General features: G+C 53.1%; 2 protein-coding genes across 2 annotated transcripts; both read left to right on the top strand.

The window, feature by feature from the left end:
- Window positions 1–11,495: 11,495 nt before the first annotated feature.
- Window positions 11,496–52,270, top strand: MLPH (melanophilin; the record flags this gene model as incomplete). The annotated part of the gene is made up of 16 exons (XM_079710170.1): window positions 11,496–11,604; window positions 18,413–18,546; window positions 30,195–30,413; window positions 30,523–30,635; window positions 32,502–32,540; window positions 33,125–33,228; window positions 34,395–34,514; window positions 35,543–35,747; window positions 37,907–38,046; window positions 45,404–45,634; window positions 45,868–46,023; window positions 47,414–47,506; window positions 48,377–48,454; window positions 50,076–50,133; window positions 50,612–50,712; window positions 52,226–52,270. Exons 2-16 carry the CDS (start codon window positions 18,437–18,439, stop codon window positions 52,268–52,270), a joined length of 1,812 nt encoding a protein of 603 aa, XP_079566296.1. The 5' UTR covers window positions 11,496–11,604; window positions 18,413–18,436.
- A 15,103-nt stretch (window positions 52,271–67,373) lies between these two features.
- Window positions 67,374–68,100, top strand: PRLH (prolactin releasing hormone; the record flags this gene model as incomplete). Its single annotated transcript, XM_079710367.1, has 2 exons — window positions 67,374–67,449; window positions 67,937–68,100. The coding sequence occupies 2 exons, from the start codon at window positions 67,374–67,376 to the stop codon at window positions 68,098–68,100; spliced, it is 240 nt and encodes a 79-aa protein (XP_079566493.1).
- Between the last annotated feature and the right edge of the window lie 2,681 nt (window positions 68,101–70,781).

The raw sequence follows: 70,781 nt of genomic DNA, 5'->3' as shown, positions 1-70,781 counted from the left end.
GCACTGCCCTGGGCCACCTGCCCTCGCTGGGTGAACCTGGAACGACTGGCCTAGGTCTCCTTATGCCACTGGGTGGAGGGCAAGGAGGCACATGGCTTTATAACCGAGCAGGACCCTATGTTGTCTTCCCAGCACAGACCACCCCCCACCCCCATACCCTCTGCTGTAGCTTCTCTCAGAGGTACCTAGGTAATAGTATCTGAAGCACTTTTGCGGAGTTGTTTTACAGATGCTAAAACCACCACCAAATGGAAGAAATTAACTACTAGATGACCATGAGCATGTAGCCTCCAGACCTACTGGTGCCTAAGGATTGCTAATGTTAACCCCTGTGACACCACCCTGTTAACTCACCATCAACTGATCAGAGAATTGTGAACTAGCTGATCACACACCCTGGGACACCCCTCCCTCACCTGGTCTTTAAAAATCCTTTGCTGAAACCCATCGGGGCCTCGGGGGTTTTGGGCACTAGCTGCCTGGACTCCTTGCTTGGCTCTTGCAGTAAACACTGCCCTTTCCTTCACCACAACCCGGTGTCAGTAGATTGGCTTTACTGCACATGGGCAAGCAGACCCAAGCTTGGTTTGGTTACAGCTTCGTGGCTGCTATAGCTGTGGGCAGATGGACCACCAGGGGCCCAGCTATGGAGGGGCCGGGATGGCCTGGAACCTGGGTGCTGTCACCACTGTTCACAGATCAGACTGCCTGCTGGGGTCCGGGTTGTTGGGTGGGGACTGGAGCCCTTCACTAAGTCTCTCTTGGGCTTCCCCTTCCCCAGTCCATTAGCCAGAGAAAGAAGGCTTTTCCAGGTTTGGGTTTTTTTTCATCTATGCCTGTTGGAGGTTCTGGTTGCAGGTTTCTCTGGCATCCAGCCCAGGGCTGTGCAGTAGATAAAAGAAAAGCCCAGGGAACTCACCACATGGTCCTCCCTCCGGTCATGAGGCCTCTGGCCAGTCCACCCTCTTCCACCCATCTTTCAGAGTCCTTATATCATGTGTTGAATAATTTCCAGGGTATTTATTTGTTTTTATGATAGACGAGCAGGGGAAATTGAGTTTATGCATCTTATTCCAGAAGCAAAATCTTAAGTCCTTTATAATTACGCTTTCTAATCTCTTGACCACCCCCATTAAATAGTCCTAGTACACAGCAATTTCAGGGGATGTTATCTTCTCAAGGGATGGTGCCACATAAAGGGCTTAGCATCAGTCAGATATTCAGCAACAGAAGCAGCTAGATCAGCCTTGGTGAGAGGGAGACTGTACAGCTGGACCCATGTAAACACTGAGGTGGCCCAGCACAGAGGCTGACCTCCACAGGAAGGGTCACCCAGTACACCTATTCATTCAGTGTCCCTTCTACTGGAGATGGCCTCTGCTGAGCATTGACTTGAGATGCAAGATTCACCTGTGGTACCCACTCCCAAGATTCACACACATGCTCCTGTCTCCAAGTTTCCCATCTTATTTCCTCTAGTTCCCTGACCAGCCAAGTTTGCATTAATGCCTAAACCTGCTACAGAATTCCCCCATCCTCTGAGCCCCACCCAAACCCGTCAGCCTTCTGAAAAACTTGCTAAATGGATTGGAGCAGTATTCCCAAGTGGGCATGTGTTGCCTCCAAAATCCGGAGTTTCATTGAGTGCGTGGCTCTGCCTCTGTGGTAAGAACTACAAAGTGAATAACTTGCCTTTACCTTAGAGAGCAACTTCCAGCATACTCTAGATCATTAGACCCCTAAAACTTCACCAAAGTTGCATCCCCCTGAATCTTTGTAGGATTTGCTTCCAGCTTCTGGTGCCTAAAAGTCTTCCCTGGGCATCCAGAGTCGTTACCACTTCCAGTACACCAGGTGTAATTAGGAAAAGATCATCCATATGTTGAACAAGCATGGTCAAGTTTCCTGAGGATGATATTGTGACAGAAATCAGAGTTAATGCCGCCCTAGGACAACAGGTGTACTGCTGTCCTTCCCATGTAAAAGCTAACTGCTTCGGATCCTCTTTTCTGATGATGATGTGGTGACTCCCCGGATGATGTGGTGACTCCCTGGATGAGTGGCAGCTCAGAATCTGTGTCCAATCTCCCTCCCAAGTTTGGGTATTTCCTCTTCTCCAGTAGGGCAGTTACTCTGGTAAACAGCCATAGGCCCCTTGAAGGAAGGAATGTGGAATAATTACGGTATATATTGTGTAGTGACATTGTAAGGTCCGTCCTCAAGGGGGCCTGTTTTCTCCTTTAGTCAAGCGGCTCTGGGGTTGAAAGCTGGTTTAGACCTGGAAACTGGGTGTGGCATTGTAATTTTTCATTGCAACGTCTGAAATCAACCTTCTGTTCACCAGTTCTTGAATTCTTCTGCACATACCAATCTAGCAATGCCCTAATTGGATGCCAGTCTTCTAAGCCCCAAGGACTACCATGGTCTATTAGCCAGTCCCACAGATACCTTTGAGCTAGGGGGCCCTGGTTGTCTTTGTGGATTTTCTGCCGTTGTGACAATTTCATCCACCTTGCCTCTGGTAATGGAGCACCTCCACCAGACTCTGCTATTTCAGAATGACGGAATCCCCTTGGACACTAAGGAGGGCAGTTCCACGGCATAATCTCCTACTGTCAGCACTAATGACAGAGGACAGCCAGCACTGATTGCCCGAAGATGCAGGCCCTCCCCTCATCCGTGTGTCCCTTACTGCCTGGATGAAGCAAGTGTCCTCTGGGGCCTCCCAGCGGGCAGAGCCAAGTGGTGGAGTCCTCAATCTTACATAATAAGTCTAGTCTCATATTCCTACTTCCCTAAGCCCTCTAAGCTCTTACTTAATACTCTTGGAAGACAACTGCAGTGCCTGCATCTCATCTACGTTATGCCCAAGCTTTGCAGAGCCATCTCAGCAGTGTGTTTGGATAATCTCTAAGTGTCCTTGCCAGGAAGTGAAATCCTGACACATGGGAGCAATTCTTGAAAATCAATAAACTCAATTCAATATTTCAAGGTTCATTCCCACACATTTCCCTCTGTCACTTGGTGATACATACCAGCCAGGACCTGTCATTATGTCAGTGAGGAGCTTATTTATTCCCAGGGCAGGAACTTTATTTTCCCTCTTAGGCTCTGCTGAGAACTGGCCCCAGTTTTTAATCTAGAGGAAATAAGGAGAGATGGGGACAGATCTTGAGGATAAGCATCCTATTGTAAGACATCCACCTCTGGTGAAGTCTTCCCTAGTCTCTGGGTACCAGTACCTCTGGGGAGAGGAAAAGGGCTGCTTCTCTATGCCCAGAGCATTCTGGGAAATCTAGGTGTGCAAGCTCAGACTCATCCACCCAAATGTCCCCATTCCAGGTCACAGGATGCCAGCACTTCCCTCTCAAGGCCCTGACTTTAGCATAGAAAACATACTCAGGGTGCTCCCTCTGTAGTGCTGGCACATATTTGCCAGATAGTACAAGATCCCCAGTTAAATCTGAATTTCAGATAAACAACAAATAATATTTTAGTATAAATATGTATGCTCCATGAAACATTTAGAACAAGCTTATACACACAAAAAATTTGTTCATTATTTATCTAAAATTCAAATTTAACTGTGCATCCTGTATTTTATCTGGAACCCCTACACTGGCACCCTTACAATTAAATTCTGTGTCTGATTATCAGCACAGTCTGCCCCAAGATGGCAGGAGATACGGATTTCTCTAAACACTGCCGTGATAAACATTTCGGCCCTGAGGACAGGGACTTGAGCCTGCTGTTCCATTCCCCAAGGATGTTGGGGTTTTATTACAGTTTTTAAATGGCTTTAAAACCTGAAAATTCTAATCAGGTATCTCCAGAACCCAGAAATACACTTACAAAGCTAATTTCAAAACCAGTGACCTAGCTTGGCCTCCTGAGCTGGTAGAATTTCAGCCAGTTTGGAAGATGAACTGTGGATGGGTGGAGGAGAAAAAGTGAAGGCACAAAAGCACAGTTTGACATAAAGTTTCCACCCCAAATTGAAAGCATAGCTTGTGCTCCAGGAAACAAGCAAGCCCGTTTGGATTCCTGGGGTCAGGAAGCTAGAAACTGTAACTGCGTGTGGGGTTCAGGTGGTGGTGACTGTGTGGGAAACAGGACCGTTAACACAAAAAGGGGGGTGACTATGGGGTTAGGGGAAGGGTGAGGGGAGGATTCGTGGGCTAAGGATGGGGTGGGGTACATTTCTTGGTTGGCCATGGGCTTTGGGATGTGGCCACGGGGTGGGAAAGCAGTGGGTGAGGTACTGTTGGAATCCCACTCCCGGTTCTGGGTTGGTTTCCAGTTGGCACTGACTCCCGAGCCTGTACTGGCATCAGACAGAGAGGGTGAGGGTGGCAGCAGCTCAAGTGAGAGATCTTGTGACAGATTTCACTGCGGGGAAGGTCATTAGCAACACTGCAAATGTTCCAGAACTTTTGTATGAGAGTTTAATGTGAAGTGCAACTTACGCTGTTAAAACTGAAATCAGGTCATTCTGTGAATTACGGAAGTGAAGGAGAGGTGGAAAGAATTGTCACTGTAATGCCTGATTTAGCAGCCATGACTTGGGAACCCGGGGGTGGAAGTGACCACCGCGTGATGGAGGGCAGGATGCTCTCAGGGGCTAACCTAGCCACTCCCCTCGTGTGCCCCGGCAAGTAACCACCAGAAGGGTGGTTACTGGGTTTCAGTTTCTAGATCTGCTCTTCACAGCTTTTCTACCTCTGGTTATGCCAACACCAACTGAGCTGGTCACTCTTGCTGTGGTGAGAGCCACAAGGCAAGGTGAAAGTCTAGGCTTTGGGACTCTCAGATGGGGATTTGAATCTGATCTCACCTCTCTAACTGAGTGACTTTGGGCTAGTGTCTTAGCTTCCTGACCTGCACAACCCAATTGATACTGTATTAAGTCAGGCACCCAATTCAACTGATACTGCATAGGTCAGACACCTAACTCAACTGATACTGTGTAGGTCAGGCACCCAACACAATTGATACTGTATAGGTCAAGCACCCAACTCAACTGATACTGTGTAGGTCGGGCACCCAACACAATTGATACTGTACAGGTCAGGCACCCAACACAATTGATACTGTACAAGGTCAGGCACCCAAGTCAACTAATGCTGTACAGATCAGGCACACAATACAATTGATATTATATAAGTCGGGCAAGCAGACAGTGCTCACAGGCACCCAGTAGGTCTTCAGTGAGGATCAGTTCCCTTCATGCTCCTTCCCTTCATAAACACAACTGAGATTTGCAGAAGAGGGTCTTCCGAGAATAGAGCATAAAACTTTATTGCCTAAATTCTTTCCCTTCAGTCTGAACCATTTCTGCTCAATTCCTGAACCCTTCATAGTGAAAGCTCCTAATTAAGCTACTCTAGGGAAAGACAAGTGCTCATTGGCTCATGTCTCACATGATCTGAAGCTTCCAAAACCCTGAAAGCCTGAGTGGTCTGATGGCTTTAGAGTCAAGGGCTTCATTCTTCAGATTTTTCCCTCTTCTTGGCTGGCCTCTCTGCCTAATTAGAGCTCCTTCTAAGCACTTATCAAAATCTAATTCCTCATGTGTTCAGATGGCGGGAAAGCAACTTGCCAAAATGAATTTGCAAACCCTACATTTCTGATCTATTGAACGTGGGATAGAAACAGGCAAATGAATCCTGTTCAGCTCTGAGTAGAAGGGGACTGTTTCTTGCCCTCTGACACATCCTTCCTGGGGAGAAAAAGCAAGGATGAGCTCAGACCAACCCAAGATAGGGGAAGAGGCTGAGCTGAGTTTGGGGGCTGCCGTCTCAAAACACAGTAAGGGCTGATGAAGGGTGTGAGGAAGAGGGGAATGATGGCCCCAGAAGAAAGCAGGCCTCCCTCTCCCAACCCTGCATCCCACCTTTCCACCAGCCCTCTTCTCAACCAACATTTCTCCCCGGAAGGCGCCCTGAGCTTAGTCCACTTGGGTGGTGGGAAGAGAGCTCTGTTGGGAAGATGCCCATCAGTCAAAGTTAAAATCAAGGGCATCATCAAAATACTTAATTATGATTACTGAACAATATTTATTCAACAGGTAGTCATCAAAGACCAACCATGGGCCAAGTATGGCAGCCAGGATATCAAAGTGAACATCCCAGTCCTAGGGCTCCCGGACCTCAGAGGAGGGGAGCAAAGACGTTACCAGAGCACCTCACACACGTGGTGGGTAAACCATGAGAATGGCTCTGTAAGAACGTGACGGGAATAACGGGGAGTCTGATAGTGGGGAGGGCTGGACAGGCAGGAAATGCTTTTCTGAGGGGAGGACAGTTGAGCGGACACCCGAAAGGAGTAGGACTTGCGCAAGTGAGTGGGGCAGGGACATCATTCTGAAAAGGGCTGGAGCTCGGAAACGAGAGGGAAGGCAGGCGGAGGCTGGGAGATGACCAGACAGGCGCTTTCCTGGGAGTGGTTCTGACCCCCGATCCCCCCCCACCCCGAGACATACAGCTCAGGGGTCACTGTGTATGTGCTCCACCGGCAGTCACGGGGCCCTGTGCGCTGAAGAGCGGGCGGGCAGCAGGGTCAGGTGACACCTCCTCAAAGGCCCTAGGATTCCCTGCCCAGGAGAACAACCACAAAGCCGGGAGAACACTTCCCAAAATGGGATTTTTCTCAGTTTTTCAGATTTATAAAAGGAAGAAAATCATTCAGTATTTGATGTAAATGCATTTTCTTTTTTAATTTTTACTGGCATCTAGTTGATGTACAATGTTGTGTTAGTTTCTGCTGTACAGCAAAGTGAATCAGTTCTACACATACATAAATTCACTCTTTTTGAGATTCTTTTCCCATATAGGTCATTACAGAGTATTGACTAGAGTTCCCTGTGCTATGCGGTAGGTCCTTATTAGTTCTCTATTTCATGTATCGTAGTGTGTATATGTCAGTCCCGATCTCCCAGTTTATCCCTCCCCTACCCCTCTTTCCCCCCTGGTAACCACACGTTTGTTTTCTACATCTGTGACTCTATTTCTATTCTGTAAATAAGTCATTTGTACCATTTAAATGTGTTTTCTTGTAAAATATAGTTTACTGAACATGGCTGGGATCGGGGGTGGTACTTTATGTGTGTTCAATTTCCTGGGTGTTCATCTCAAAAATCCAGATGCCCTGGTTAGCCCAATGGCAAACCAGCCCAGAGGATTTAGACAGGGGAGAAGGCAGGAAGGATTTAACTGCTGCCTGCCGATGAGCTGTATCAAGGACCCAAGAAGGGCGGTGGATAGGGGACCACAGGCCTTTCAGCACTAATCCTGCATCTGCCATCGCGGGGGAAGCTGGCACTTCCAGACACTGCAGGATGCTCCCTGGTGGGCCAGGGGCCTCCTCCCCATTGGGGTCTCCTCTCTACCAGCAGAGATGAGGGAAGTCCCAGCCCAGCCCTCAACAGGACTTGCCTGTCCAGCTATCCCTGAAGATGGGGGACTTCCAAACAGTGAAATTAAAGGGCGCTCCCCTGAGGCCCATCTTCCACGGTGAGCTTCCTGACGGCATGGCCGAAGACAGCCATCCTGCCTTCCTTGCTGTGTCCACCCCTAAATCTCAGAGAAGGCAGGGTCTCCTGACAGCCACTTTAAGACAAGGAAGGTGGGAGGGGCCCTCTACTGCCCTCTGGTGTCCATACACTTCTTGAGGGTCTGTGATGGCTCATTGAGAGGCTTGCTGCTGGAGAGGTGAGCCATCTCGAACTCACTGTGTGACCTTGGGTGTATGCCACCACCTCTCTCAGCATCAGTTTTCTCATCTGTAAGAGACAGGATTGGACCACATAGTCTTAGAAAAAGAAAGCCAGCCCGAAGCAAGTGAACAAGGAAGGATACAGGGGCAGGGGCACAAAGGGAGCCAGAGGGTAGCACCAAGGGGCACACCGGAGCCCTGAGAAGCTAGGAAGGGGCCAGGGCTCCAAAGGTAAAGCCCAGGCAAGCCAAGAATACCAGGAGAAGGAGAAACAACTGAGCCCAAGATCCTGGCCAGCAGCCACCAAGCCCCACTGCTTACCTTTCCCCTCCTCTGTTCTCTGTCCTCTCCCTTCTCCCCGGAAATAGCTAAATTAAGAAATCAAGGGCTTCCCTGGTGGCGCAGTGGTTGAGAGTCCGCCTGCCGATGCAGGGGACACGGGTTCGTGCCCCGGTCTGGGAAGATCCCACATGCCGCTGAGCGGCTAGGCCCGTGAGCCATGGCCGCTGAGCCTGCGCGTCCGGAGCCTGTGCTCCGCAACAGGAGAGGCCACAACAGTGAGAGGCCCACGTACCGCAAAAAAAAAAAAAAAAAAAAAAAAAAATCAAGATATTCTGAACTGGATCCTTCACAATAAAGGATAATCATTGAGACAACTGGCAAAATTGGAAAGGGTTCTCATGATTATACATAACAGCATATCATTTACCAATTTTGATGGCTGGATTGAAGTTTTGTAGAAGTTTGTCCTTGTTTGTAAAATACACACTAAAACATCACGTCAGCAACTTACAAATTGGAAGGAGAACTTCTTTGTATCATACTTCCACATTTATGTCATTTTTGAGATTGTTTCAATAATTTAAACTTTTTCAATTCTAGAATTTTCTCTTAAAAATTGCATACATCCTTTGACTCAGCAATTCAACGTTAGGATTTTATTGTATAGATATATTTGTATTCGCATGTATGTACAATGATACATATGTAGGTACAATTACATTTATGTACCATCATAAATATGTATATGCCAGTGATATTACACATTATACGCAAGATGTTTACGGCAGAAATATTTTTAAATAGCAAAAAATCCAAAGTTAACTGTCCATCAATAGGAGAGCAGTAAAATAAGGATGGTAAACTCATGCAGTGGCTACTCTGCAACCATTAAAAAGAATGAACCAGGTCTATACTAACAGGAGTTAATATCTACCTAGCACTCACCTCATGGCAGGTCTCATCCGAGTGCTTTGTGTATACTGATTCAGAACGACCCTACTGTGTAGATCCTGTTGCTATCCCCAACGTGTAGGAGAGAGAATTGAGCCTGGGGGAGGTTAAGTAACAGCCCAATGAGGATGCGCTCAGCTGGGGTCCAACTCCTGCAGCTGGTTCCAGAGTCCCTATGCTTAACCACACACAATAATTTGGGCAGAATACACAAGGCACCACTGCTAATGATGGTTTTTGGAAAGTGGGCTTGGGTGAAGGAATAAGATTAAGTTTGACTTTTCATTTCATACTGTTCATATTCTTTACCATATATCTTTATCACATATCACCATGTATCAGTTTTACACATTACTTAAAACCCACTAATTTAAATAAATAAGCATGAAAGTATAAAAAACATTTAAAAACTATGGACAAGAGTATGGAAGTTACTCTAAAAAGTAAAAATAGAGTTACCAGATGATCCAGCAATCCCACTCCTGGGCATATATCCAAAAAAGATGAAAACTCTCATTTGAAAAGATACATGCACCCCAGTGTTCATGGAAGCACTGTTTACAATAGCCAAGAAGACATGGAAGCAACCTAAATGTCCACTGACAGAAGATGTGGTACATATATACAATGGAATACTTCTCAGCCATAAAAAAGAATGAAATAGTGCCATTTGCAGCAACAAAGATGGACCTAGAAATTATCATACTAAGCAAAGTCAGTCAGAGAAAGACAAATATCACATGATATCACTTACATGTGGAATCTAAAAAATAGTACAAATGAACTTATTTACAAAACAAAAATAGACTCACAGACATAGAAAACAAACTATGGTTACCAAAGGGGAAAGGAGTGGAGGATAAGTTAGGACTTCGGGATTAACAGGTACACACTACTATATATAAAACAGATAAACAACAAGGACTTACTATATAGCACAGGGAACTATATTCAATATCTTGTAATAATCCATAATGAAGAAGAATCTGAAAAAGACTAGATATTTGTATATGCATACCTGAATCACTTTGCTGTACACCTGAAACTAACACAACATTGTAAATCAACTATACTTCAATTTTTTTAAAAATGAAAGATAAAATGCATATTAAAAAAACGGTCCTGATACCGACTTTTAAGGGATCTCTTAATTTTATAAGCAACAGTAAAGTATATGGTAAGGAAATGAAAAACATGAGAACGGGCTCACAGGGTTTCTGGAAACTCTGGGTTAAGTGTAAGTGTCACCTTACTTCCCGGGTTCGCACACACAGTTGATGGCGCTTGGCCAGAGCGCCTGTGTAGCCCAGAGGAGAGAAATACCCACACGCACTTACAGTGCTTCAGCGGTCACAGCAGACAACCAGAGCTCTAACCCGAGCAGAATTGTGTGGCTTTTGAAAGTGCCTTATAAATTATCCAATGTGACATCACAATGATCCTATAAGGTTTAGTTTCCTCCTCTGTAAAACGGAGATATCACTATTTGTTCACCTAACAGCACTTATCATTTATGTATTTATTTATATTCCTATCCCCATTTCGCAGATATGGAAAGTTTCGAAAGTAGTTCCTGGGGGAAAGAATGTAGTTTTGTTTGATCTTTTTTTTTATCAATAGTAAGTGAGAGGGATGAGGGGGGAGTGCTTTGATGCGCCCAACTGCGGAAGGGAAAGGGAAGATGGTGACGCCCTTTAATGTCCAGGGGATTGGGGAAGGACAAGCAGGCGGCACGGTGGCTGGAGCTGGTGGTGGTGCGCCGAACGCTCCGGGTTTGAGGCGCCCCTGAGCGCGAGTCCGGGCGCGGAAAGTGAGACGGCGGCGCGGGAGCTCGGAGGGCGTTACGCAGGGCACCCTCGCCCCCGCCCCCGCCCCGTCTGTGCGCGGATGCTGACCCCGCCGCGAGCCGCGGCTGTGACTTGCGGGACTTGTTTTGGCGCGCAAGGTCTCGGTGCCCTCCCCGTGGCGGGGCTACTGGCGTTTGAGCTTCCGGGTGCAGCCGCGTCCAGGCAGGAGGGGAGACGTGGAGGGGCGCGCGTCTGCAGGAAACACGGGGTCCAGAGTCCCACTTAAGAGTAAGGCGTTCCCACGAGTTAGTCTGTGGCTTTGGGGAAGCCTCTTTCCTGGGCCTCAGTTTCCCCATCTGTAAAACCGGAGTAAATCGCGCAGAGTTGGGATGGGAATTAAACGAGGTACCGCGCGCTCCGAGGGCGAAAAAGGCCGGCGGCTCCCTTCGCGCCGAGGGCAGGACGGCGGCGGCCGCATCACCGGGCAGTCTCCAGACTCGCCAGGTGTGGGCTCAGCCCTGCCCTCCCTGCCTTCCTCCCCGAAGTAGGCTGGGGACGAGGAGCGATGGGCTCTGCCCGGCACTGGCGCCCCGGGTGTCCGCCCCGCGCCCCGCCGGCACCCGGAGGTGCCCGGCGCTCCCGGAGCTGGGCGGGGCGCGGCGCGGCGCGGTCCTCGTGACCCGGCGGATGCCTCCGGGACCTCGCCCCTCCCTCCGCTGTGCGCCCTGCGCCCTGCCTGGCCCGTATCTGCCCTCCTGGCCTCAACGCACCGCGACCCGACGCCCGGCCTGTCGCCTTGGTCTCCGTAGCAGGACCGCAGAGAGTAACCCCGGGGTCCGGGCCAGGGCCGACACGCCCCCGTAAAGGAGTGGTGAGTTCGGGGAGAAGGGGGAACGGCGGGGTCCGATGGCGCCCGGGATGGAGGCCCCAGGTTCAGGGCGGGTCCGCAGTGCTGGGTGCAGCCCCGCCGGTGTGAAAACACCCCCAGCGGGCCCCAGGCCTCGGTCCCGGCTGATGAGGAGGACGCGTCCAACCCACCGAACCCCGAACCCAGGCTTCACCCAGATAGCTTGATCAGACTGGTCTGGATCCTCAGGGAGCAAAACAGTGGTTTTAATCAAAAGCCCTGTTGCGGATGTACACGCAGACGGGGCTGAGGCTGCAGGCCTCGGTGGAGCCTCACTCTGGCTGGTCGCCCAGGGGCCTGAGGCTGTTTGGGGAGAGACCCTTCCTGCCCGGAGAGAGAGAGCCCGGGTGGTGTCATAGCATATGGGAGGAGGCGACCTGGACTTTGGGGCCTCTGAAAGCCCCAGTTTTATTGCAATTATGTTTTGTTTGCCGACACGCCCCTCGACGGCCCACCACCTTGCTATCGGGATGGGGGAAGGGTCTGTAGATGAAGAGAGTCACACAGTGGGCCCTGGCCCCAGGTCCCTGCCTGAGCCAGACCTCTTTACAAATCCCCTGCAGTTTCCCAGGCTGTGTCCTACTCACCTTAACCAAACGTTAAAAACCCCATTTCATTTTCAGTTGGGTTGGGGTCTTTGCATTTTTATGTTTGTTTTTTTAAAATTTTAGTTACACATTTCTTTCTGAGAGGTTGGAATCATAAAGGGGGGAGGTGAGGCCCCCACTAGCCCACCAGGTGCAAAGGTGGCACTGTGCTTGGCCATGAAGCCCCAAAGAGAAGGCCAGGGCTTGCAGGCCATGGCAGCGGAGCAGTGACATTGGCACCTGGGTTCAGCCCGTTCACCTCTGTCCTCCGATGTCCAGCCCTGCGCTGGATTGTCAGCCAGTCCGCTGACTTCAGTAAGACACAGCTCTCTTGGGCAAGAGCCCCATGCCTGAATCTCCAGGGCCTCACGCCTTAGATCCAAGCACCAATCATAGGTCCCTGTGCTCCACCACATTCCAAAATCTGGGTGCAGTGGTAGGTGCCCTGCAGGATTCACTGAAGACAATTCCAGGCACATAGACTAGCCGTCGGTGGGTCTTATTGATTAAGGCATTAGTGACTGAAAAATTAAAGCCAGCTGAGTGGAAGGCTTGGGGGTGGTGAAGAGGATCCAGAGCCCTGTAGGCTACACAGAAGGGAGACTTTAGTGCCCTCGGATGACAGTGTGGTGACTTCTCGTGGCTGCCCCCAGGTCACGCCATTGGGTCAGCCTTCTAGGGCTGTCGCGTTCTTTTCAGAAGCAACCTCTGGAGGAAGAGCCCGGTCCCCTCTACCCACCTTGTAACCTGTCCCTTTAATCCTGATATCCTGGCATCACCCAGGGCTGGAGAGAGACATAGAGGTCATGGTACAGATGGAAAAACTGAGACCCAGAGAGGAAGGGGACTTGTCCCAAGTCGCAGGGCTGGTTGGTGCCTGAACTGGGATAGGAACCCAATTCCTGGAGCTCAGCCGCATCCTCGTCCCTCAGCGTCACCTTGGGACCCGTCCTTGCTGTGGAGACTAGAGCTGAGGCTTTAGCTGCAAGTGCAAAACTATGTCCGTGCGTAAACAAGGTTTCCAGCAGCTTCCCAGGGAGCTGGGAGAACGGAGAGAACGGGCAGGCGGGAGGCAAGCTGCAGGGCCCTTGCTGCTGGAGTGATTTCAAAGCACCTGCAGGGGGCGGGGGGAAGGTGCTCGTTTTGCAGCTGACGAGGGTTGGGGGTTTGGTTGCTGCCAATGGGCAGCAGGCCCTGCCTGCGGAAGTGACCACACAGGCCAGCTTTGGGAAGCAGCCGCAAAGGGTTAACACAGAGGCCCCCACAGCTGGCACCTGGCCTTCCCTCAGGAATGTGCCCGCATCTTTATCAGCAAGAGTTGCCCACCTGATTCTGAGTCAGAGAGCATTCCTGCTGTTGTTTGTTGGGCATTGAAGAGGAACTTGGACTTGCTGCAAAGTTTATCTGCTCAGGCGGTGGTGACTACTCATAATTGCCATCGCTTCCCGGCTCAGGGGGCCACCAGCCCAAGCTTTGTATAGGAGGGATCCCTGCCCAGATCTCCCTTTAATGTGGCCAAAATATGAACTCAAATCTTTAACAGATAAAGATGACCCACCATTGAAATGCAGTGGTCTGGGTTCAGGATATCCACTTGGTAAAACCTGTTCTGTCTCTTTCCAACTCACTAACCTCAGTGTCATGCTCTCTTTTCTCCGTTACAGCTTTTAAGCGATGGGGGAGGGCTAACAGTCTCAAAGATTAAAAATGTGGTTAAATCTTAGCCGTGGACCAGGCGCAAATTGAAAGTGTTTTGTTCAGGAAGCTCATGACTAGGCGTTATCTGCACCGAAGTGGAGCCAGGAGCAGGTGGAGCCTGGTGAGGTCTGCCCCCCGCCAGCACGCACGCCCTGGGAGGTTCCCCCAGGCTAGGGCAGGGCAGAGTCCGGCCCCCCCTGTGGGTCCAGCATGTCCTCTGCTGCCATGTTCCCCCTCGACTGTTAGGGTTGGAGGCATACCGGGTGGAGATCAGGGTCTTGGTGAGCAAGCAAAGTGGGGAGTGAGGAGAGAGATGATTGTGGCTGAAAGGCTGTCCCCTCCGTGAATCCACGTGGATCTCTCAGCGTGGCCGTACCTGGCAGAGGGGCTGCCCTTGCACCATACCCCAGGTTCCCCCATTAGCCTGATGCAAGCCAGAAGGGGTGCTAGCAACACACTCCTTGATTGCCAGTGACTTTTGGTTTATGCGTTTTGAATACTGAAATCAAACATACTCTCCATTCGACTTCAGATTATTTTCTAAAGATAGTTTTTTAAAAGCTTTAAACCATCACCCCAGCACCCATCATCACCACCACCACCAACAACAACAACGAAAAAAATAAATTAATAAAAATAATAAAAAGCTGGGACTTCCCTGGCAGTCCTGTGGTTAAGACTTCACCTTCCAGTGCAGGGGGTGCGGGTTCAATCCCTGGTTGGGGAACTGAGATCCCACATGCCTCGGGGCCAAAAACACAGAACATAAAAGAGAAGCAATGTTGTAACAAATTCAATAAAGACTTTAAAAATGGTCCACATCAAAAAATCTTTAAATAAATAAATAGCTTTAAGCTTCTGCACATCATTAATTCACTACATGGGAAGATTTGGTCACAGTAGATAAAGACCCATGTCGTGGACCACCCGTGTCGTGGACCCATGTCGGGAGCCAGGCTCCTGACCCCAGGCTGTCCTGAGAACATGCTTCCCTCGGAAGCATCACGTCCCTTACTGCATGGCACAGCATCTTACATATGGGATGTGTCTGAAATTTGGAATCACCCTCCCTCCCCTCCTCTCCCTGCACCTCCTGCTCACCCAGAAGTTGGGCCAGAGCTAAAAATAGGCACCACAGGGCTTCCCTGGTGGCGCAGTGGTTGAGAGTCTGCCTGCCGATGCAGGGGACACAGGTTCATGCCCTGGTCTGGGAAGATCCCACATGCCACGGAGCGGCTAGGCCCGTGAGCCATGGCTGCTGAGCCTGCGGGTCCAGACCCTGTGCTCTGCAACGGGAGAGGCCGCAACAGTGAGAGGCCCGCGTACCGCAAAAAAAAAAAAAAAAAGGCACCACATATACCCTGAGAAAACCATAATTCAAAAAGAGTCACGTACCACAATGTTCATTGCAGCTGTTTACAATAGCCAGGACATGAAAGCAACCTAAGTGTCCATCAACAGATGAATGGATAAAGAAAATGTGGCACATATATACAATGGAATATTACTCAGCCATAAAAAGAAATGAAACTGAATTCTTTGTAGTGAGGTGGATGGACCTAGAATCTGTCATACAGAGTGAAGTAAGTCAGAAAGAGAATAACAAATACCATATGCTAACACATGTATATGGAATCTAAGAAAAAAAAAGGTTCTGAAGAATCTAGGGGCAGGACAGGAATAAAGAGGCAGATGTAGAGAATGGACTTGAGGACACGGGGAGGGGAAAGGGTGAGCTGGGACCAAGTGAGAGAGTGGCATGGACATATATACAGTACCAAACGTAAAATAGATAGCTAGTGGGAAGCAGTCGCATAGCACAGGGAGATCAGCTCGGTGCTTTGTGACCACCTAGAGGGATGGGATAGGGAGGGTGGGAGGGAGACGCAAGAGGGAGGAGATATGGGGATGTATGTATATGTATAGCTGATTCACTTTGTTATACAACAGAAACACACCATTGTAAAGCAATTGTACTGCAATAAAGATGTTAAATAGATAAATAAATAAATAAAATAAAAATAGGCACCAGAGTAAAATTTTTCAGATAATGTCTAATCCATAAAGTACCAACAGTCTGCTCTTGGTTTAGCTATGTGGGATGTTTGTTTTTCAAAGTCTGTATTGAATCATTCCTTGCTTCATTAAACAGAGCATCATGAACACATATCACTTTCCTCAACAATTCAGGCTCATCCCTGGAACCTCCGAAATGGCGCTAAACCATGGTGCCATGGTCCCCTTGAAGCGTGGGAGGCTGTCTGCTTCCCTCTGCTGGGCTCCCCTGTTCACATCTCAGTAGGTTCCTGCCCAGCATCCCTCCAGGCAGCAGGCAGCCAGGCTGGGCCTCTTCCCCACCCGACCCCAGCAGGCACCCGCCTCGCCAGAGGTGCCCGGACCCTCCCTGGTCCAGTGCACACCCGTTCCCAGGCCTCAATGGCCTTTGCTATCTGAGCTGGGAAACCAAGTACCATCCTTATTAGAAAGACACATCAAACAAAAGGAACAGACTTGAGAGGGGGCTGGGGTGGGGGGATCCTGTGGGTGTGAAGCCTCCGGGTGGCAGTTCTGACTCCTAGTGACCTTTCCATCCATCCCTTATCAGTCACTGACATGCTCTAAGACGGTTAAGCTTGCGTGACAAGAAAGATATACTTGTTTCCTTTTGTTTTGCTTTTCTCCCTCACACCTCACGATTTTAGTTTCTTGAAATAAGGCCTGGAATTGTGGCTTTTCCTTTAGGAGAGGAGAGAGAATGCTAACTACTCAGCTGATGGTCACGGCTTTCATCTGCTCTGGGAAGAGAATTTCAATGAATGGGCTTCTTGTGATAGAATTTTTTTCAACAATGGTGAAAAACAAAAATGAGTAAACCCCAGTCATCCACCCAAACTTTTTTTTTTTTTGCGGTACGCGGGCCTCTCACTGTTGTGACCTCTCTCGTTGCGGAGCACAGGCTCCGGATGTGCAGGCTCAGCGGCCATGGCTCACGGGCCCAGCCGCTCCGCGGTATGTGGGATCTTCCCGGACTGGGGCACGAACCCGTGTCCCCTGCATCGGCAGGCAGACTCTCAACCACTGCACCACCAGGGAAGCCCCATCAAATGACTTTTTGTTCCAGTTTTTTTAAAAACAGAAACTGTATCCTCTAGAGGAGCATCAGGAATCAGTCTTGGTTTAATGTTTTCATGTCCAAAATCTAAAGTCACCTGTAATGAAAATAGTTTGAATGATTCTAGCACGTCAGGGCAGCCTCTTAATGCATCGTTCACAGTCAGCACAGTGCTTGAGGATGGAAATACTGAGGGGTTGGAGCAAAAAATTTAAGAAATTATTTTTCACCGATTTTAAGGCACAAGCCAGGAAACAGTTTAGTTGACAGCCATGGGATCTCTGTGGACATTTCCATTTTAGCTGGTATCGAGTGTTGCTCAGAAAATGTCACTTTTCATAATTAACTCTTACTTAACTCATAATTAACTCTTGTACAGCAAGAGTTAAATAACTCGTAATTAACTCTTGTACAGCAAAGCAGTTTTCTAACACAGAGCAAGTTGTGTTCGCGTTTCTGCAGAGAGTACTTTCGGCTGGTCGGCGCTGGTGAAAGGGAGATGTTCCCCAGAATTCAGAAGCAAAATTGGGTCTCCCGATTGGTGTTAAGGTTTCCCAGTGAGAGCAGACAGATTGGATTCCTTCTCTGATGTTCCTAAAAAGCAGATTTCAGTCTTCACTGAAGACTGGCTGAAGTCGCACAGAGGTTCTTGAACTCTCGGTTGCCCACAGGGAACCTGTCACCCCAACAGAATCTTCCCCCAGAGCAGAGCTGGACTGGGTGTAGTGGCCACAGTCTCTGGCCAAGAGGCCCCTGTATGGCCTGATGAAGACCAGAGAGGTGGGAGCACAGAAAAGCACCCCCGTGTGCCAGGGAGAAGTCGCCGTCATCACGATATGTGATGTCACCAGCTGTTAGGAGGTGTGAAGAAATACTCAAGGGACAGGCGTGATGGGGGAGGGAGAGACAGGTGGAGGTGTCATCAGAAGGTCTTGTTAGGATGCGGATTCTGAGTCAGGAGGGCTGGGCGGGGCCTGGGAGTCTGAGTGTCTCACAGGCTCTGGGAGATGCTGCTGGTCCGCAGAGCACACTCTGTGTAGCAAGTGAGGCGGTAAAGCTCTCCTTCTCTTGGTTTTTGACATTTGGGTTTTCCTTCCTCTGTCCTCTTGGCATTGATTGGGGTCTTCAGTGTCCTCGAAAAGGGCATAACGTCAACTGAAGTCTGACTCCTGGGGTATGGGGATTGTACGCACGGGTTCATTTATTTCAACTGCACACATTTCCAGACACCCATTTGCCTGTTTTCTAACACCATGTAACCCAGGTTCCAACTGCTGGGAAATCAGCACTTTGTGTGTTGCCTCTTCTTTGGGAATTGGCCAGCATCTGCACGCGGGCTTTCTGGGCTGAACACTCTGGTCCTGTGTTATTCCAGGTGTGACCCTGACGAGAAGCAGAGATGGGGAAAAAACTGGATCTTTCCACGCTCACGGATGAAGAGGCCAAGCACGTCTGGGAAGTGGTTCAGCGGGACTTTGACCTTCGAAGGAAAGAAGAGGAGAGACTAGAGTGAGTGTGTGTGGCTGGGCCCCCGCAGTGCAGCCCCGGCGGCCTCCGGAGGGGCCGTCACCTTGCGGCCCTCTGAGTGGACAGACAGCAGGAGCTCGGGTACAGGACACTGGCCGGAAGCCGGGCGCTGGGAAACATTCTGCTTTCTGGCCTTAAGAAACTTTAATTAAGTTTCTTCCTAATTAAAACAAGGAGATCTGACTTTCCTCCTGAGAGCCAGATATTCCCTGAGTAGTTTTAGTTCAACTTGATCCAACCCCAGGGTGACATTCTCTCCTAAGTGGGGTGATGCTTAGGGCATGGCATTGCACGAATAAAAGAGCTAAAGGTGATGAGTAGGGAAAGCCTTGATGCTGGCCTGAAACACCCAGAAGCTGGGAGCAAGGGCGTTTAGGACAAAGGCTGACTCCTGCCTCTTCCCAGCAGTGTTGGGGGCACCTCGTCCTCAGCATGGAGGCCCCAGTGCCATTTTGCATGTCTCTCCCCGTGGGCTGAGCTAAAACCCACCCAGCATTACTTATTCCCCCTCTGCCTTTGCATATTCCTCCACCAGACCTCCAAGGCTTAGCTGTCCCCTGGGGTCCCTGTTGTCTTGGTGACTTTTGTAGGTTGGTAGGCCTATTGCGAAGGAGACATTGTATAAAGACTCAAGGGCAGAGAGGTAGTCAGGGAAATGCCTGAAAGGCCCCTGGTGGCGGAGCACTGAGAGGAGGTCAGAGCTGTGATGGGGAACAGCCCATCAGGGGGCTGAGGACCCGGGCAGGACTTGGGCCTTTCCCCGCATGGCTGCAGGCCTTCGGGCAGGGGAGTAACAAGACCCGGCTTCTGCTCTGCAGGCCGTGGGCTACAGAGAAGTGGTCAGATGAGCTTTGAAGGGGGCACCTGCAAGTTTGCCCACGGGTTGGATGTGGGGTGTGGAGTATGGGAGGCGTCAAGGTCAGGGTCACTCCAGAGCCATGGCCTGAGTAACCAGGGCATGGAGGTGTCGTCACCTCACCTGGGGAAGGCAAGGGTGGAGCAGGTGTGGAGGAGACCAGGACACGGGTCAGACCTGTTGACACTGGGTTGCCTGTTAGACACGAAGTGGCCAGGGAAGCCCCCCACACACGGGGCTGGAACCCAGCAGAGAAAGGACTGAGGGCGCATCCACCTACAGACGCTGTGGCTGCTGTAATCACTCCAGACTAAGTGGCTTAAAGCACACAAATCCCTCGCGACTGGAGTCCAGGAGTCGAGGTGTGGGTGGGGCTGCCTGCCTTCTGGAGGTTCCCTTGCCTCTGCCAGCGTCTCGAGGCACCCACGCTCCTTGGTTCCCGCCCCTCCTGCCTCTTCCAGGCCGTCAGCCTGACGTCTTCCAGTCTCTGTGTTTCTGACCTCTGCTTCCGTCGCCGCATCTCTCTGACTCTCCTCCCCTCCCGTTTTGCTCAGAAGGATCTCACGATCATGCTGAGCCCACCCAGCTAATCCCATCACCATCTCACATCCCTTAACTTAATCACACCTGCAGAGTCCCTCTTGCCCTGTAAGGAGACACAGTCCCAGGTTCTAAGAACCAGGACATACCACGTTTTTGGGGTAGAGGGATCATTACTTAGCTGCCCCAGTATTTAAAGCCGTGGGCCTGGAGGAGACCACCCTGGAGGGAGGACACAGACAGAAAGACGGACCCCAGCGGAGGCAGAAGGAGCAGCGGCTGGAGTCTCTGGGTCCCGACACAGAGCAGAGGCCACACGAACCGACAGACTGTTAAGTGAAACAAGTTCGGTGGAGCCCAGCGCCTCTCTCAATGGCGGGGAGGCGTCTGGATCAGCACCGTGAGGCTTCCTGCTGCCTCTCTGTGGAGCCCTCCACCCTCCGCTCTGCCTTGGGCTGCAGGTCACCCCCACCACCGGGTTTTCATTATGAAGGAGCTTTCTCCCCACTGGTGTCTAGGGCCCTGACTCAGCCCCCCGCGACCGCAGGACTGGGGCCCAGAGCTGCCCTTGGCCAGCGTCCACGTGCTGATCGGGCCCGCCCTGCCCCTCGTCCCCTCCCTCTGCTTCAGCCGTGGCCTGAAGGCTGCACCTGGGGCCCAGGGCCACACGCTCTCAGTGACAGAGCCCACCTGGCTTTTGCTCTGGGGATCACAGCCTCTCCAAGCAGCCCAGCTGTTGTCACTTTTATTTTTTTACTTTATTTTATTTTTTTTAATTGAACTATAGTTGATGTACTTTTATTTTCAGTGACAGCTTAGACCCTCCCATTCGATACGTATATAGAATCGCAGATCAATCAGGGGGAGGGGAACCCAGCCCTCCAGGGAGACCCTTGAGTGGGTCAGCACCTCCCTCCATCCAGGCAGAGCCCAGGTGGTTTTGCAGAAATTCCTATCTTTCTTGTCTACGGGGGATGCCCTCCTGACACCCTTCCTCTTTATTTTCCATGTTCCTCTAGTCATTTCACACTGTAAAAGGGAGACACACCCAGGTAACCTCCAATTACTGCTGGGAAAGGAAGTCTCCTAAGGATCCGAGTTGTGTTGCCTCCACTTCTGGGGGGCCTACGGGTCAGGTCAGGTCCCCGGCCAGTCGGTTACGGTCAGCGTGACGTCCTTGTTCGGAAGTACCTGAGGCCTTCTGCTCAAGCAGCCTTCAGATCGGCCACTCTGCTTTGTCTTCTTGGCCTTCCGTGTGCGATTAGATGGTGAGCTTATTAAATACAATAGCGCAGGACATGGTCCCTGGAAATGGTCTAGTACGGAGAGGTGGTGGTTCAGAGAATCCACATCAGAGTCAAGGCAAGGATGCTGGAGCCCCAGTAGCCTTCCCGTGATTGGTGCTTCCTGTTCAGACACAGGCCCCTGGTGACACACTTGGGAAGAGTCGTGTAAACAGCGGGGGCTGAGTGAAGGGTATTTTGTGGGGTTTATTTTTTGATGTTTTTGTCTCTTGCTCACTGTGGTATTGGTTAACTGCGCTACAAGAGGTGAAGCCGCCTCTGCCTGTGACAAGCCTTATCCCCAGGGTCCCCGTGACCCCTGGGAGCAAGGCCCAGGCGTGTGGTTCTGAGGCCAGGACACGCGGGGTGTGGGTTCAAGTTCTGCTCGGGTGGGTGCTGAGACTTAGGAAGGGCGTGGTGGAAACAAGCTCTGAATAAATACATTTGGGTTCTGGACACTGAGCTTGGTTCTGCAGAGCAAGTTGGCTGAAATACCCTCAGTCTACAGTGAAACTGAAGACAGTTTAAAAATAATAAACCTCCTCTTCCCAATCTCCTCTCAGTGTTAATCTGTGCATTTCACCAGTTTCAACATTAATCGTCCATTTCCTGCAACCACAATATCCCATTCTCTGGCACACGTCTGGGTTTCTCCACGATTCCTTGGAGTCCTCATATTTTCTCCCAGTTCCTGATTCTCTAATCTGTGAATCAACAATGGGCTGAATGGAGAAACTGGCCCTCAGGTGACAACTAAGTGGGTGACCTTAACAAACTGAGCTGCTCAGGGCTTGTTCAGATGAGTTTTTTGTTTGTTTGTGTTTTTAATTTTTATTGAGATATAGTTGATTTACAAGGCTGTGTTAGTTTCAGCTGTATAGCAATCAGATGAGTTTTTGATGTCTTTGACACACTCTGAAAGATGCCAAATGGATGGCCCAGCTCAAAACACCTACCGAGGTTTTTGACAAAACAAAGTTAATAGGGGGGAAACCGTGAAACCAAGAAACAAACACATGCATTACTTGGAAAGAACTTTCCTGTCCTGAATACACGTCAAGTGGACATAGTGTGTGGGCTCAAGGTCAATTCACCAGCAGCACATTTACCCGAGAGGCGATTTGCTAAATAGCCAATTCACCAAATATACCAATTAGGAAACAATCAAACAAAAAAAGGAATACGTTTTCTTTAGTGTTTACAAAGTTAACAGAAATGTATTTTGATGGACTGCTGCTCAGTTTTTCTCCCCATGTGGGAGCATCACCCTGTAAAGGATGCTGAGATGGGGCCTGGGTGAGGGCTCCGGCACCTTCTCCTGTGGGGTAGGACCAGCACCTCTTTGGCTTCTGCTGTCAAAGTGTGTGACCAGTGAGCTGGCCCGGGTCCCCGGCACTAATGCCTGCATGCCCAGCTGACCATCTCCATGACACGAAAGCCTCTGACCCCTCGGCCAGGGCTGACCTCCTGCCCTGTGCAGAGGACTTCTCACAGCCCCACGGGGAGGATGGAGGCCATCCGGTGGTGAAGGGCAAAGGCTGGAGCATCTTGGTGCATCTTCCCCATGAGCCTCATTTCAAACAGAACACGCTTGTTCCAGGGACTGGGGCTGTGGGCAGACCGTGTGGACAGCTACCGTCTGAACTGACCAGGAGGATGTCCCTGGGGGTCTAGCTGCTGAGTGGCAGGTGCCTTGTGGAGCTTCCAAACGGCTTTTCTCACAGGCTATTTCGGGAATTCGAGGAGAAGGAAGGGGGAGGCCATCTGGCCTTTGATTTAGCCCCAGGCAGATATAAGTCTCTCCCTGAAGTCGGCATGTGTGACCAGGGACTCGGGAGTGGGGTGTTTACTGTACATGGTGTGATGTTATTCCTGGCCTCCCATCAACACAATGCTATACTCTGGAGAATCCAAAACCCAAAGATGCACAAAAATTCTTAAGCAATTCCTCAAGCCTTCACTCTCCTCCAGACCCCGGTCACTGTCGCAGTGAGCTCACCCAGTTCCTCACAGAAAGCTCAAGGCTACCAGGTGTAACCTCCCCCCATCCTGCCCCATCCTTACCTGTGTTCATGCCCACCCTGTGTTCCCTCTCCTGGCCCTTACTTGTGCTCTGGCCCTTTCCTGTCTGCTCCCAGCTCCTGGAGCATGGAGCTGCCTCAGTTACTCCCTCTCTGCCCACTAGCTCCTACTTGGAATGTCAGTAGGATCAATCGCCATATTGGAACAACAAAAAAAAAACAAGAACAAACAAACAAAAAAACACAGAAAGCCTTTCGTTTGTCCCTGACACCCTGCTAACCTCTGGCACATCTTGCTCCTTTTATTTGAAAAGACAGCCCACACTCAAGGGCTGCACATCCTTACGTCTGCCTCATGTTCCGCTGGTCTGTTCTGGCAGCTACCCCTTTCACAGATATAGATAATCAGTAAAACAACATAAAAGTCCTAAAATGCCACCAAGTATGTGTAACAATATCTAGTACAGTGGTAACATTTCATATCAGTAAGAAAGGGAAGAATTAGTTAAAGCTAAGTGTTGGAATAGTTGACCATGAGTGCAGGGCTGGGGGAGGGAGTTTGACCTCAGTTAGATTTATAACTGATATATTAAAAATGTAAAACATGAAACTGAAAATTATGGGAAGAAAATATAAGTAAATATGTACATAATCTTGGAATGGAAAAGCCTACATATGACAACACAGGTAGACATCACAACACAAAATACTGATAAGTATTGACTAAATATGTACATCTGAATTTAAAAGGAAAATGTTTAATTTTTTAAAAATTAGAAGAAACAGTTTTAACAGAAATGGCAGTGATTCATATCTTTGATCTCTAAAGAGTGTCTTAAAATCAGAAAGATAATGAAGTTTTCCAAATTAGAAAAACACAAAAATCCCAAAGTTTACGTAGGAAAGGGATAAATGAGAATGCATGGGTGACTCATGTCGCTGGGTGAGGACCCAAGTTTACCTAAATAGAACACCCTGTTTTCAAGGGCACAGCCCACAAGTCAAATATTAGGGCTGCAGACCTTCCCCAGAAAGGCAAACAGGTGGTGATGTGGATTTGCAATCTTTGCAAACAGACCTGAATGCCTGAGATTACCCACGAAAGAGCTCCTGGTGTGACACATGGCTTGCAAACCATGACTTGCCTTAAAAATAAATAATAATAAGGAATTTGAGGTCACCCTTTGCTGGGCCACCTGGCACCACAGACAGGCAACTCCAGGGTTGAAAGCACAGGGGCTGAAACAGGAAGTCAGCTGCCAGCGCAGCCTGGAGATTAACTTTGGTCTGAGCTCACTTCTGAGATTCCTGTGAGCCTCCCTCTCAGCGGGCTGTTGTTCACACATCACCACGTATTTCCTCTTTATCCCCTTTATTATCGTTTGCTCGTTCTCTTCAGAAGACCTCAAAGAACTTTAGCAAGTGTCTATTTCCCTCATTATAATTCCTGATACTTAGCTCATATAATCAGGACCTTAGATCATGTAATTGCTCTTCAGTTCTTATTACATTATGTTTGTCCTCTTTCAGCAATTCTCTCTGACACTTTAGTTTGGTTGATGTACTTTTAATACTTTTGTCTCAATTCTGTGACTCATTGGTCCTTTCACCCTCATTCTTAAGGGTCATATTTGAGATTCGATTTTCAGTCCTCTGGAGCACATCTTCATGTTGTTTTCTCAGGAATGGCATGGCGGGGGGGGTGGATTTTATATTTGGGAATCTCTCAGCTGGGAGTGAGATCTCTGCTCACACATTTTCCCCTCAGAACCATGGCAGAATAATGAGCCCCCAAAGATGCCCATGTCCTAATCCCCCGAATCTGTGAGTATACTGGGCTACCTGGCAAAGGAGAATTAAGACTGCAGGTGCAATTAAGGGTGCCAATCAGAGCCTCAGCATGAGGAGACAATCCTGGGTAATCCAGGTGGCCAGTGTGGCCACAAGGGGCCTGATAGACGGAAGGATGCCAATCAGGGCCTGGACACAGTGAGACAATCCTGGGTTATCCAGGTGGGCCACAAAGGGCCTGACAGATGGAAGGGGGGGTGACACAGGACAACGTAAGAGTGATTCATGGTGAGAAGGACTCAACCCGCCATTGCTGGCTCTGAGATGGAGGAAGGGGCCGTGAGCCAGTGAATACAGTTGTCCCCTAGAAGCTGGGAAAGCAAGGGCACAGACCTTCCCCCTGAGCCTCCAGGAAGAATCCCAGTCCCACCAACACCTTGATTTTGGGTGCCATCTAGGACTTCCATAGCTTGAGAGGAAAAGTCAATATGTGGCTTCAAAGCTTCAAAAGTCAGACTGACTCTCTTGTTAGGGGCTAATGCAGCTGGTGACTTTAAGTTGAAGCCAGGGCTCATTTACCATTTTGAAAACCCCAGGGCCCTGAAGAACTATACTAAATCTACTCTTCCTGTGCTCTATAAATGGAACAACAAAGCCTGGATGACAACACATCTGTTTGCAACCCGGTTTACTGAATATTTTAAGCTCACTGATGAGACCTACTGCTCAGAAAAAGATTCCTTTCAAAATAATACTGCTCATTGACAATGTACCTGGTCACCCAAGAGCTCTGATGGAGATGGACAATGAGATTAATATTGTTTTCATGCCTGCTAAGACACATCCATTCTGCTGCCCATGGATTGAGGAGTAATTTAGACTTCTAAGTCTTATTCTTTAAGAAATGCCTTTCATGAGGCCATAGCTGCCAGAGACAGTGATTTCCTCTGATGAATCTGGGAAAAGTAAATTGAAAACATCTTGGAAAGGATTTGTCATTCTAGATGCCATGAAGAACATCCATGATTCATGGGAAGAGGTCCAAGTATCAACATTCACAGGAGTTTGTAAGAAGTTGATTCCAACTCTCAAGGATGACTTTGAGGTGTTCAAGACTCCAGCGGAAGAGGTAACTGCAGATGTGGTGGATACGGTGAGAAAACTAGAATTAGAAGTGGGGCTCCAGATGTGACTGAATTGCTGCAATCTCATGATACAACTTGAACAGATGAGGAGCTGCTTCTCATGGATGAGCAAAGAAAGTGGTTTCTTGAGATGAATCAACTCCTGGTGAAGATGGTGTGAAGATTGTTGAAATGATAACAAAGGATTTAGAATATTCCATAAACTAAGTCGATAACGCAGCAACAGGATTTGAGAGAATTGACTCCAATTTTGAAAGAAGTTCTACTGTGGGTAAATTGCTATCAAATAGCGTTGCGTGCTACAGAGAAATTGTTCATGAAACAAAGAGTCCATGCAGCGAACTTCATTGTTGTCTTATTTTAGGAAATCGCTGCCACCGCCCTAGCCTTCAACACCCACCACCCTGATCAGTCAGCAGCCACCGACACAGAGGCAGGACCCTCCACCCGCAAAAAGAATATGACTCAGAAGAAGTTTAGCAATTTTTAACAAGAAAATATTTTAATTAAGGTATGTGCATTATTTTTTCAAACATAATGCTATTGCACACCTAATAGACTTCAGTGTAGTGTAAGCATAACTTATTTGCCCTGGGGAACCAAGAAATTCCTGTGACTCCCTTTATTGCAATATTCATTTTGTTGCGGTGGTCTGGAACTGAACCCACAATATTTCCAAGGTGTGCCTTATTACCTGTCAGGTGTTTGCCCTTCTCTGCCTTGGCCATCATCTTCTCTCTGCATTTCTGTCTCCTGAGCCCTTTTCTTTGCATTCTAAGAGAGTAAATGTGTGGCTTCCAAATCAGCAGTTCTCAAACATTTTGGTCTGAGGGACCCTTTATATTCTTAAATTACTGAGAACCCCAAGGAGCTTTTGTTTAGCTGGGTTATAGATGTCAATATTTATCCCATCAAAAATTAAAACTGGGCGTTTTAAAAATAGTCATTCACTTATTTAAAACAACAATAAACCCCTTACAACAAAATAAAATTTTTATGAAAAATAGCTTTTTTTCCAAAATAAAAACATGAGTGAGGAAAATGGCATTGTTCTGTATTTTTTGAAAATCCCTTTAATGTCTGGCATAATCGGAGATAGCTGAATTCTGATATTTCTTCTGCGTTCAACATGTTGTAATATGTTGTTTTGTCTGAGGTGTTGGAAAAAAATCTAGCCTCACACAGATATGTAGTAGGAAAAAGCAGGAGTGTTTTAGTAGCTTTTTCACGTAATTATGGACATTGTTTTGATAATACATGAAAACCCTATGACTGGTAGTTTCTTCAAGGAAGTTACAATGTGGAATCTGAAACCATGTCAATGAACTTTACCCTTCCTGTTACACTGAAATCCATTGGTCCATCTTGTACTTGAAGTCAGTCTTCTATCCACGCGTGATTTTGTGACACCTATGCAGACTTTCCAAACGTCAACACGTTTCATTATACAGAACCCAAAAAATCACATCACTGCTGATCTTGTCAGAAACCTCTCAGTGATGAAAACCGTCAGGCTCAAGTCAGCAGAGACATAAAAGTTTTCCAAAAGTCGTTGAGCTTGAAAGCTTGAGTTTTGTCAGTGGCAACAAATACTGTCACTTGACACACTTTTAATCAAAGACGCACTTCATCAAGACATGCTTTCCTTTCTTTTCTTTTCTGGCAGAGAGCAGATTGACTGCTGATACACTCTGTACCTCTGGCGTGATCTGTGCTGAGGCCCCAGAACTTTCATCCACCATAGCTTTTGCACCACCGGTGCGGGGGTCAAAGAGCAAAAAAGACAAATATCACCTTAGTGTTATTAGGAGAAGAGTTTTGACCTTGTGGACCCTGGCAGAGGGTCTCAGGTACCCCTGTAGGTCCCTGGACCACACCTTCAGAACCACTGTTCTGCATCCCTGGACTTGACGTTCTGCCATTTCCCTCCCCATTGCCCACCTCAGTTCCTTTCCATCTTCACTTTAGCCCAGTCTTCTCCACCTCCGTGAACGTAGCCTGTGGTCTTTCCAGCCCAGCCTGGCCTCTTCTTACCTCCTGCTCCTCTCTCTTATGCCCACTCAGCACACCAAGCAGACTAGTTTCAAGTCTTCCTCTGTTTACTACTACTGTGTAGTAAATCACATTCAGGGCATCTTTTATTCCTGAAGGTGACCTTAACTTGTAGCTGCATGTGGGGCTTGTCCCTCCCTGTACTGCAGGGACATCTGGTCGACCCTGTGATTGCGATAAGCAGGGTATATGGATGGCTCTGGCCCCCCACGATCCTCCAGGTCCGTTGATGTGCCCTCTGGTTGGCAGGCATCTGGTGTTACTCGGCTGGACCAATGCGGGGTCCCCTCTTCCCTCCCTCCTGTTTTCCAGCTGTGAAGAAGAGAAGTTATGTTTTAAAGAATCTGACGCAGAGTCACAGATGTAGAAAACAAACTTATGGTGACTGGGGGGAGGTAGGAGGGATAAACTGGGAGACTGTGATTGACATATACACACTACTACATGTAAAATAGATAACTAATAAGGACCTACTGTATAGCACAGAGAACCCTACTCAATACTCTATAATGACCTATATGGTAAAAGAATCTAAGAAAGAGTGGATATATGTATAACAGATACTGTGCTGTACAGCAGAAACTAACACAACATTGTACATCAACAATACTCCAATAAAATTTTTTTTTAATTTTTAAAAATTAAAATTAAAAAAAATTTAAATAATATATATTACAAATAAATATATCCACAAAAAAGGAATCTGAAGCAGAGTATCATTATCTGTTCCCCCAAATTCAACACCTGAAAGTTTCCAGCCACCACCCCAGGACTCTCGCGGGCTCTTATTTAAGAGGACTTCACGTCCTGGGATGCAGTGTACCTCTACACGTCCTCATCCTTCTTTCCGGGGGTCCGGCTCTACCTGGATGGAGAGTGGGGGACCCATGCTAGGAGAGAAGCTGGACAAGGCCCTGCCCAGCCAAGGGGTGGCCTTTAGGTTTTCTGGCTGAAGCCGATACATCAAGAGTGGACGTGGAGGACACTAGGCCCTTTCCACCTGGCCCCAGGTACTCTGCTGTTTAAGGAAGACACTTTCTCTGCCTTGTCAATGCAGCCTTATCTAGCCTGTAGTCAGTGGATGACAGTATTCTTCCTAGGTTCCTGCCACCACTGGGCTTTTTTCCTTGGCTGTGTGGGTTCAGCTTCTCAACTCTTACTGTAGGGTGCCGACCTGACCTCCACTTACCTGGTGTCATCCGCAGCTCAGGACCGTTAACTCAGGCCAGCGTGGCAGAGCAGGTGTGGCTGGCCTGGGCCTCACAGAGGAGAGCGTCGGCCTGGCCCACCGGCTGAATGAGACGTCCTGCTCCAGCCTCTGTGACTCTTCCTGCAGCTCCTCTGACCGGCCCAGCAACCTCTTGGATGTTTCTCTCTTCTCTAACCTCCTGCTAAACAATTAAACTGGGCCACAGATTGGCTCTAGATAACTGTGTGGCCCAACCAAGCTGCACCCCCAGGACCTCACTGGGCCCCATCCCTGCTGGTTTCCCAGAGCCGCCAACCCCGACTGGTCCGACAGAGCTTGGACGCTGGGTGCTAGTGGCCACGGGTCCACACTCATCCAGCTATACAGTCTCCAAGCTCTGGGCTCTGCATCAGAAAAGCTCCGGGTTCAGGGTCAGAGCTGGGGAACCAACCTGGGGTCCAGGGCCTCTGTGCATCCTCTTCCCACTACACTGAGTTACGTGAGGTGGTGCCGGCAGCTGTGGGCCTGCCCTCTCCTGTGATTCTGAACCTGCGTGGTTCGCAGCCCTTTGGCAATGAAAGAAAGTCATGGTGCTACCTGACTTTGGCTCACTGTTTTCTGCATCTGAGAGTCTGTGTGTGTGTGTGTGTGTGTGTGTGTGTGTGTGTGTGTGTGCGCGCGCGCGCGCTCGCCCTTGAATTTAAAGCCTGTTGCAAAAACAAGGCATCGAATATTTTCTTGTTTTCGATTAAGGGGTTTGAAAGGCAAGATTAAGGAGGAAAACTCCAAGTGGGAGCTGCTTTCGGACATGGCCCAGCTGAGCAGCACCCACTGCGCCCGCTGTCTGCAGCCCTACCGGCTCCTCGAGACCCCCAAGGTGCAATGCCTGGACTGCGGCCTCTTCACCTGCAAAGGCTGCGGCCACACCCCGGAGGAGCAGGTCTGGCTCTGCGACCCCTGCCACCTGGCCAGGTGAGCCGGGGCCTGGAGATCAAGTGGCCCTGCTGGCGGGGGGCCCGGCCTGCCCCTTCCGGGGCATGGGGGTGTGTGCCGCCCGGGCCTGAGCTCTGTGTCTCTGCAGGCTGGTGAAGAGGGGCTCCCTGGACTGGTACTATGGGCATGTGAGAGCGCGCTTCCAGCGCTCCGGGGGTGCCCAGGTGGTGCGGTCCCTCTGCGGGCGGCTGCAGGGAGCAGGTAAGGAGTGAGCCTCCTCCCCGGGCATCCAGTACGGGGCCTAGACTGTCTCTTTAGCAAACATTCCCCGTGAGTCTGATGATCATCAAGACTTAAAGAGATGGGGTGTTGGACTTCCCTGGTGGCGCAGTGGTTGGGAGTCCGCCTGCCGATGCAGGGGATGCGGGTTCATGCCCCGGTCCGGGAGGATCCCACATGCCGCGGAGCGGCTGGCAAAAAAGTGATGGGTTGTAGCTCAGTCGTTTGTTTTAATATTTTGAATCCAAGTATTTATTCCATGAAGAACTTGAGGTCCAGACGGTGTTCTTGCACTAAACGTGTGCTCACCTGTGTTGTCCACCTTGAAGCCATTTGGGTAGAGGGATATATCGGGGGAAGGATGTGAGATTGCCTGAGCTTAGAAGTGCCTCCTGAACTTGAATGGAGAGAACTGAGCGGTGTTTTCGGGAAGCTCTTGCCTTGTCCCTGTCACCTGAGTCCCAGGCTCTGCCAACACCTGGCCAGGCCTTCGAGCTGTGACGGACTGTCAGGCCTGTATCTGGGGGCTCGGTGTCTTGACCGTCTCCATCTGGGGCACCGAGGAGAATGCCCTGGGGTCTGGAGCTCCTGCACGTCCCGAGCGGAGGCGGTCCTTCCGGGATTGGGGGTGTCCTCACCGTGCCCCAGCCTGGGGCTCTCCCCCAGGCCTTCTGGAGAGGCGCCTGACTTGTGTCTCGTGTCCCTTAAAGCCCCACGTTGATAGGCAGATGCAGGAGGAAGGCATAGCCACCCTCAGGGCATTTGCATACGCACTGGGCCTGGCACAGGTGTTTCTGAGTGATCTTAGCACACTGTTGAATTTAGGACAGACCACGGAGAGGCATCCTCACCTGTGATGGCTTTTGTCACCTGGAGCAACAGACCACAGGAGTAGGGGGCGTCCTTGGGCCGGGGGTGCAGGGGGCATATGTAAATCATCGAAACCAGGATATTTTTAAGAGTAAAAGTGGCTCTCCTGATAACGTGCTGAGACAGCTGGCGTCACTAGGAGTGTCCTGGTGACACGGTGGGGCGGGGGGCACCGTCACCCTATTCTTCAGGAGTTTTCCCCACCTCCTCGCCAGGATGCTGCTTCGTGGCCGATATTTCTGTCTCGGTTGGAGCCTATCAGTAAATCCCACGGCCGCGTGCACCCACGGCCCCCTGCCCGCTCAGCCGGCCAGGAGCCAGCTGAGGGATCCTCCTGCAGCAGGAGTGTGGTTTCACCATTGCCGCAGGACTCAGGTGTGGGAACCACAGGTAGCACGGGGAAAGCCACACCACGAAGCATCTGAGAATCTCAACGCCGGAGGCCCCGTTCATGGTGGGAAACCACAGGCCACATCACAACCCTGAGGACCTGGTCCTGGCCCTGGGAGGTTCTGATTTCTAGGGACTGGGGTGGGCTCAGGAATCTGCATTAGGTAAAAGGTCACGGGGATTCTGGCGCCCAGCCAGGGTCCAGAGCTGGGAGCCAGTGCCACCCAGAAGCGGCCAGTTTCAGAACTGTCACCACCGAGGGCCAGGAGGTGGCACTGGGGGGCAACAAAAAATCTGATTCCAGCCGCTGCTCTGGACCCAGTGAGGCGGGTCTCGGGTGGGGTGATGGTCCAGGGGCTGCATTCTCCCTGCTGGCACCTGTGAATGCAGCACACCAAGAAAGGGCACACGGAAAGAGCACAAAATCGGGGAAGTTGTACCTTTAATAAAAAGAAGTAGTCAAGCATAAAAAAGAAGAAAAAGTGATTCAAGTTAATGTTTCGAAAGCTGGTCCAGGCAGGGCCTAGCGCAGGGGTGTAGCTGGTGAGGGCGCCAGGGTCTTTGCTGAGAGCTTTTCTTCGGTTATAGGTTTACCTGACCGAGTGCAGAGCTCACCTGACGTCAACAGTAAGTCCTTTGTGCTCACAAGGATGCCGGGGTGCCCCTGGCCCCTGGGGAAGGTGGGTGATCCATGGGGCTTCCAGACTAAAACCCCAGAATGCACTTCATCACTCTTCTGTAGTGACCTGAGGGAACAGCACACCGGCCAGGCCAGCGTGACCGGGGGAAAAGAGGGAGGAGTAAGGCTGTGCTGGGGGTCGGGGGACAGGCCCGGGGGCTCAGGTGAGGAAGGCATCCTAGGGGGCAGAGAAGGGAGGCGGGGAGGCCCGGGGCTGAGAAGCAAGTGGAATGAGACTGAAAGTGAGGAGGTTAGTTTGGGAAAAGGTGACGTAGCTCCAGGCCTGCTTCACCCACACACTGCGGTGTCTTCAGACTGCTTAGGAAGCGGTCAGTGAAGGTGACCATTGGTGAAACTGATGCAGAGTATTCGTTTTCTGCTGTGATTCAGACCGGCTCTAACTGATGCTCAGATAGGTCTTTGGGAGGCCAGTAGAGGGCCTTGCCTGGTTGCTTCTCAGCAGATGGAGGGGTGGGTGGGTGGATGGACGGATGGTCTTCTCCTGGTGGAGTCATGCAGGCGTCCACTGCAGGTGGGCCTGAGCCAGGCCCCGGAGGGAGAAGTGGAGACAGCGAGCACACGGATGAGGACAGAGAACAGGACACAGGGGCCCAGGCCCAGCCCGTTGGAAGCAAAGTAAGTCTTCCCCCAGCCCCGCCCTCCTGGATGCTGGAGGCTCGGGTTCTGATTTCCTGAAAATCTCAGGCTCTCCAGCACTCCGCGGGGCAGGAGCCCCAAGACCCGCCTGCCTTCACCATGCCCCGCAGCCTCTGAGATCACTGAGCACCGAGCAGCAGTGTGCTCTCAGCACAGGTCTCACCATAGGAAACCCCAGAGCAAGCTGCATGGGAGCGGGGCCTGCAGAGAGGCCTGCCTGGACCTCCAGCCCTGCCTGGACATCCGGCCAGCGTCCTCAGGGCACGTGGTCGTGAGGGCACTGGTGTCGCCCGGAGACAGCCTTTGCACCTTGCAGGGAAGCAAACCCCCTCCGGCTTGCCTCTGTGAACTTCCTTGCTTTTGTTTATAGCCAGCCACGAGCCTTGTTTTTTATTGGTGTCTGCTTCTGCTTTCACTTATTTTTTAACTTATTTTTGGTGATAAAGACAAGCAAAGTAATCCCCGGGGTTTCTGGGCAGGTTGACAGCAGCAGGGAGGGGAGGGGCGGGACGGGCGGTGATGTTGGCTGCAGACCCTTGGAGAGTGACAGGGTCTCTGAGAACCACGCCGGCTGGTGTGCGCGGCTGGTCCCTGGGGACCGTAGGCATCTTTTTATGAGAAAATTTTATATGTCCCATTGACTAAGCTCAGTGAATACTCTCCAGTGTTGAATATTCCCTACACAATACGTTTAAAGGATGGAAACCACTATAAGGGAAGGGTTTGGAATAAACTCCGCTCTTGCATCTAAAGATGATGGAGCTCTCTGGAGCTCCCCTCCCCACTCTGCTTCCCCGCACTGGGCGCCCCTCATTCACTGAAGTGTGAGGGGTGAGAAGCACCCATCAGCCCAGAGAAGCCTGCCTGCCCCCCAGGGCGGCACTACTGGGCTGTGTCCTCAGCACCTCTGAGCAGCTGTGTGCCCGTCAGGGGCTGAGCGGATGATTCCTTCTGCTCCTCTAAGAGGTGCTGGGGATGCAGAGCCTGTGATTGGCGGGGGGGGCCTTTGGGCGGCCCCCCGGCGCCGCCGCAGAAGGTGGCTGTGCCCTTGGAGATGCCCTCCCCGCTGCCCGAGGTGAGGGCGTGTGGCCCTCACAGTCAGGCTGACCTTCCCTCGCCTCTTTCCCGCATCCCTTCCTGCTCAGAAAAAGCGCGTCCTCCCCGTTCGCGGCTTGGACTTCGAGGCAGACTCTGATGACTCCACTTCATCCTGCGGGCACCCCCCAAGCCTGTCCTTGGTCTCAGTGGCCGCGGACAACCCGCAGGTCAGTGGGCTCTCTTTTCTGCCCCCAGCCATCCCAGGATAACCTGGGCGACAGGTTTTCAGACCCCAGGTGGGAGGACAGCATTCTGGGAAACAGTCTGATGGCCACGGGGGCGTGACAGGCAGGGGGACAGCTGGGGTGGGGGGCATAGAAACGTCACACCCTCCGGTCCCTGGAGAGACGGGGTCGGCTGCTCGGAGACGTGGGGTGCGGGGCAAATGAGTCAGGGCCCTGGGGCGTTCGGGGCGGGTGCCTGTCCCCGAATGAAGGCAGAACCCCCGAGACTCAAGAGCGAGGGCAGAGGAGCAGCATCGCCCTGGGGTCAGACAGGGCCCGACGGGTGCCTGCACCCGCTGCGTCTGATGAGGGGGGTCCCCTGCTTCATTGCCCAAACTAGGAGAGTCTTGTGGGTGGAATAGGCTGCTGTTAATAATTACACCAGGACACACGGCATCCACGGGGGCCGCCCAGGAGGACCGGCCATGTAGTCCCTGCTCCTTAGCTCTGTGCCCTTGGTCTGGGGAACCTGCGTGAGGCTCCATCCCCCTCGCCTCACCTGGACAAGGGGTGATCCTCGCAGCCTCACAGGATCCCTTTCCAAAGGGACTAGAGGCTGAGCCCGGCACACGCAGCACAGGCAGCTGGGGCACGAGCCCCAGAGCGAGGACCCCCTCAGCTGGAGCCCTGACATCTCAGTGCCCGGGCTCCAATGGCACCAGCCCAGAGCTGGGGCCAGGCTCGGTCTTCCAGGGCTGATCTGCAGATGCCTGCGGGCGGGGGCACAACAGGGCAGGGAGCTGGGAGCCAGCACCCAAAAGGTCTTTGGGCCACGGGTCCTGCTCCAGCGGCAAGTCCAGAGCCCTTTGAAATGAAAGGGAATTGAGTCTCAAGGGGCAGAGAGGATGGGTGTCCAGTGTTCGGTCGGTCAGATGATGCCTGGAAACCCTCAAGACTTGGACTGGAAAGTCCCACATTCCAAGGAGCTGCCCTTTCCTAGTAAAACCTGCCAACAGGCCCCGTGTGCTCAGGCCCTCAAAGATGAGCCCTGCACAGAGGAGACCACCTCCCAGGAGCCCGTGGTCCTGGACGAGGCTGATGCCAGGGCCTCTGGGTGCCACCCCGGTCCAGAAGGGCAGATGGCCAGCCTCTCGCCTGCCAGACCAGACGCCCTCGCTGAGCTCCGCCTGCCGGGAGAGTCTTGCACGACGGCCCCAGGGACCACTGCGACACCTGGTAGGTGCCCTTGGCCACCGTCTTCCACGCGGGCTCTGCATGGAGGAGAGGGTCTCTGGCACCCTGCGCCCCCACCCCGATCTGTGCCAGCCCCCTGACTGATTTACAGTGCGTAGCCCCTTCCTTCACTGTGATTGTCCAGCATGTGCAGTCCTGGCACACGCCATCAACCCCTGCTCCCCTGGGCTGGGTGCTTCCCTGGTAACACTCAGAAGTACCAGCATTGACGCCTGCTCTGGCCACACAGCTCATTGCCACCTTGGATGGGGGGACATCGAGCAGGAGTGGGGTAGGGACGTGCAGGTGTCCCTGAGATGATAGGATGACTGGTCACCCGGACCGGCCACCTTAACCACAGGACAGGGCAGCTCCAAACCTGGGCCGCCACCTCCCTCCCAGCTATAACTCGGGAGGTCCGTAAGTGCTGAGACCCTAGTTTAAATCTTCAGTTTAATTTTGTCGGCAGACAGTCGGCTTCATAATGAAATCCCGAATCACTGTCTGTTCCTGTGCCCTGGGGGAGTGTGCACTGGGGTCCGGGGGTTCAGGCACCCTAATGATGAAGGAGCACATGAGACCACAGAAGCAGCACAGGCTGCTTCCCACCGACCTGCTCCCACGTGGCTGCAGCGTGGGACCAGCTGCCGGGGAAAGGTGGTTAAGATGCCGTCCGCCAGGAAATGGGCCCGCTTTCCATTTTCCCTTTTCATTATATTACAGGGACTGTAATCTCATGATTCACACGCCTGTTAGGATCCTAGAGGCGTCTGGGGGCAGCGGGAGGGGAGTTTTACTTCCCCATAAACAATGAATAAATGAATCTACATCGACCAAGTCATAGGATGAAGACTCGGACACACGCATTTCCTCCCAGGATCCCTAATCAACCCCAACACGTGGATGGGGTGGCAGCGGGGAGAGGGAGAAGCTGAGACAGACAGTATCGAGCTGGGAAATGCGCCTGGGAGACAGGCAGCTCTGAGTTTCAAGCCCAGCCCTTTTGACCAACTCACCACCCGATTTCATTGATTCTAAGACACATTTGTCACCTCGTCTCACCTTGGGAGCGTCTTACAGCGAGTGTGGTAGAAAAGAGTGTGTTGGAGATAGATTGGCAGTGTTGTCTCTTAATAGTGCATCAGACAAGCCACAAGGTCTGCGATTTAAAGGAGTGTGGTGTGTACTTGATCAAACCTCTGAACCGCCGTGCCTCGGTTTCCTCGTTGTAAAATAGGATTAGGGCTTAACTCAGCGCACTGTTGTGGGCTCTAAATGGGATGGTTGTATCTGTTAGCCCTTGAGACATCATGACCTATCACAAACTTACCAGCTTAAAACAACACACAGTTATGAGCTCACGGGGGCCAGGCATCCAACATGGCATCGCCAGGTCATTAGCACACATCTCCCAGGCTGAAACCAGAGTGTCCACGGGGCCAGAGTCTCACCTGGAGCTCAGGGCCTTGCCCCCAGGTCGTTCAGGGTGCTGGCAGAGCCATGTGGCCGGCTGCACATCAAGCACAGAAACGGCTTGTGCAACTGATTCCTGGGACACTGGCTCCTGTGGGTCGCCCCACAGGAGGGTCAAGCCCTCCCCGTCCCGGCACGGCTGGACATGGTGCCCTTCAGGCCAACCTGGAGCTCTGGGGGTACTTTCTGGTGAGAACATGGGGCTCTTCCACCAACAGAGCCCAGGAATAAGCATCTCAGGCCACACCATAGGTGACCCGTGCCCATGAGAGTCTGCGAATCACTAGTCTGGCAGGAAAAGCAGTCCCCAGTGACCAACGTGGAAAGACTTCCCAAAGTCACCTCCATTCGTGGAAACTTCCCGGGACGCATGTCTGCCACGCCCGAGGCGCATGGAGCTCCATGTGATGTAATTATATTCCATTTGCTTTGCCCACCTGGCTTTCATACCTTGGAGCCCCCCGGTGAGTGCTGGCGGGGGCAGCGGCTTCTGCTCTTGAAATTCCTTGTGTGGGACCGTGGACTCTCTTCCATTCTTATTTTGCTTTAGGGATCTCAGCCCCATAATATCAAGGGAATAGAATCATGTCTCCGTTTTCTTCGATTTCTTCTTTCTCTTCATTGGAGAAAATGCCCATTGGCTTTCAGCTTTTCACTCCAAATAATCCAGACCCCCTCTTCCTCCGAAGGAACAAATGTCCTCGGGAATGAGCAGCTTCCATCCCACTATCTGGCCGACGTGGACACCTCAGATGAAGAAAGCATCTGGGCTCAGAGGGTGGCCTCTCACCATCCCAGACGGAGAGGCCACACCTTGTCTGAGAACCAGGTAAGGTGGCCGGAAAGAACGCATTCTAGTTGCTTCTTTGGGTGGAGCCTTTTTACCTTAACATCAGTTCATTTCTGAGAAATTAAAAGTACTTTAAAACTATAAAACTGCACGAGCCTGCCCCACAGAGATGTGCAATGTCAGAAGCCCTGGGACGAGGGGTGTGGTCCAGCGCTGCAGCCACAGGCTACAGACTGCTCTCCAGGGCCTTGGGGCTGACAAGTGGGGCTGCCAGCGGGCCGGGCCTTTGCTGGGCCCTCTGCTTCCGTCCGCACCCGCTTCCCCCTCTGATCTGCCCGCAGCTCACCCTTCCCGGGCTTGGACGGTGGGGGGCCTCTCCTCAGTCTAAGCTGACCTAGAACAGGTTAGGGGCCCTTCCAGCCTCAGTCCCTTCACAGCTGTGCTCCAGAAATGATCTGCGAAGAGGAGCACCTGACTTGTAGAAGGTGCCTTTCTTTTTTCTTTTTCTTTTTTTTTTTTTTTTTTGCGGTATGCGGGCCTCTCACTGCTGTGGCCTCTCCCGTTGCGGAGCACAGGCTCCGGATGCGCAGGCTCAGTGGCCATGGCTCACAGGCCCAGCTGCTCCGCGGCATGTGGGATCTTCCTGGACCGGGGCATGAACCCGTGTCCCCCGCATCGGCAGGCGGACTCTCAACCACTGTGCCACCAGGGAAGCCCAAGAAGGTGCCTTTCTTTGCATGGCTTGCTGGTGAATCAGTGTCAGGTGTTTTGTTATTTGTTTTGGGGGGGCGGTTTGTTGTTCTAAAATTGATCTAAAATGTCAACAGGGCAGAAGCATGGAGTTTTTAAACTCTGCGTCTCCCTCTGCAGAGTCAGTGCCCACGGGCCCAGCTGGCTCTCTTTCCCATAATATCACCTGGAAGCATCACCCGACCCCGGGGCTGGACGTTCCTCCTGCTCCGACCTCCATCTCTGAGAGAAGCCACTGACCCTTTGCCCTGAGCACAGCAGGGCATGAAAGGCCCTAAGGAGGCCTGCAGTGAAGACCCCTCTCTCTGCCATTCAACCCAGGGGCTCACTCTTCTTTTATGGAACAGCAGGGGAGATGCTGATGCAAGGAAGTGTCCTTTGATTCAGACCAGGGAGTGACTGGCTTGGCCCCCTGGGAAGGCTGGGGGGTGATGGTGGAGGGCCAGTGCGGCCAGGACGGAGACCTCCCCAGGGCAGAGACGTCTCCAGGGCAGAGACCTCCCCAGGGCAGAGACGTCTCCAGGGCAGAGACCTCCCTGGTGGCAGAACCACAGCTGGCAGAGAAGTTCCCAGTGTCCAGGCCAGAAGACGATGGGATAAAGACTAGAATTAAATTGTCTATTTTCAGCAAGTTTTTAATTTAGCAGCTTTAGTCCTACTGTCACCAGTCATCCTTTATGCCCCCTTGAAAATTATTCTCTGTTTCACGCTTGTATCTTGTCTCTGGAATTCTTCTTCTTCATTTCTTTCTCTTGACTTTATTGACTTCGACTGACTTCACCTGAGTCTTTATGAGAAGGGAATCAGGCAGTGTAAAGAGCGGCCTCCAGAGGGCAGTAGCGTCCCTGTGCATCGGGGAAGACCCAGGGACGTGCCATGCGGATTCGGGAGTTCTCGAGAATAGTGTTCTATGGGGGTCAGTCTGAATGGTCCTCCCCTGACCTGTTGCCTGTCTTCGCGTCTGTACTCGTGGTCAGGACTTTCTGGGTGAGGGATATTCAGCAAAGACTTTCTATAAATAACCACTCAAGCTGAGAGAGGCCAAAGATAGCACAGCATGGGGTACCAAGGACGGATGCTTCCAAGGGGCTGAGATCAAGGAGATGCAGGAAACGGAGGAGCCCTGGCACGCACCCTGCCCCAAGTGGCGGGTAGTGAGCCCCTGGTGCCCCAAGAGCCCAGGCTAAAGACACTGACTCGGTTTCCCCACGAAAGCCTCACCAGTGCCAAATTACAGTAGCTCATTTTCCTCTGTCTGTACTGCATTCCTAAATTGTAAATCTGTGTTTTGCTGCAAACGAGTTGAAAACACCAGAAGTTCCTTCCAAGTTGCCGTCTGTGTGTCCAGATAGCATGTAATTTACCTGGACGGAGCTCACACGGGACAGAGCGGCTCCCGCTTTTGGCTGAAGGGAGGGGCACGAGCAGCTTTGGGCTCCTGAGCACCTGAGAGACAGGTGTTCCCTGGGGGGTGTCTACAGGGGGCCAACGGCTCTTGATCCCAGATGGAAAACCAGGATGTGTCCAGGCTGTCCTGGCGGCATGCGGACAGACTCTTGCTCAGAGAAAACCACCAGCCTGCAGCTCACCTCCCATTCCGAGGGCTGTGGTCTCTCCACGGCTCTGTGCTGCCCTCATCTCCTATCCCTCCTCTGTCAGGACGAGAACTTTCTGAGTTCTCATCGTGGGATGCTTTTCTTTCTCTTTCACTCTGGAGGTGATACTTCACCGTGCCGGTGCCGGACCCTGGTTGGGTCGGCTCTTATTCTCCTGCCATGGGTTCATGCCCACCATGCTCCCCGGGGACACACAACTATCTGCTGAGCACCCCCCCTCCCAGGTATTGATCGCTGCCTCTCAGATGCCATGAGTATGCCCACAGCTGGTCTCAATTACCAGCAGCCACTCGAGGCACGGGCTGGGGCCACTCCCGCTGAAACCCTCGTGTTGAAGTTTCTCAGCTTGTGTTCTTCTCTGGACAGATTTGCCCACTCAGAGCCCTCGGTGCTGTGAAGATCAAACTAATTACCTGCCGAACAATGCAAAAGCATCTTACCAGCCTGCTGGAGCCATCTCCCTCTTTTAAAACAAGGTGGACCACAGAGGACATAATGGCAGGCCAGATGCATCTGCTGGGCTTGGAAGAAAACAGTAGAATTGATTTTCTCATTTCCCGGCCTGTGAGTTAGTAGACTCCGGTGACTCAAGAGCTGGTGACTCAAGGCATGAGCCAGTCGCACTTTCAGGTCATCACCTGGCAGGCCTCCTGGCCCACGGTGACCCGGGGCTCTTGACTTTTAGTTTGAGCAGCCTGGCATAATCAATTCACACCTTCCTGTGTGGCTCAGGCTCAGCAGTGACAATGGCTGCGCCACGGCAATGACGCCGAATGTGTCACCTGTCTTGCTTTATTCATCGTCCCAATGCCCCCCGTCCCCACTTCTGGTACCGCTCCCAGCTTCTGCTTGGCGTTCCAGGACCCCAGCTGTCAGAAAATGGGCCTCACAGTTACCTTCCCAGGGGACATGACGAATGGTGGCATGACCTTTCCTTCCACTGCTTGGGAATTTGGCGCTCCCGAGGTGGTAGGTGCCGGCGTCCTGCTGGCTGGAGCGGCTCTGTCATCCAGCCACTGAATCCCTCCCTCGGCAGCAGATCTCTGAGCAGAACAAGTACATGTCAGCCGGGGACCGCCCGCTGACCCGCTGAAGCCCCTTTGTTAAGGGAGGTTGAGGCACCAACACGGGCTTTGCAAGGAAGGCTCTCGATCGGGAGCTCATGCATGGGGCTCAGAGAGCCGAGCGGGTTTCCACTGCACAGCTGAGGGGGGTGGGCGTCTGCCCCGTCCAGGCCCCTGCCGTCTGCTGTGCTTGGAGCCTGGGCATCTGTGGGCCCAGCCAAAGGTGCAGGAGAACTCAGAGGGGCGCAGGTGTGCAGCCTTTGGTGCCGATGTGACGAGAGAGGGGCTGGGAAGTCAGAGCAGCGAAGTCCCGGGGACCTCACTTGGTCCTGCAGTGTCCGGGGGTCCAGGCCGTCAGAGCGGGCAGGCGTCTCCTGCCCACCCTGTGTGGGAGGGTGTACCCAGTGCACTGGGGCCACCTTCTGGGGAGTGAATGGAACAGAACCCTTGGTCTAATGCGAGTGCATGTGCACATGTGCGTCTGAGAGACAGACAGACAGCCGGGTAGCTGTGGGCGTGGGGGCAGCGATGCTCAGGCCCAGGCCCTGCCCCGAGTCTGCCTGAGCCACGACCCCGGTCCAGCACCCGGCCCCCTCCCTGCGGCGCCCAAGGGCTCTGGAGATCAGCTCCGACGGCAGCTGGGGTGGGCAGTGGGAGCCACGCACCCCCAGGGCCACAGCCACCTTCACCCACGGAGGTGCCCTCCTCTGACACCCTCTGTGGGCCGGCAGGGCCAGGCTGACCCAGAGACAGAGTTTCAGTCCCTGGGTTTTAGCTGAGGAAACTGAGGCCCAGGCTCTCAGGAGAGGAACTCCAGAGCCCGTGGCCGGCAGGGAGCACACTCTGAAGCGCCCCCGCACAGGTCTGGGAGAGGCCCTCTGCCCGTCAGGATGCTTTCAGGACAGGCCCTCTCACCTGAGGCTGTGGCAGGTGTCCCCCACGCAGGCCCGGTAGCCCGCAGGACCCCAGGGCTCATCCCCAGCCGCCCAGACCCCGGGCTGCCTCCACCCCGTCCTGGAGGCTGACCCAGATCCCCCTCCAGCCTCCCTCTCCCTCACCAGCATCACCAGGGCAACCCGTGCCCCTCTTTGCCAGGGACCGAAGGGTTCCCAGGACATAGGGCTTTCGGGGTTCAAACTTAGATGCCTTGGTCACCCCAGCTGTATCCTGTCGTGCTGGCCAGCTGCCATCACGTGTATATGTGTTTGTATGCATACATGTGTGTTGGACATGCATGCATGCGTGTGTGTGTGTGTCTGTATGTGTGGGGTTTTTATTTACCAAGTAGCAACAACACCCCCTTCTGACAGCAGTTCATAAATCTCCACCCCACACCCTCATCAGCTCCTGCCCGGGGTGGCCTCAGGTTCCCATTTCTCAAGGGGATTCTGAAGTTTCTCAACCTCATTTACTCTGAGAGAAAGATTTATTCCCATCAGACCCAATAGAATCTACGCTCCGAACATCACAGGGGTTCTCCTCACCCATTGTGGCCTCTGAGGAGATTTGATTTTTGAGCGTCTTCAGGAAATTGGGAGCCTGTAGAAAGGCATCCCAGTAAACGTGCCGCTTCCCTGTCGGCTCGCTCCAGCCCTCGGCACTCGTCTGCGAGGCTACTTGGTTCCATTCACAGAGAAAATTAAGTGACGGCCAGCACTGCCCTCTGCTTGCCAGGGGCACCCAGGGCCGAGGGGGCCAGAAGGCGGCCCGACGGGCACTGGGGCTGTGAGTAACGTCGTGGTGCGGAAGCCCCCCTCCATCAGCAGCGTCAGCGGGTGACTCGCTCCCCAAAGGAAGGGACAGGGAGGGGGATCTCAGAGTCCCGGAAGGCGGTCCCGGGGGGACCCTCACCTCACACTCTGACGTCTGCTTTGTGGGCCGAAGGAGAGGCAGCCAGTGAGTGAATGAGAGACCGGCCCCCCTACTCACGTCCCCCCACCCCGACCCCCAGGGAGCCCTCTGCCTGGCAAACTGAGAACAGGCTGTGGAAACGGGAGGCCAGTTAAGAGGCTGGTGGATTGTCCAGGCAGGACAGCAGAGGTGATGGGAGGTGGACCCTGGGTCCTGTTGAAGGCAGAGCCAGCGGGGATGGATTCAGGACGAGAGAAAGAGAGGGGTCAGATGACACCAGGGTTTTTGGCCTGAGCAAGCTCTGCAGGATGGAACTGCCCTGAAACACTTTTTTTTTTTTTTTTTTTTTTGGCTGTGTTGGGTCTTCATTGCTGCACGTGGGCTTTCTCTAGTTGCGGCAAGCGGGGCCTACTCTTTGTTGCAGTGCACGGGCTTCTCATCGCGGCGGCTTCTCTTGTTGGGAGCACGGGCTCTAGGCGCACGGGCTTCAGTAGCTGTGGTACGCGGGCTCTAGAGCGCAGGCTCAGTAGTTGTGGCGCACGGGCTTAGTGGCTCCATGGTATGTGGGATCTTCCCGGGCCAGGGATCAAACCCATGTCCCCTGCATTGACAGGTGGATTCTTAACCACTTTGCTACCAGGGAAGTCCCTGCCCTTAACTTTTAAATCTCATTACCCACTCTCAAGTTATTTTGGCTGTAAAAGGCAGTTGGGATAATTTGGCCATTTTTCTGGTTTTTTCACATGACTCTGGTCACTTCTTAAAACCGACAGACTAAATCCCTTTACATAAAGCTCCTGTCCACAGGCAGTCGAAACAAATAGCTGCTCAGTGAACCACTGGCCGGAGTGCAGGAACGGGTAGCAGCCGGAGCTTACTGCAGTCCAGGCCCTGGTCTGATGCTTACTGAGTGAGGCCGGGCAAAGGAGGGGCTCAGAGCATCCTTTCCCCACCTATAGAATTAGGGTAAGAGCTGGAATCAGTGAGGGACTCCCACCCCCTTGTAGAGACTTAAAAAATTATCACCAAAAAATACAACCGTGGGGCTTCCCTGGTGGCGCAGTGGTTGAGAGTCCGCCTGCCGATGCAGGGGACACGGGTTCGTGCCCCGGTCCGGGAGGATCCCACATACCGCAGAGCGGCTGGGCCCGTGAGCCATGGCCGCTGAGCCTGCGCGTCCAGAGCCTGTGCTCCGCAACGGGAGAGGCCACAGCAGTGAGAGGCCCGCGTAACGAAAAAAAAAAAAAAATACAACCCTGAAAAATTGTTTCAAGAAACAGAGGCCTAGCTAAACTCTGGAGAAGATATTTCCAGAAATGAGCACTGTTTAGCTCTGAGTTTCTCACCAGCCAAGGCAGATAAATAGATATTCTGGGTTATATGAATCTCATCCAAGTTCACCCTGGGTGACAAACTTCCCTGGCTCTAGATTCAAGAAGAGGTGAGTGGTAAAGGGTGCTGCTCAGTGTGTTGTAGAAAACATCACTGTGAGGTTCACACAACTTTGCAGTTTTCCAAGAGTCACAGATACACTGTAGACACTTCTCAGTCAGCTCCGGACCAGTGTCTAGGAGTATGATTCCTTTGCAAAGCCGACAGGAGGCTCGTGGGAGAGACCGTGGACACAGAGCCTGGTACACAGAGACATACCATGGACAGTGGACACGAATGCCATTGCGTTTATGCAAGTTCAGGACCCACCCCTGAACCCTGATGCTGAGACCACACGGCCGTCGTGTACTTCAGTCTTATCACGGGGGCACTGAGAAAAACCCAGAGAACAGACTTGTCAGCACCCTGTAGCCTCAACTGGCAGATGCAGACAGTCTGGGTTGAGGTCTTGGTTTGGCGCCATAAGGATGCTTAAACCCTAGGAAGTGGCTTGGGGACCCAGTTTGGGAACAGAGAGAAGTTCAAAAATGGTGCGTCTCAGATGGCCTGGGTGCTGTTAGGATCGCCAGGAACATCCCACCCTTCAGGGCCTGGTTCTGGAGGACAGGCAGCACGGGTGCCTTGGCTGAGCTTGTGTGGGGAGTCGATGAGGCCACAGCTCCAGCCAGGCCCCCGGGGGTGCTGGGGGCAGGGTGCTTTCCGGAGTGCTGCTTCTGCTTTCAGTGCTTCCAGGTAACCGGCCGACTGAGATCAGCCACTCGTCCATTTCAGTGTCCAGCTGGCAGCAGGCCCACAGGCGCCGACATGGAAGAGGCGGCCCTAAAGTTAAGACTGGAGGCCTTGATCAGCCGCACCGGTGGCCAGCGGGCCTCATCCGAGGAGGAGGGCAAGGACGAAGGGGCGGAGCGGGGCAGGAGCTCCCCCATCGAGGACCTCCCCGGGGCCACCCAGGAGGTGAGGCTGCCTGAGCCACCTCGGCGGAACACACTCGGAGGCGGGGCCGGGGATCAACAGCTTGTGCCTAAGCCACCTGGTCCCGGCTGCACACGGCGCCCCACCGCGGGCTGCCTGGCTGGCCAGGCAGCTCCGGGTGTAGCGAAAGGGGCACCTTCAGGATGGGACGTGTGTTGGGGCGAGCCCTGCGGTCTCCCCTGCCAGTGGTCACGTGCGCCGCTTCCCTCTCCTAGGTGTGCACAGCTGCAGGCCAAACGCCCAGCCAGGAGAAGAGGCCCCGGGGCCCCCAGGACCCCGTGCAGCCCAGCAGGAGCACCGACGAGGAGCTGTCGCAGCTGGAGGACAGAGTGGCCGCCACGGCCTCTCAGGTGCAGCGGACAGAGAGCGAGGTAGCCCCGGCGGCCCCGGGAGCAGGCGGCTCCCCCAGATAGATAGTGGGGGCCCTGGAGGCCTGGCAAGGGTGGTCAGCCCCCCGAAGGGCTCACACACAGGAGCCCACGTTGTCAGCTCCAGGACAGGCTCTCGGGGTTTCCGTGGGAATCACCCTCTACGCCACCCCCTGCGCCCCACCCCTGCCCTTTTCCCTTTTAGGTTGGCAAGAGACAGGCGGCGTTTTCAGCCACGGAAAGAAGATGCTGCCACTTACCCCTCCCTGCCCCCTGAGGAGGGCTTCTCCAGGAGCAGGCTTAGATTTTAGGACAGCCCTGGGGCTCAGGACCAGATTCTGACCGAGGGTCATCCTGTAAACTTGGGTCCCGGGCTTGAGTTAGGGTGGGAGGTGTGTTAGTGGTGTGCAAAGGTCAAAGGGCAGAGCCAGGGTCTCCCAGAGACCGTCAAGGTGATTGGGCTCTGCTCTGCCCTCCCCCTGGTGACCCCAGAGGAGAGGAGGTCTGCCCGTCCGAGTGCAGGGGGACCCAGCGCCCACTGTCCATTCATTCCAACTTCTGTTCTCTTCAGCAAGTGCCCTTCCGTCCCCGAGGAAGACGGGGCGCATCCCCAGGCCGTGCACCTTAGGGGGCGCAAGTGAGCCTGAGAACTTTGCGTTCATTTATTCCTTCTTATGGAGCAAACAGTTTTCAGTTGGGATCCCAAGTACGGCAGGCGTTGTGCAGACACAAAAGATGCAGCTATGAGCACCTCAGACCAAGCCCCTGCGTTCGTGGAGCTTGTGCTTTTAGTGGGAGGAGACAGAGAACAAGTCAACGAGACTGAGGAGAGGGTGGCCCCAGGGAGCACTCGGATGGGGCCGCCTCGAAGGGTGGTCAGGAGGGGATAATACAAGAAGGCAGCCCGGGCGAAGGCCCCGAGGCGGTGTCGAACCTGGCGTGTTCGGGGATCAGGAGTGGAGCTCTGCGCCGGAGCCCAGGGAGTGAGAAGGGGAGTGTCTGAGAGGAGGGCAGGTTCCAGAGAGCCCCGAGGACCATGGGAAGGGTTTGGGGCTGCGGGAGGGATCTGGACGGACCTGAAGGGGGCCCGGTTCCTGTTCCCAGAGCTTCTGCCTTCAGCTCTCCCCCTGTCACTACCCCTCCCTCCATCCCTGAGCCCCCAGAAAATGTATGGAGCCCCTCTCCCGCCTGGGGGTGACCCTCCTGACAGCCATGGAAGACGGATGAAAATGGGGCACCCAGGAAGTGGCCCTGGGCGGGTCACCCATCTTAGGGGAAGCATGATGAAATCGGTGAATCGGGGGCAGCAGCTCCTCCTGTCCTGTGACGTTGAGAAAGGACATCCAAGTGACATCTGTCTGTCTGTCTGTCTGTCTGTCTGTGGTTCCCCCAGGTTTCAGATATCGAGTACAGGATTGCAGCCTTGCAGGCTGCAGGGCTCTCTGTGAGGACCTCGGCAAAGCCCCGGAAGAAATCCAACCTCCCGGTGAGCGGAGGGGCCGCAGGGCCCTGGGGTCGTGCCTGGAGCCCTGGCCAGGAGCACAGGGCAGCCCGGGGCCTGGCAGCGAGAGCCCCCGGGGCAGCCGCTGCCCTCCTCCTTAATCTGCCAGCCTCTGTTCCTGGTATCAGTGACCTGTGGGCTGTGCTGGGATTCCTTTTCATTTGCTAGTGTCGTTTCTAATGGAAAAGAGTGCTATGTGGGGGGACCCTCAGCTCCTGCATGAGAATTGGAAACACAGCCACGTGGTACACACACACACACACACACACACACACACACACACACTTTAAAGTCCAAAGGAAGCAAGCTGAACAACACCTCGTGTTGGCGGGCTTAATAAAAGCACTGTTTCAAGGCGAGTGTGACAGAGTAGCAGGATGGGGACCTGCCCACGACAGAGACCTGAGACCAACATCCTTCTCCCCGATTCAAGTCGGGAATCTCCAGACAAATCAGTGTGAGAGAATCTGGCAGAGGATGATAAATGCTCTTAGGGGAGTCCCAGATGCGGCTGCCGGGATGCCCAATCAAATTTGAATTTCAGATTCACAACAAGTCATCTTCTAGTATAAGTATACCCCGTGCAATATCTGGGACGTACTTATACTAAAAAAATTTAATCATTGTTTATCTGAAGTTCAAAGCCAACTGGGCGTTCTGTATTTTAATTTGCTAAACCCAGCAGCCCTGGGCGCAGAGCCCTGGAGTGGTGTGTGCTCTGTGGGTGTTGACATGCCATCCCAGCCTTCCAGACGGAGTACTAAAGAGAACACCATCCGTGTTTCCTGCTCGCCCGCCCTGTGGCAGGAGGTCAAACGAGCAGTCATAAGCACAGGCTCCTTCCTTGTTCTCCAGATATTTCTTCCCCAGCTTGTTGGGAAGTTTGGCCAGAGTCCTAAGGGTCCGAATGCAGACCCTTCAGATGAGGTCAAGGTATGTGTTACTACATCCAAGCTCGAGAGGCTGGAAGCAGGTAAACGGTTGGCCCGACTTTTCCAGAAGCATGACAGGTCCGGGGGTGGTGGAGCTGAAACCCTGGGACTTTAAGAACCTGGCAAGTCTCACAGGCTGGTCTCCCCATAGGGTGTTTGTTGGGGAAACTCCAGGAAAGCCCAGCCAGGGGAGTGGGAGGGTAGGACAGAGGGCAGAGGGGAAGGAGGCAGGCAGACCCCAGGCAGGGTGACTGAGAGGAACGCAGAGCCCTGGAGACAGTGCGCATCACAGGGGCCAGGTGCTGGGCATGTACTGCCCCCGACGCACCCCCGTCCTGGGTGACGAACATTCACAGGCACAGCAGGCTCCAGGGCCCGGGGACGGGCCTCCCCCGGGAGCTGCGGGTCCTGGCCATGGGAGTGAAGCACGGGAGCCGGTGTGCACGAAACGGCACAAGGATGGATGTGGGGTATGGGTGGGACGCCCCACAGCCTGCTGATCAGGAAGACGGTGACACCGTTAAGGGCTGCAGGGCCCGGGGGAGGGGCGGCCTGGGAGGGAGCAGGAAGGAGCTCCTGGGTTTGGGAGGTGTGACTGGGCTGCAGGTGACGGGGCCAGTCCCAGGGGCCCACAGAGCAGGGCGTCTGCTCCGGGTCCTGCCTGCTGTCTGATACGCCCCTTGTGAGCTGTAACAAGCATCTAGCCATTTGTGCTTCTCGTGACAGCGGCAGTGGGTAGCTCTTCATAGTTAAAAACGGTATTTTTTTTCCATCCTTTCATTTGATGTTCAAAAAACCTGGTAAGCAGGTGTGGATATCGCCCCTGTTGCACCGATGAGGAGCCTGAGGGTCAGGGAGGTAGACATACTGGATTGAGACCACACAGACCAGCGACAGACGGTCTCAGGCAGGCCTCCCAGCCCCACCCTGACCCTCTTCTCGGGGCTGTGGTCTTCCCTGACCTGTCCCAGGAAGCCCAGCCTGAAGGCGTCTGCAGCCAGCCTCCTGGTACAGCCCACAAAACCAGCCAGGCTGAATCCCAGGGGTCCAGGCATTGGCAGGACTTGCAGGGAGTCAGGCCGTTTTGCTCTCACTTCCCCCCTGAAGAGGTAAAACAGCGAATGAATTAGCCCAGAGTAGAGAGGTGAGCAACAGGAAAGGGGGAGGGAAAGAAAGGTGGGGGGCCCAGCGGCCATGGGGCGCTGAGAATGTATTAGGTACAGTTAATCTTCCAATATCCTGTAAAGGGGCTGCTGGCCCATTTTCCAGATGAGACAGTTCACAGAGAATATGTAGGTCGTCCTTGTCATGGGGGTAAGGGGTAGCGGTAGGATTTGAACCTGTCTGAGGGGCTGAAATTTGTGCTCTTTCCACTGTACCCACCCAAAGTTGCAGTTCTCCGAAAGCTAAGCAGCTCTTTTATATTCTGGCATTTGTTGCTTAATTTATCGATAGCGTGCATTTTAATATTGTTAAAAGTTCAAATTTTGCCCAGGAACAGAAGAGAGTTGCCCTGATGAATCCGAATATGCAGGAATGATGAGAAATCCAAACCTAGCTCCCTGGTGTCCCTAACAATTACAGCAAGGTATTGACGCCCAGAGACGGCTTCTTTCTTCCAGGTGGCGGCTGCACCCTACCTTGTGAGGAGAAAGCTCAGTAATTACCTCAGAAGTCAAGGTAAGAGTCACCTGCTTCACTCGTCCCCCAGGCCTGGGAGGTGAGCTCAGGGGCGTGAAAATGACCATTCGGGGCCCCATATTTCTACGTAACCCGTGGGACCCGGCATGTCATGCCACTGATGCCTGAAGGACACTCCAGTGCCCTCTGGCCACCCTCAGGGACCGTTGCAGTGCCGTGGTGTCTGGATACCTGGAATTTGCTGCCTGAAGCACATAACGGTGTTGATGGTGGTGGCAGCGGTAGTTTCCTTGTCCTGCGATATAAATCGTCCTAATAATGGTGCATAGCTCCCCACCTTCTAGAGCACAGGACATAATCAGCCTGCCTTGATGTCTTGGCGGTGACGAGGACATCAGCTTCGTCCTGGATGGCACATTTGTTTTTATGCTCCTTTTAAAATTTCTTAGGAAGCAAAGACACTTGTTCGGGGTAAGTCTGTGATTAATAAGCAACCCCCCTCCTGTTTTCCTTAAAGACAAAGATGATGACTCCTTCGATCGGAAATCCGTGTCCCGCGGATCCCTGACACAGAGAAACCCCAATGGCAGGAAGGGAACCGCCAACCACAGCTTTGCGGTAAGTTTTCTCTTTTCACTGAGGCGGCTTTAAAATTCTCTCAGGCTGACATGTTGATATTAAGTTTTCAAAGTAAAGAATTGGGGTACACTAACAGGCATAGTAAAATCAGCAAAAGGTCTAAAGGAAAATCGAAAACATGTCTTAAAGGTACACAGTGTACCAGTGATGGGGTCGCCTGGCCCTGGGGGGCTCTGGGCTTGGGGACGGGGACAGCGCATGAGGCAGTGAGGACTCCCCGCACAGCCCCACCTGCCCACCCAGCGCTGTAAAGGTCATTCAGCTGAACCACCTGTGCAGGTGCCGGGGTCAAGGCTGTCCCCCGACTTCCGTGGGAAAGGGCTCTCTGCAGAAAGAGCTTGAGGTTTCTCCCAAAGCCCAGGGAACATCAGGCTGGACCAGCGGGGTCATGGCCTCGCTGCCTACAGAAGTGCACCTTGCAGACCCTTCTCTGGCACCACGGTCCTTGGTGTTTCCAGCCGCACGAGAGCCTGGTGAAAGCACCAGCTTTTCTGATGGGCGTGTCAGCTGCCTGGAGCGCCCACGGCACTTCACAGACACAGGGCTGCAACGGCGAGAGACGGCTGACCTCTAGGGACCCCAGAGTCATGCCCACGTCCCAGGGGTGGGCATGAGGTCTCAGTGGCCAACATCAGGGTCCAAACACCCCCATCCCCACAGCTGTCCACACTCACATCTCACCCGCTGGCTGCGACCACCCAGCAGTCATTCTGACTTCATACCGGTTACGGGAGTCGGAGTCGACGGCTTCGCTGTCCAGGAAGACAGAGCAACCGCTCTGTTCTTTCCACAAACTCCATTTTTAAACGAGATTTCAAAGTATCTCACAGGACTCATTGCTGATGATTGTGTGCGAGCCTTGTGTCGGCAGACAGGGAGATGGGGCACACGTGTCCGATACAGCCAGCGTTAGGCCGCCCCAGACGACCTGGCTCAGGTGCCAGGCCCCACCTGAGCCCGGAAGAGGCCACCTGGACCGTGGCCAGAGCGTGGCCATCCCCAGGGGCTGATGGCGGGCGATAAGAAATCACCAGCGGGGCTTGAAAGTCTACATGCTTTCAAATTAGAACGCACCTTCCGTGTTTCAGAGCTTTAGATTGTCACATACTTCTCGTCTTTACAGCCCATTTGATGAGGGCCGGTGTCATTGACCCATAGCTGGGGAAACAGGCAGAAAGAGATTGAATAAAAAAAACCCGACAGGTGCTTGACTGCCGCCTTCTGACAAGCAAGCCCATGTGTGCAGCTGTGTGCAGCTGTGTGCTCTCCCGTGTGTGTGTGTCTGTGTACGTGCCCATGTGTGTTTTTATGTACACCCAGTCATATAACTAAGTGAGTGTCTACCTGTGTGCACACCTGTGTGTTTATATGTTCCTCTGTGCTTGCCCGTGTATTTCCGTGCCCATGCCTGCATGAGTGTGCATGTGCTCTCGCCCGTGTATCTGTGTGCGTACCCACTTGTGCATGCTGACGCGTCCATGTGTGTTCACAGAAACCCGTGATGAGCCACCAGCCCTTAAAGGAGAGGTTGGTCTGAACAGGACAGAGCAACAGAGTGGTCCTCCCCCTCGGCCTTCGTGTCCCTCCACCTGCCCCGCGCTTCCCAGTGCACGCAGCCCAGTGCAGGAACGAGAAGAAGCCCCATCCGTGAGCTGACAGCGGTTCTCAGACCGTCAGCTCTTCACCCACGTTCTCTGATGACCTCCAAGGCCGCCCCTGCCCACCTGCTCTGATCCGTGAGAAACATCTAAGCTGACGCGTCTTTCCTTTAGGGCAATGTGGTTTAAGCTTTTTGAAGGACACAAAGAAGCTCTTGTTCAGTGATCTTTTACCCCTTTCACTGCTGGCTTTCTTATGCTGCTTTCATGACCAGAATGGAAAAGGGGTGACTCAGTGACAGCACCAGCCATCTGTATACTCCTGACTGTGTCTGTCGGAGCCAGGGCAGGTGTGTGGGTGCGACGGGACGTCAGGACAAGTCACTGAGCTCATGTCCGTCTGAATAACAGGGAGGGATAGACCCCTGCATCTCCTCACACAAACACACCTAGTCTGCAGGTTCCCAGCGTGTGCTTCACAGGCTGGGAGAAAGGACACCGTGGTCGAGGACAGAGCATGCCAGCGGCAGCCAGTGAGCATTTGCTCAAAGCCCGGGTGCAAGTGCAGACCACCTGCCGGGAGGCACTGGCGGAGTCTGGACGGGCGGGGCCCAGCCTGGCACTGCCACTCACTGCGGTGGAATCCAGGAGGGCACTTGCCGTCGGTCCGCAGAGGATCTCCAAGTCCTGCTCCGCCTCGGACATTCTGGCAGTCAGGGACACGTCTGGGTGTCTGTGTGGCTCATCCAGCTTGAAGGGGAGCCCACTGGGACCCCCTCCACAGCTGCCTTGAGCACAGTAACCCGGTCTCCCCTCCCTGAGCACGGCTGTGTGCTTCAGAGGGACCGGTTTATTGAATCCTCAGCGCATTTTGCAGAGGAGGAAACAGAGCCCCGAGCATGAGGCCGCCTCCCCTGTGATCCTCTGGTACTTTCCAAAGTGACTTTGGGTCAGCTTTAACTTCGCTCTCTCAAGTGGTTTGGTGTTTGTGTTCTGTGGTAACTGAAAGAAGAGGTGAATAAATGATGCCCAAGAGCCTTTGATACTAAGACTGACTGTGGACACAGCCCCACCCATGGTTTACAGATTCTGCATCACGAGCTCCATTCGCGTTTCCACTGAGCCTATAGCATCACAGTCACCGCAGAGACCATGTCATCGACGGGCTGGCCCATGGCAGCTCCAGTGCGCTTTTCAGAATCAGCATCTGAGTTGATCTGAATGACTAGGCTTCAGGTTGTGCTGGGATTTGCAGAAAAGATGGCTCTGAAACTCCTTCTCAGAATGAAAGCTGCTTGAAATAGTCAGCTCCTAATTCAAAGCTGAAAATGATTAAAAGATTCCAGTAAGCAAAAGAGGATCGATCCTTGCTTCCGTACACCCCTCCTTATTCACAGAGTAAACAAAGGTCAGTGTGAGCTCCTAGCATCAAGAAAGAAGCAGTCCTGGCTGGCCTGCAGCACTGCCCCGGGTGTGATGTAACAGGCACGTGAGGCCTTGTGCCCCGGAACCTTAGTGGCCACTTAGCTCCGTTGCTAACTTGAGTTCAGAGAGCTTCCAACCTGGAAGCACATTTGTCCCTCCTTCAGAAGGCCTCTCGCTGGGGTCTCCGATGAGGGTCAGGGCTACACTCACTCTTTCATTCTCTCGACAGCACCGCAGAGGCCCCGGACAGTGTGCATGGCCCAGGGACCTGCACCCATCTTGTGGGCAGCGGCCGGGGTGCCGGGGATGTGAATTCTCCCAGCTCCTGCGCTGGTTCCTCAGCCCCTCTCGGCCCCTTGATGTCGAATCTCCTTTCCAATCCCCATCAGGTCCCACGGCTTTAGGCACCTGTGGCTGGATTGCAGCCCAGACCCCCCGAGGTCCCCACCACAGACCAGCGGCTTCTTCCTCTGGCATCTCAAAGTCAGCCCATCCTACTGAACTCCGATCTTACCCACAAACCCTGCTGCATCCACTCAGGTCAACTCCGTCCTCCCAGGGGCTCCGGCCAAGGCTTTACCCTCTCTTTAACCTCACATTCTTTCGGGAAAAGCTGGCCACTCTGACTTCTGCATATGCCCCAACCCTTCCGTTCCGTAAGCGGCTGTGTCCCTTATTTGGGGTATATTTTTATGCCAAATGTCCACTCGTTTATTTCCAGGATGTCAGATCTGGCTTCACGTGCCTCGTACCCCCGTCACCTCAGTACCCTCGTCGTGCTTGTCTTACCACCCTGTGGTGTTGCGTGGATGCTGTGCTTTTGTTTCCAGTGTTACGAGTGGTCCAGTGTGTTATTGCTCTCTTGAGACCATCATTTTGACTTGAGGATTCGTGTCCCCTGGGAGTACTGGCTGCCCTGTCAGCCATGCCTGGGCAGCGCAGGGCATCAGGATGGTCGCCGTGAACCCCACCGCTGGCCCCCTTTGCCTTCTCCTTTGAGCCCCTGGGAACCTTGAGAGGAGACAGCTCCCCAGCCTGGGGTCCACAGTCCTGTGGGTTTGGAGCGACGATGTCCAGGCAGGGCAGGGCAGCCCTTCTCTTTTCTCCAAAGCTTCTCTGCCCTTGCTCCCTCCCGAGGCCGCCCACTCCAGCGGTCCAGGCCAGGTCAGCAAGTCTGGCCACGTCCATATGTTTCCTTGTGTCTGTGGTTGCTTTTGTGCTACAAACCCGAATATTTCCTGTCTGGCTCTTTATGGAAAATCTGTGCTGACCCCTGGTCCAGGCTGCGGCCCCAACAGGTGCAGGACTGCCTTGACCTTGGGCTCGCGAGGGTTGGCAAGGATCGTCCCCAGGCGGTGCTGAGCAGCGTGGAAGGACCAGATGATGTTTGTCTCCTTTATCTTCACCCCAGTCTCCCTCCACCCCGGCTGCTGCCACCACTGCCCCAAACCTTCCATCCCAAGTGGCTCTCGGCCTCCCTGAGGGCCCTTCTCAAAGCCTAGGATTGTTTGTTCTCTTACTCAGTAGTTTCTGCAGATTTTGTTCGGTGAAAGGAGCCGGCACCTCACATTAACTCACCATCTTGGCAAAAACCGGGTCCGCTGTGTCTTGGAGTCGGGCACCGCCCACAGCCTGACCTCGATGGGCCCTGCGGCTGCTTGAACAGATTACTACGACCTGGGCTGCTTAAAACAGTAGAAATGTGTTCTCTCACAGGGGCCAGAAGTCCAAAATCAAGGTGTGTGCAGGGCCGCACTCCTTCCAGAAGCTCTAGGAGAAACTGTCCTTTGCCTCTTCCAGGTTCTGGGGGCTCCAGTGGTCCGAGGCTTGTGGCCGCATCCCTCCAACCCCCACCTACCTCCACATGTTCTTCTTCTTGGTGTCGTCTCCTCGTCTGTCTGTCTTCTCTGTGTCGTCTCCTCGTCTGTCTGTCTTCTCGGTGTCGTCTCCTCGTCTGTCTGTCTTCTCGGTGTCGTCTCCTCGTCTGTCTGTCTTCTCGGTGTCGTCTCCCCCCTCTGCCTTTCTCTCAAAAGGACACTTGTCATTGGATCTAGGGCCCAGCTGGATTGCCCAGGACAATCCCCTCCTCTCAAGATCTTTACCCCAGTTACCTGAGCAAAGCCCCTGTTCCAAGTAAGGTCACATTCTCAGGTTCCAGGAGTTGGGATGGCGATGTAAGTATTGGGAGCCAACGTTTAACCCACCGTTGTCACACTAGGAAATCTTTTGTTTACAGAAACCAGTCAGTGGAACCCCTTTCCAGAGCCCCCAAGAGAGAGTATGGAGCAAACAGGATCGGCCCCCTGCCCCTCGGAGCTCAGCCTCCACAGAGACCGTGGGACTCTGCCTGCAGCCTGGCCACACTCACACCTCACCCCTGAGAGCTGGGGGACACGGACACCCGCCCTCCCCCGTTCCATCCCGGTGGCATTGCCTGCCTCCCCTTGTCCCCCAGCCCTCGTGGAAATTTCCCTCGAGCTCTTTCCTTCCCTCTCCCAGTAGCGGGAGTGGTGCTCACCACCCCACTCAAGGCCAGAGGACCCACTCTGTGCAAGGAAAACTCCAGTAGTGCCAGTTTAGGGAAGGAGGCGGGGAGGAGGTCTGTGCCCGGGCAGTGAGTGGCCGTGACCAGACACCCGGGGCCCAGCGCCCAGACGCAGTGGAAATGCTTCAGGATCAAGAGCCAGGCCCGTGACCTCACTGAGTGGTAATGCGAGCCCAAGGTCAAGGCGGTCCTGCACCTAGGCATCCGCAGCAGCCTGGGCACCACCCCAGCAAGGGACACACCGCCACCAGACTGCAGGTTCCCAGCAGGGACATTGGTGGCAGCAGCCACAGCCGTGCACCCCTCCCACCTCGCCTTTGGAAACAGGGCTGAACTTTTGAGGCTGAGGGAGCCCCAGAGCTCTTGTTTTTTTCTGGGATGTGGGAGGGATCCTGATGACAAGGACTGGTGAGCACGTAAAAGACTAATAATAAAAACTAGAGACGTGACATATTCAGACCCCAAGCCACTAAAGGGGTCACGATCTCTAATCCACACAACAGCCCTGCAAGGTAGGTGCCATCAGCTTGTCTTCTGAGTGAAAAAATAGAAATTCCACAAAGGTCATAAGACTTGCCCAAGCTAGTAGCGCGAAGGCAGATTCAGACTCAGGACTACAGGAACACCAAAGGGGATGCTTTTTCTGCCATGTGATGGTGTCCAATAAATTGCAGATTTCCCCCCACCCCCCGTGCCTTCCCCAGGACATCGTCACGTGACTGGTGTGCTCTCCCTCAGTCCGCGGGGACCCTCCTCACAACAGCCTCGCTGCCCCCAGCCCCGGCAGACTCTTGAGAGGACACTTACCCACCACCCCAGCTCTTCATCCCTAATCCAGGCTCTCTCGGGGTTGGTGGTTGTGTCTTTTTGGCCCCTGTGTAAAAGCTACAGGGTTTGGGGTGAGAGCAGACAAGGGGTGGTGTTTGTTCATGGTTGCTGTTGAACAAATAAATGAAAAACTAAGATAATATAAGGACTAGAATTTAAGTGATATGTAACGTATGTAAACATTCATATGCAAAGGACCAAGGATTGAAAGGTGCAGGGGAAAGGTCAGGTGGAAAGTTCTGGGCACACCTTGGACCCCTGCTGGCGCCAGCTTCTCTGGGGACCGAGGGGTCTCTGGCCAGGGCCCACGTGGATGGGGGTCCCTAGGGCTCCTGCTGTGCAGCACAGATGGATGCGGGCCTAAGGATAGGTGGTGGCCTGGCTCCACCCCTGTCTTCCAAGAGATGGCAGACGTGAGGACAGTGACAGTGACACAGTGATGGCACATGGACAGTCTAAGGCAGAGCAGGACTGGAGTTCACCAGGCAGAGTGAGGGAGGCTGTAATTTCAAAGGGCTCCCAAGCTGCCCACGTTCTGCTGGCTTTGCCATGGGTGACGCTGTTGGCTCGGTCCAGACACAGCCCCAAGGCTCATCCCCGAGATGAGGGAGGGGGCTTCCTTTGGAGTCAGACAGGCACAGGGACAGAGCCAAGCCCGTGTCCCCAAGAGCTGACATGACGAAGAGTCTCCTGTCCTCTCTGAGTAGGACACTTCCTGACTTGCTATCCAATCTCTCACTCAAAGCCAAGGCTCACAGCCCAATCCAAAAATCTGCAGAAGACTTAAATAGACATTTCTCCAAAGAAGACATACAGGTGGCCAACAGGCACATGAAAAGATGCTAAACATCACTAATTATTAGAGAAATGAAAATCAAAACTACATTGAGGTATCACCTTACACCAGTCAGAATGGTCATCATCAAAAAACCTACAAACAGGGCTTCCCTGGTGGCGCAGTGGTTGAGAGTCCACCTGCCGATGCAGGGGACACGGGTTCGTGCCCCGGTCCGGGAAGATCCCACATGCCGCGGAGCGGCTAGGCCCATGAGCCATGGCCACTGAGCCTGCGCGTCCGGAGCCTGTGCTCTGTTACGGGAGAGGCCACAACAGTGAGAGGCCTGCGTACCGCAAAAAAAAACAAAACAACCAAACAAAAAACCTACAAACAGTAAATGCTAGAGAGGGTGTGGAGAAAAGGGAACCCTCCTGCACTGTTGGGAAAGTAAACTGGTACAGCCACTATGGGGAACAGTCAGGAGGTTTCTTAAAAAACTAAAAATAGAGCTACCATATGACCTAGCAATCCCACTACTGGGCATATATCCAGACAAGATGAAAACTCTAATTCGAAAAGATACATGCACCCCTATGTTCACAGCAGCACTACTTACAATAGCCAAGACATGGAATCAGCCTAAATGTCCATTGACAGATGAATAGATAAAGAAGTTGTGGTATATATATATATATATATATATATATATATATATATATATGAATATTAGTCATAAAAAGAATGAAATAATATCATTCTCAGCAACATGGGTGGACCTAGAGATTATCATACTAAGTGAAGTAAGCCAGACAGAGAAAAACAAATACCATGTGGAATCTAGAAAAAAATGATACAAATGAACTTATTTACAAAACAGAAACAGACTCAAAGACATAGAAAACAATGTTCTGATTACCAAAGGGAAAAGGGAGCAAGGGATAAATTAGGAGTATGTGATTAACAGATACACACGACTGTATATAAAATAGATAAACAACAAGAACCTACTGCATAGCACAGGGAACTATATTCAATACTTTGTAATAACCTATAATGGAAAAGATATATATATGTGCGTGTGTGTGTGTGTGTATATCTGAATCACTTTACTGTACCCCTAAAACTAACACAATATTGTAAATCAATTATACTGCAATTAAAAACAAGGGTGGGGGGCTTCCCTGGTGGCACAGTGGTTGAGAGTCCGCCTGCCGATGCAGGGGACACGGGTTCGTGCCCCGGTCCAGGAGGATCCCACATGCCGCGGAGCGGCTGGGCCCGTGAGCCATGGCTGCTGAGCCTGCGCGTCCGGAGCCTGTGCTCCGCAACGGGAGAGGCCGCAGCAGTGAGAGGCCCGCGTACCGCAAAAAAAAACAAAACAAGGTTCAACTTCAAAGTGCTCTGCTGGGTGTCAGGCACCCCTGTATTTCCAGGAGACACAGAAGCCACACTGGCAGCTGTGTTTCTGGCTCCCAGGGCGTCTAATAAGAGGGGATTTTTCATCTAATTCCCAATAGTCTTTATAAATTCCACTGTTTGAGAGAATTCTCCAGAGTTCCTTTTCCTACCGGATGGCCATTCCAGACACATCTCTCCGGGGAGCGGAACACAGGTCAGGGACCAGTGGCCCTGGTGTACAGAGAGTCATACCCCTGCTTCCAACCAGGGAACAAGAGAAGCCAGTGGCTTCACTGTGACCCCGGGTGGACATGAGAGACACTATTTAAACAGTAGTTAAAATACTTCTCCAGAGTCTTTTTCTCTGTCCATCTCCTTAATGTGGAAAAGAGAAAAAAGCATGACGAGGAGTTGAATGCAGGAATCTACCAAAGACCTTTCATGGTTAAAGGCGGGCTGTGCACGGGCAGCACAAACCGTTCTGTTCAGATAACCTAGCATCCAGCACCCAGGTCGCCAGAGGACGCCCAGTCTCCTGCAAGTCCTTCGGAAGAGTGTGATTTCACAGGTCACCTCCCTGGTCTCATCAACTTCAAGCCAGCCATGAGTCAAAGAGCTACAATTCCACAATTTTATACCAAACCTTCATTTCAGAAAGTTCCAAGGACTTTCACTTCTCAGCAGCACCGTGAGGAAGAAGCTGCTTTGCTGGGGGCCTCACAACCCATCGCTGAAGGAGCGCTAGGAATCTTAGTGCTTGGCCTCTGCCAACCAGGCATTCTGAATTCAGCTTGCTGGCTGCAGCCAAGTAATCTTTCAGCATACTCACAATGCCCGTATCTCCAAAGTTATTTTTATAGAGGATTTTTACTACCTATGAGATGTCTTTATGCTTTATTGGGAAGAAAACAGAAAAAATAGATAAGCTAAAAAAATAAGGTAAGAAAAGAAAAAGTCAGAATCCTCTCTCAACCAGCAACCTTGTTCATTCCTCTGGACATCCATTCACATATTAACATTTAGCCAAGACTCCTGCAAGTTAATTTATGGGTAAGTAGGTGAAGTCCATTCCAGAAGTTACCTAACAGCTGTGGCTTCTCAGGAAAGGGCCAGCCTGAGGAATCTTATGCTGCCAGATTCCCCTGAAAACATCTACAGCAAAGTCTGCCCAGAGGCAGCCTTTTGGGTAAATAAACAAGCCAACCCCTCAAGTCCTTCCACACTTGCAGCTCAGTGGCACCTGGGCTCAGAATCCCAAGGAAATAGTCACACTGGAGAAAGTAGTACTTTGCTCCATCATCACAAACACAGCAGTCTGTGATGGTTAATTTTATGCGTCATCTTGGCCTGGCTGTGGAGTCCAGATGTTTAGTCAAACCCCAGTCTAGATGTTGCTGTGAAGGTGATTTTCAGGCGAGATTAACAGAGGACACGCCATAACGTGGGTGGGCCTCATCTAATCAGCTGAAGCCCTTAAGAGGAAAAAGATTGATGTTCCCGAGGAAGAGGGAATTCTGCAGACTATGCTGGGACTCCGGTGGCAAAATCAACTCTTCCCTCGTCTCCAGGCTGCCGGTTGCCCTGAGGAGTTCAGACTTGCCAGGCCCAAAGTCACATGAGGCTCTTCCATAAAATCCCCCTCTCTCCCTTTCTCTTTCTCCTCGAAAACACACACACGCACACACACACGCACACGCACACAACCCTTATTGGTTCTGTTTCTCTGCAGAACCCTGATTAATACGCAGCTCCTACGTACATAATGTTTCTCACATCATCATCACATTTGAAGCTTGGAAACCAGCTGACTGGGAGCCGTGAGCAAGGCACTGCTGCAGATGCCAGATGCAGAGTCAGGTCCCCAGAGCCACTGCCTCTTGGAGAAGGAAGGGACCCCCACTGCTGCCCACCCACCTCTCAATATAACTTCATCTCACTCAGGCCTCAGGGACCTCACTCACATGACCCAGACTTCAAAAACAGCTTTCTAATTTACAGATGAGTGCTTTAACATTTTCTCAAGAATTTGGATTTTCAGAAGCCATCTACCTCAGAAACAGCTTTGCCAATAACTGAATACTCCATTCACCAGGGCTCTTCTGCAGCTAGACCTCAGATAGGACTGTGTCTTTCCAGGGGTCCAGAGGAATCCCGTGTTTAAGAAACACACAGGCCAAAGCCACAAAGACTCTAGTTTCTTCTAGGAACAAGGGCCAGAAAGAACCATGTCATCAGTCACATTTATGGAGCACTGCATATTTTCCCATGGCTGCCATAACAGAGGACGACAAGCAAGGTGGCTTAGAACAACAAAAATTCATTGCCTCACAGGTCAAGAGAGCAAGTCCAAAATCAAGGTATCGGCAGGCTTGGCTCCTTCTGGAGGCTGCCAGGGGAAATGGCCCCATGCTTCTCCCCCAGCCTCAGGTGCTTCTGGCAGCCCTTGACGTTGTGCCTGGTCCTGTGGCCGCATCCCTCCCGTCTCTGCCTCAGAATCCACATTGCCTCTTCCCTTGTGTGTCTCTGCTTGTCTGTCCTCTTCTCATCACGACACCAGTGATTGGATTTAGGGCCCGCTTTACACCAGAATGATCTCGTCTTAACAAATTACATCTGCAACAACCCTATTTCCAAATAATGTCGCATCTGAGGTTCCAGGTGGACATGAATTTGGGAGGACACTATTCAACCCCCTACAGAGCACCATTAGGTCCAAAAGCCAAAACAAAAACCATCCGTCATCACGCCACTTACTGCGTGCCCGCTGTGTACCCGGTAATCTACCATGTGAGTGTGTAAGCTCAAAGACCTCAAAACTGTGACTTCGGGCTTCCCTGGTGGCGCAGTGGTTGAGAGTCCGCCTGCCGATGCAGGGGACGCGGGTTCGTGCCCCGGTCCAGGAGGATCCCGCGTGCCACGGAGCGGCTGGGCCCGTGAGCCGTGGCCGCTGAGCCTGCGCGTCCGGAGCCTGTGCTCCGCGACAGGAGAGGCCGCAGCGGTGACAGGCCCGCGTACCGTAAAAAAAAAAAAAAAAAAAAACAACTTCCACCCCGAAGACTGGGGTTCTCCTAACTATGCTGAGGACACGGGGGTCTCCTCCACGTGGCTCTTCCAGTGCAGGAGCGTCATCCGCTCACAGCAGCCTGGTGCACCTGGAACATCCTCTCAGGATGGAGGGAAGGGCAGGGGCCAGGGTGGCTCGGGGCAGCCATGCCCTTGAGACCTCTCGGAGCGTCCCTCTTGACCATGAGCCGTTCATCACGCATTTCAGGAGGTGAGTCTCCACCCCCGCCCCTGCCTCTCCAGCCCAGATTCTGACTGTAGCCCTGCAGCGTCCACAGCTCATGGTTCTAGACACAAGAGTGAACAGGGTGATGTGTGTCCCAGGTGCTGGCCAGTCAGGGATGGACCGAGCCTGCTGAGAAGCCCTCCGTTGGACCAGCAGGGAGCGGGTCACTGGATCCAGCCATGTATGCCTCACAGACACCCCACATGGGGTCCCAGGAGCCAGACTGTCATCTCTCCCCAAAGATCTGAGGCCTCTGTGTGTGTACTGTTCACCCACACCTGCCATAAATAATTTCTAGCTAGAGATACAGACCAGGGAGCAGCAGACTGTGGCTCCAGGTGTTCTCGTAAATAACGTCTTGCAGGTGCCCCCTGGGGCTCGGGGGTTCCTGGCGAGAGCAGTAGAGTAGCACCTCCAGTTCTCAAAGTGCCCCCTCAGTAACTCTGGGTCCTCTTATGGCTGCCACCAGAGACCACATGGGACATCATTCCCCTCTGTCAGCAGGGCGGAGCAGAGAGCCGTGGGCGCAGGGGCTGGAGCAATGCCACCCTGTCGACCAAAATAATCAATCGACAGTCTATACTAGGAATAGAAAAGAGATTTATCTGAGCCAAGCTGAGGGCTACAGCCCGGAAGCCAGCCTCCCAGATAACTCCGGAACTGCTCTGGAGGAGCATGGTTTTCAGAACAGCTGTGTATCTTGTCAGAACAAAAAACATCAACATTAAACAAGTCAGGGATACATTCTTTCAAAGTTAAAAAAAAAAAAAACAGACCAGCAGGTACACAGTGAGCCAGCATGGCCTTGGCCCTGGGAAGGGAGTCTTATCATCAAAGGAGCACCAGCATCAGCATCCCAGGAAGGGAGGCATTTCATCTTTATTTTTAACACGGACATTCTTTACTTCTGGTCAGTGCGCCCTTTTCTTTAATGATTAGAGCAGACGTACAATGTATGTTTGTTGGGCCACAAACAGGATGTTCTAGTTAACATACGGTTCAAGTTAATGCACGTATAAGCCGGAACGACTCCCCCAGACCTCAATATGTGAACATTTCTTTTATCAGCACCAACCTGCACTGAGACGAAGCTGCTTGGCTGAAAGAGAAGGATTCACTACCCCCCCCACACACACTCATGCACACATACACACACACCACACGCACACACCACACGCACACACCACACATGCACACACACATGCACACACAGACGCACGCGTGCACACTCACACATGCACACTCGCACACACGTGCACACCCGCACACGCACAGACACCCTCACACGCACACACACGACGTGCACACTCACTCACACACACATGCAGGCACACTCACACAGACACACTGACACGCACACACGCACACACACACACATGCAGGCTCCCACGACGGTGCCCAGGAAGCTGCCTCCAGCTGCTGTGGTCTCACAGTGTCCACTGCCCCTGAGGCCCAGGTACTGTGCACACATCTGCAGGGAGAGGACCCACCTCGAGACAGGACCACACCTCATGTCAGTGCTTCTCCACCATCACCACTCTTCACAAGAGCCACTCTGACCACCGCGGACCCTGAGCTCCCCTGGGCATTCTGACAGAATCCATCCCAGTGGCCTCAGCCTGCAGCCCGGGGTGGAAGCCACCCGCCACGCTCCTTATACACTCCCCCTCACCAGCGACCCCCGACTCCAGACTTTCTGGGAACCCACCACTCATATAACCTCCATCACCAGAAATGGGCAGCCATGGCAGGAAGGAGAAGTGCCCGTGACTGACCCTCTGGGATCCAGGTACAGCTCTGGAACTTTCCTCAAAGTCTGACAGAGGCTCAGGAAGGGCCGCATGGCCCCTGCGCACGTCCAAGGAGAGCAACCCGGGAGGTGTCCTCCCCAGGACAGGCTCTTTGAGATGATGCCCAACAGCGCTTAAATGACCTTTGCTCTAATCTAGGATTATTCAGTATATGAACGAGCTCAGTTCTGAGGGCCAAGTGAAGTGGAGAGCAGTGCTCAGTTATTTAAAATAGCACAAGTCCGATGAATCTACCCAGAGAGTATGTGAAAAGCCCACGAGAAGCAAATATATCGCATGTGATAAATGGTTGGATTCCCTGATATGATGGATGGGTTTTTTTTCTAGCTTTCTGTATGTGCTAACTTCTTTCCAAATGTATATAAATAGCTTTTATAATAAAAATAGTTTACTATTTATTTCACAAAGGAAATACATGTATTTGTTTTATAATAATAATAAACTTGTTTATTTTAAACAGTAATTATGACAATTCTGGAAAAGCCTAGGAAAAATAATTTTTCAGTGATCGGAACAGGACGAAAGTGGCTTGCATGTAATGAATGCAGCTATGAAAATCCACATAGGTGCCTGGGAAGGATTATGAGGATATATCATTCAGTTGTGATGGCCTCGGGTGACTTGTCCCTTCACCTTTGCATTGGAAACTGGGACTTAAAGGAGGAGGGAGACAGCCGCAGGGTCCCCTCTGCGTCAGCCATCACGCGGCTGCGAGCACCCAGGCTGGTGGCACCTGACTGCAATTGCCCAAAGCATGAAGGAGGAAGGCTAATGTGTTTTAAAACCACTCAGCCCAAATGAAATTATATAACCCAGGAAGGGACACACCACATCACTAATGAGAGTTTAAAAAAAAAAATAGAAGAAAGAAAAGAAAAATAACAACTCTCTCCTGATGCTGCCCAGTGAGGGAGGCGGGCGGGGAGGGACGGGCGGGTGTCGGGTCGACTGCTTCCGCCTGGGACTATAAAAGGGGGAAGCTGGCTGCCACCTGGGTCACTGCTCCTGGTCACAGCACTTGCCAGCTTCGTGGGAACCTCGGTGAGTAGCTCCCAGGGTGCTGGAGAGGGTGGGGGTCCCTGACACCCCACCCTCCTCTGTCAACCTTCCCTCCACATCCGGGCAGGGGTCAGTCCTGGCAGCCAGGACTGGCGGGGCAGCCACCGCATCGCTTGTGCATCTGAGGGCCACGCCGGCCTGCCGGGGCCCCGGTGCACAAGGCTGCCCGTGGTGGAGACGAAAGGTGAAGCCGTCCAGGCAACTCTGCTGGGAATGCAGACCAGGAATCCCGCCGGCCAGGCCACAGCCAACCTCCAACTCTCAGGAGGCAGGTCCTTCCTCTGGTATCAGGTGCTGTCAGGGTTCTCCTAAGACGCCCTCCACCCAGCGAGGGTCCTAGCCCAGGGGGAGGAGCAAACACCCCAGTGTCTCTGGGTGCATCTTTTTATTACTCTGCTTTTTTTTTTTTTTTTTTTTTTGGCTGCGGGGATCTTAGTTCCCCGATCAGGGATTGAACCTGGGCCCCAGCAGTGAAAGTGCCGAGTCCAACCATTGGACCGCCAGGGAGCGCCCTTTATTACTCTGCTTTGATGATGGCACCTCCATTTCCTCTAAGTTGGAGTCCCCCTGCCACTGAGTGTGAGACACCCCAGCATGTCTCTGGAAAGGAACGGGGTGGGCATCTTAAATCTCTTGCATGGAGAGCACTTTCCGGGGGCTGGAAAGCCAAGGTCGGCAGCAGGGTCCTCCCTGAAACAGGCAGCCTCTCTGGCATCTTCTGCGGGTTCCTAAAGTGCCAAGGGTGGGGGGGGTGGGGAGGACCCAGCCCTATGAGCTGGGGGCACCTGCAGAAGGAGTTGCCAGTTCTGCGGGATGGATGCTGTTCAGGGCCTCAGCCCCGGCAGGGTGAGAAGTGAGTTTTCTGGGTGTCTCTGTTGCCCTCAGCACCCTCTCCCCCAACACCGGTACTGGGGGTGTCCTGCTGCATGAGGACAGGTGCCTCCTGCTGCAGGTTGATCTTGGAGACTCAGCATCTGGGATCTGGGGTCGTGGGGAAGGTGAGTGCTCTTGGGAAGGATGGAAGATGATGACACTTCTACAGTGCCCGGCTGGCAGCTGACGTTCTCCAGCCACCACGGGGCAGGATGCAACCGGGCCGAGGGAGGGAAAGAACCCTGCACCGGGGTCCCGGCCCCTGAGCGTGGTCCAAGCTCAGCATCCCCCTGGCTTCCCTCCCTGGGCACGTCTGAGGTTGGGCCGCACCCTGTCCACCTCTGCAGCAACCCTGGCTCCTCCGGGCGGCTCCCCACCAACCCCCTCACCTCTGCCCTCCCTGCCGAGGCCAGGTGCGCACACCCACAGTGGCGCGGAGCCCTCCCGCACTCCTGGTTCCCTGACACAGACAGGCAGACAGATGGGGGCAGTTCCAAGAGAGCCCTGCTCTCCACATCCACAGCTCACGTTCCTCCCGGCTTCCTTCTGATGACAGAGGGTCCTTGCAAACATGACTGAGCACGGCAGAGGCCACCACACACGTGGTCACCTCATTTAGTGCTCACCGTACGGAGGAGAGGGTGGGGTGCCCAGGGGAGCAAGGGACTGTGCAGAGAGCCAGGTCGCCTGCTACCTCTATGCTCACTGCCATCCCAGCAGAGCAGAGAAACGCACAGCAGAGCACAGCTGCCTGCACACGCGTGTAACCCCATGCACACCCCCTCACGTACACAGGGGCGTGAAAACACACACACACACACACACCCTGTTGTACACAGGTGCACACCCATGCACACGTGCACTCACAGACACACACGCTCACGCACACGGGCACGTCCACGCTGACGTGCGCAGCGCCCGCGTTATCTGAGGGTCCCAGCTTTGTGCTCACGCGCTCTCACCTTTACCCCTGCTCCAGGCTGCGCCCTCCCGTGTGGGACCCCAGCTCGAGTGGGCTTCTCAAGGAGCCCGAGGGATGAAGGCACTGGGGGCCTGGCTCCTGTGCCTGCTGCTGCTGGGCCTGGCCCACCCGCACTCCACGGAGCTCCGCAGTGAGTGCCCAGACCCCCGGCCTGCCCTCCCACCCCTCCGCCCCGGGGTCGCGGTGGGGGCCCGGCCGCCTCCTGAGCTGGGGCACCATCCGTGCTAAGTGCCCCAGGGCTGGGAGCTCGGCCTCCTGCTCACCAGACCTCTCCCCACAGTGTCCCTGACACCTGCTCCCAAGGGCCCCTGCCCGACGTTCGGGGGAGGGGTTCAGTCCTCACCACCAGGGCAGCCTGGGGCTGAGGCCACTTTGCCCATGAGCACAGGCTTGTGGGGACAGGAAGGGAAGGGGGAGTTTGAATTCCCATCTCCCGAAGCCACCGCACCCCCCAGAAACGGCTTGGCCAGGCCCTCTGGGCGCCCCTCCTGCGCGGGCAGGTCCCTGCATGGCCTGGCGACTGGGCAGCAGTGAGCTGAGCGCGTGCACTGGGCCCTGCCACCGCGGTTGCACACACCAGGGCACGTGCATTCACACACTGCTCTCTCTCTTTCCAGCCCCCGACATCAATCCTGCCTGGTACACGGGCCGTGGAATCCGGCCTGTGGGCCGCTTTGGCCGGAGGAGAGCAGCCCTGGGGGATGGACCAAAGCCTGGCCTCCAGCGCCCGCCCGCCTGCTTCCCCCTGGCAGGAGGCGCTGAGCCCTCCCAGCGTGGCTGACAGCGCAGCTCCCCCAGGAAGAGCCCCAGGAGCCGGCCTCCAGCCCCCGCCCCTCCTCCACAGGCTGCGTCCCCTTCAGTCCCAATAAAAGCAAAGCAGCTGGCCTTGTTTACAAGTGTCTGTGTGGGGACAAAGTGGGAGGTGCCTTCCCTCGTGGGACATTAGCCTAGAGGACTCTTAGAGCCCAGAGGCTCTAGGACTTTTCCAAGGGCGCCCAGCATGGAGTAGAGAGGCTGTGATGTCCTCGGTCGCTGCAGCTCCTACCACCCTCCCCCAAGCCGCCCTGAATGGCTGCTCAGGCTGTGCACTGCACAAGGCCACCACGCAGGAGGCCCCAGAGGAGGGCAGCCCCGCCCCCCGGCCTGCCCTGCCCTCTCTCTGCCCCAGGACTTTTCCCCTCCCTGTTGGTACTCGGGGGAGAAAAAGAAGCACGGGTGGCTTGTTTCCAGTACTCTTAGGTTCAAGTATTTCAACCCCAGCTCGCGTCCATTTCAAATCGCACGGGGACGTCCCTGTGTCCTGTCTCAGAGGGAACTCGCTTTGGCATCGGGGAACACAGCCACTAAGTGGGCGACTGGGCCCAGCCACTAACTTCTCGGAGCCCCGGTTCCCACGCCTGAACCTGGGGCTAGTAACTCCCCTGCCACTCCTGAGCTCAGGTTGGTGCAGCCAACAAGTGTGGATGCTCTGTGAGCGTAAACCCCCTTCTCCAAGGCTCACCCCCTAGTCCAGCACTGGGGTGGGGGGCAGGGCAGGTTTAACCAGTTGCTTCTGAACCCAGAGCTCAGGGCCCATCAGGCCTCTGCCTGCGGGATCCCAGGAGGCTGCCCGGACCACGGGACTCCTTCTGTCCATCCACACTCAGGAGGGCTCGGGACGCAGAGCAAGCCCACAGGACCCCAGACACCAGCCATCCCTGCTCCAAATCAAGGAAGGCGGGTCACACTCACTGGCCCGCTGGAGGAGGCTGAGCTGGCCCAGACCACCCAAATGGAGCTGCACCAGGGCTGCCGCCCTTCCCAGCCACAGGGAGGCCAGAGGGAGGCCAGAGGCCAGTCCCCTCCCAGGGGAGAGCTCCCGCAGCGTCGGCACCTCCCCAGGGTGGATGCGCACGGGGGAATAGGAGAGCGGCCAGGTCTGCTTCCAGGGCAGGCAGGTGCTGGGCCAGGGCAGGCAGCGTGGAGAGCCCAGGAAAGCAGTTTGGCGGTTCTTCAAAAGTTAAACCTGGAGTTAGCACACAGCCACTCCCACTCGTGGGTACATACCCCAGAGAGCTGAGAGCTGGTGTTCAAATAAATACTTGTACAGGAATGTTCATAGCAGTACAATTCACAACAGCCAAAAAGGTAGAAACAACCCAATACCCATCGATAGATGAATGGATAACAGAACGTGGTCCATCCACACAATGGGTTATTATTCAGCCATGAAAAGGAAGTTCTTTCAAATGCTACCACATGGATGAACCTTGAAAGCATGACGCAAAGTGAAAGAAGCCAGACACAAAAGGTCCCACGGTGGATGATTCCACTTATATGAAAGGTCCAGAAGAGGCAAATCCATAGAGACGGAAGTAGCTTGGTGGTTGCCAGGGGCTGGGGTCTGTTCCATGGGTACAGGGTTTCCTTGTGGGGATGAAAGTGTCTGGGAACTGGCCCGAGGTGGTGAGTGTGCTAAACGCCACTCAGTCGTACACTTTAAACAAAAGAGTTCACAGCCCCACATGACGCAGACATGGAAACATCAGTGTGATGAAGGGCTCCGGATTCCAGCCACCCAAGCGTGTGATACCCTGTCAGGGCAGCCCCAGGAAACGAATACATCTTCTGAGCCCAGAGAAGTAGAGAGATGGAAGATGTTATGTTTTCTACAAATTCTTATTATGAAAGTTTTCAAACTTACAAGAAATCACAAAAATATTATGATGACGTCTAATACCTTGCACTAAATTCTGCAATTCTCACTGTATTTACTTTCTCTCCCCGCCACCTCCCCTTCTCTCTCTCTAACGCTTGCAAGTAAGCTGTACACATCATATTTCCCCTAGAAATCTTAGCATCTTTCTCCTCAAACTAAGGACAATCTCCTACGTAACCACAAAATTATCACCATGCCTAAAACATTTTGTAACGATTCCCTAACATCATCGAGTTTTTAGTCCATACTCAAAAATCCCCAAATGAGGCAAGAAAATCTTAGTTGTCTTTTCTTTTTTTTTTTGGAAGCCAGGCTCCAATCTAATCTCAAGGTCACCCTTAGTTATTTCTCGTCACTCCCGGCTCATCTCATTTTGTCACATTGACTTTCACAAAGGCCCGGATGTGTTACCTTGTAGAACGGATCCACACGTGTGACCTGTCGACTGCTCCCCCACGTGCTGTTACCCTGTTCTTCTATTCCCCCCCCCACCGTCCCCTGCACTGTATTTCCTGTCATCTGAGCAGCGGGTCTAGGGGCAGAACTGGACTCGGTTACCACCGAGGGCATGAATGCTCTGTGTCTGTCCTACAGCATCGTACCTGATGGTGGGCTCTGGGCCCCGCTCTGACCGGTGCCAAGTCTGGCCCCTTACGGAGAGGATCTCTCAACTGTAAAAATCTCTCGGGTTCCCCGTCTGCTCACTATGCGATCCGCAGAGGTCCTGGGGACTCATGGCACTAGCCTGTTTCCCAAAGAGCTCA

This window comes from Hyperoodon ampullatus (genome assembly GCF_949752795.1).
Source record: "Hyperoodon ampullatus genome assembly, chromosome: 8".
Taxonomy (NCBI): domain Eukaryota; kingdom Metazoa; phylum Chordata; class Mammalia; order Artiodactyla; family Ziphiidae; genus Hyperoodon; species Hyperoodon ampullatus.
Note: the sequence above shows the minus strand (reverse complement) of the source record. Positions and strands in the feature narration are given on the sequence as shown.